Source organism: Rana temporaria, chromosome 10, assembly GCF_905171775.1.
Source record: "Rana temporaria chromosome 10, aRanTem1.1, whole genome shotgun sequence".
NCBI lineage: Eukaryota > Metazoa > Chordata > Amphibia > Anura > Ranidae > Rana > Rana temporaria.
Window position 1 is genome coordinate 59,419,031 of NC_053498.1, and position 72,089 is coordinate 59,491,119.

Below are 72,089 nucleotides of genomic sequence, written 5' to 3' on the forward strand. Positions count from 1 at the left end.
TACATGCAAACGGTGGCCAATCGCGGAGGTATGGTTGCTCCGGCATTCTGCCCCCCCCCCCCCCCAAGGTGTGGCACCCGGGGCGGACTGCGTTGGCACACCACTGAATTTATATGCTACGAAAAAAGTGCGGGACCAGAAATGCCAGAACCCGTCGAATAAAATGTACTTTCGAGGCTTAACACAGGAGACACCAAATTAAAAAAATTTAAATTTTATTGTACAAAATACATATCCTGTAAATGCATAAAAACAAAGGCATACAAGCCTAAAATAAATCCACAAATAATTGTTACAAAGATGCTCTGCTAACTACCGGAAGATCATATTTTTAGATAGCAAACTACATGATATCACTTGTAAAGCTATATGCTTAAAGGGTCACTAAAGGAAAAAATGTTTTTTGCTGAAATGACTGTTTACAGGGTATAGAAACATAAAAGTTAACTGATTCCTTTTAAAAATGATTACAAATAGATAAAAATCAATCATATAATGTGCCTGCAGTTTAGTTTCACTTTTAAACTGGTTTCATGTTCCTGTGAACTAGAGAGACACACAAAACAAAAACAAACAAATCCAGGGCAGTGTTTTGTTTTTAAAATGAATCTGATTGGTTCTGTTAAGTTTTAGACACACAGTAATGACAGCTTAGACCATCGTGAAAAGCTCCCAGTATGATGGTTATAAGGAAACGGACAACCAGGAAGTGTGGAGATCAGAGCAGTTTTATAGCAACATCAAAGCAAAAACAAGCAATGAGGACATGAAACCAGTACTGCAGTAAGGTAAAGGAAGCTATTTAGCTAAAAAAAAAAATTCCTTTAGTGATCCTTTAAGTCAATCTACCAGGTCAATGTTTCGCCAATAACACGGCCACTTCAGGACCCTTTTTTTTTTACGTCGTTTGCGTTCGGCTTTTAATAGTTACCCCTGCTATGTGAGGGGTTGCTAATGTTAAGTATGGGAAAAAAACAAGGTGCGCTAAATTAAAAAGGTATATAAATAATCCTGAGGATCATGAGATAAATAATCCATGAATATTAAAATACATGCAAAAATAGAAAAAATATGACAATGAACATAGTCTATGGAGAATGAAGAAAACAACGTAGATCCTGTTCACCAGTGCAGTGAAAGAAAAAAATAATGATTTGAACACAGTCCACAGGTGTCGGTCGTATTCAATAGTGACAATCCAAAAGGAAAGAGATCCTCCACCATAGAAATAGTGTCTGCTTACCAGAAAACCGGCGGTCTCTTAATTAAAAGAAGACCCCAGAAGGCGTTTGGATTAACCCTGTGGTAGTTGGGATGTGGGTGGGCTGAGTATGACGTCTGACCCCGTCTTAAACCAATGTATGGGATAATGGATGCAGTGTAAAATAGGCATGTCAAATTGGCGCTCCGGCCGGAAGCAATCCAAAAAACACCCGTCCAATAGGTAGGAATAGTGCACTCAACGGGGGGTGATCCGATGCGACACACGTTCCGCCCGACCGGTTTCGCGAAAACTCGCTTCCTCATGGGGAAGTATGGCCGTCGTTCCCGCGCAGAGTTTTGAATTTTTTACGTCGTTTGCGTAAGTCGTTCGCGAATACGGATGGACGTAATTTATGTTCACGTCGAAAGCAATAATGTTTTGCTGCGGATTTTCGAGCATGCGCACTGGGATGTTTTCAAGAACGGCGGCCGGACAGATACGCGGAGGTATCTGAATCCGGCCCATGGGGTGTATATCATTTTATTTAGTTTACTGAGGGCATCTAGTGACAGAAAATAAGTAAAGTGGGTGACAGCTCCACACTGAAGGTGAGTAATTCAGCAAAAGCTCCTTTTTTAGTTAATATTTTAATTGGCTTTTAATTTTTGTATTTTTAAGAATAATGTAATATGAATTGATTAAAACACAACATTTATTAAAAACTTGGCTTCAATTATCATCCTTTTAAGATGTTATTATCTTAAAGGTTTACTGTGTTTTTCTTTGTTTAAATAAATTGTTTAACAGAGAAAAAGGTTGGGTGCGTTATCTGTTGTTAGGTACAACTTCCTTTATTAATTTGTATTACTTTTTTAGAAGGTCAGAGCATATTAAAAATCAATTTAAATCAATTAAAAAATTATCATTTAAGTTATACATGTAGAAACGTTCATGGTTTCTTTGAATTTTTTAAATATAAAGGGTAGGCTGTAGAAATGTAGCATTACTTATGTTTGGTCTGCAATTAATATTTCTTACTGTAGGTGGCAAACATGTATAAGGCTAATGGACCTATGATGCTTCTTGTATTTATACAAAAAAATAGTATTGAAACATTATAATGGCAATACTTAATAATGTGTGTCAAGCTAATGACATATTAATACCAGCAACCATTTATACTAAAAACGTTGATGTAATACAATTAAAGAAAAGTAATTTCAAATATTTTGTAAGCTGTGTGATATTACAATTATTCATGTGTATTATTGTTTTGCATTGTAGCAAGTTTTTCATCAAGTTCTTTAAAGGGTCACTAAAGGAATTTTTTTTTTTTAGCTAAATAGCTTCCTTTACCTTACTGCAGTACTGGTTTCATGTCCTCATTGCTCGTTTTTGCTTTGATGTTGCTGTAAAACCGCTGTGATCTCCACACTTCCTGGTTGTCTGGCTCCTTATAACCATCATACTGGGAGCTTTTCACAATGGTCTAAGCCAGGGGTCCTCAAACTACGGCCCGCGGGCCACATGCGGCCCGCGGGGGACTTTAAACCGGCCCGCCCGTCCCTGACAGGCAATGCCGGCCGGTTACACAGCAATCCCGCTGTGTCACGGAGATCTCCGTGAAACACAGCGTTAACAGTTCCGGCGCGCTGTGTTAAATGTCCCGCCCTCCTCCTCCTAGAAGACTAGCTCGTGTGATAGAGCCAGCGTGCTGTCTGTCACACAAGCTAGTCTAGGAGGAGGAGGAGGGCGGGACATTTAACACAGCGTGCCGGAACAGTGGGGGAGCATCGTGACAGCCAGACTGACACAGCACAAAACAGTAAGGAGGCTGTGAGGTGCTTACAATGGGGGGGGGGGGGGGCTGGCTTATTTTTAATGATGATGATGATGATGGGGGGGGGGAGGTGACTTGCGATTGTGAGGGGAGCTAAAGTTTATTTTTAATGATGATGATGATGATTGGGGGGGAGGGGGGGTGACTTGCGATTGTGAGGGGAGCTAAAGTTTATTGTTAATGATGATGATGATGATGGGGGGGGGAGGGAGGGGGGGTGACTTGCGATTGTGAGGGGAGCTAAAGTTTATTTTTAATGATGATGATGATGGGGGGGGAGGGGGGGTGACTTGCGATTGTGAGGGGAGCTAAAGTTTATTTTTAATGATGATGGGGGGGGGGGTGGCTATATTGTGAGGGGAGCTAAAGATTATTTTAATAATGATGATGATGGTGGGGGGTGGCTGGCTTGCGATTGTGAGGGGAGCTAAAGATTATTTTAATAATGATGATGGGGGTGGGGGGGCTGGCTTGCGATTGTGAGGGGAGCTAAAGATTTTTTAATGATGATGGTGGGGGCTGGCTTGCGATGGTGAGGGGAGCTGATGGGTTTTTAATGATGATGATGATGATGGTGGGGGCCTGGCTTACGATGGTGAGGGGAGCGGATGATTTTTTTTAATGATGATGAAGGGGGGGCGGGGCCTGGCTTACGATAATGATGGTGGGGGGGTTTAAACCAGGGGTCCTCAAACTACGGCCCGCGTGATTTTTTAATGATGATGATGATGGTGGGGCTGATGATTTTGTAATGATGATGATGGAGCTGATGATTTTGTAATGATGATGATGGCGGAGCTGATGATTTTGTAATGATGATGATGGAGCTGATGATTTTGTAATGATGATGATGGCGGAGCTGATGATTTTGTAATGATGATGATGATGGTGGAGCTGATGATTTTGTAATGATGATGGCGGAGCTGATGAATTTGTAATGATGATGATGGTGGAGCTGATGATTTTGTAATGATGATGATGATGGAGCTGATGATTTTGTAATGATGATGATGGCGGAGCTGATGATTTTGTAATGATGATGATGGTGGAGCTGATGATTTTGTAATGATGATGGCGGAGCTGATGATTTTGTAATGATGATGATGGCGGAGCTGATGATTTTGTAATGATGATGGTGGAGCTGATGATTTTGTAATGATGATGATGGTGGAGCTGATGATTTTGTAATGATGATGATGGTGGAGCTGATGATTTTGTAATGATGATGATGATGGCGGAGCTGATGATTTTGTAATGATGATGATGATTTTGTAATGATGATGATGATGGAGCTGATGATTTTGTAATGATGATGGAGCTGATGATTTTGTAATGATGATGATGATTTTGTAATGATGATGATGATGGAGCTGATGATTTTGTAATGATGATGATGATGGAGCTGATGATTTTGTAATGATGATGGAGCTGATGATTTTGTAATGATGATGATGATTTTGTAATGATGATGATGATGATGATGATGGAGCTGATGATTTTGTAATGATGATGATGATGATGGAGCTGATGATTTTGTAATGATGATGATGATGGAGCTGATGATTTTGTAATGATGATGATGGTGGAGCTGATGATTTTGTAATGATGATGATTTTTTAATGATGATGATGATGGTGATGATGATGTAATGATGATTGGGGGGCTTGCATTGTTCTTGATCGGCTTGCAATTAATGATTGTGGGGGGGGGGGGGTTGCAATGAGGGGCTTACAATGATGATGGCGAGGGGGGCTTGCAATGAGGGGATGATGATGGTGAGGTGGGGGGGCTTGCAATGATCATGATCGGTTTGCAATTAATGATTGTGAGGGGGGGCTTATAATGATGAAGGGGGAGGGTTGCAATGATCATGAGTGGCTTGTAATGGTGAGGGGGGAGGGCTTGAAATGATGGCTTGAAATGACGGTGAGGGGGAGCTTTCAATGATGGTGAGGCGGGCACTGATTGGGCGAGCATTGATGGGCGAGCATTGATGGTCAAAGAAAGTTAGTGCTGGTATATTTGTTTTGTAGCGGTGTGTGTGTGTGTGTGTGTATATATATATATAGGTATTTTACTAATAGCAATTTGGAATCCCTAGGAAAGAATGATGTCGAGAAAAAGAAAAATTGACTCGGAGTGTAGGATATTCAAAGAACAGTGGACTTCTGATTACTTTTTCATGCAGTACAAGGAAAGAGCTGTGTGTCTGATATGCCAGAATGCAGTGTCTGTGTTCAAAGAATACAATTTGCATCGACACTATCAAACTCAACATAAAGATGAATATGATTGTTTGGTCGGAGACGTGAGAAAAGATAAAATATTAAAACTGAAAAATACATTGACAACTCAGCAAAATACTTTTGTGAAGCAGAAGCAGCTAAATATTTCATCCATGCGAGCAAGTTTTCAAGTTGCCAAGCTAATAGCGTGCACTGGCAGACCATTCGTGGAGGGAGAATTTGTTAAAGAATGCCTTCTTTCTGTTGCCAAAGAGATGTGTCCAGAGAAGGCCGATTTATTTAGTACAGTGAGTCTTTCAGGACCTACAATTACACGAAGGATTGAAGAAATGGGAGACAATTTGCATCTGCATTGGCAAAACTCTGCAAAAAATCTTTCCTATTTTTTATTGGCACTCGACGAAAGCAATGATGTTTGTGATTCTGCACAACTTCTAATTTTTATTCGTGGGATGAATGACTATTTCGAAGTCACAGAAGAGCTTGCTGCACTGCAAAGCATCAAAGGAACAACTACAGGAGAGGATATCTTTGAAAAGGTTTACCAAACTGTGAATGGTTTGGAGCTGGACTGGGCTAAACTAGCCAGTGTGACAACTGACGGTGCTCCTAGCATGGTGGGGTCTAAGAAAGGAGTAATTGCTCGCATTAATCAAGAGATGGACAAACGCAACCATTCTCATCCAATAGCCATACACTGCCTCATCCACCAACAAGCGCTGTGTAGTAAATCACTGAAGTGGGACTCTGTTATGAAAATTGTGGTATCTTGTGTTAACTTCATTAGAGCTCATGCACTAAACCACAGACAATTTCAGGAATTTCTGTCTGAGCTAAATGTTGCCTATGGAGATGTTCTGTACCACACAGAAGTCCGTTGGCTGAGTCGAGGGAGAGTTTTGAAACGTTTCTATGACTTACTTCCACAGATTACAGCTTTTCTGCTTTCAAAAAACAAAGAAGTACCAGAGCTCAATGATGCAGAATGGAAATGGCACCTTGCCTTTCTGACAGATGTAACGGAGCTACTCAACAGTTTCAATGTGCAACTTCAAGGAAAGGGGAAGCTCATATGTGATATGCAATCACATGTGAAAGCATTTGAAGTTAAATTAGGCCTCCTCATCAAACAAGTGAAGGAGGAAAACTTCTGCCATCTCCCCACAACTCAAAACCTGTTAGCGGAAAAACCAATGGTTGCATTCCCAAACAAAACATGTGTGGATTCACTGGAAAAGTTGCAAAAGGAGTTCCAATGTAGATTTAAAGATCTTCATCTCCATGAACAGGACATACAGCTTTTCCGTAACCCATTTTCTATTGACATTGAAAATGTGGCTACAATTTACCAAATGGAATTGGCTGAACTGCAGACTTGTGACTCTCTGAAAGACGCATTCAAGTCAAGCAGCCTTCCTAATTTCTATGCATCTCTCCCCTCTGAGACATATCCTAATCTCAGGAACCATGCACTTAAAATGGCAACTATCTTTGGCAGCACTTATGTCTGTGAACAGACTTTTTCCAGAATGAAACATTTGAAATCTCCAACCAGATCTAGACTAACTGACGCACACTTGCATCACTTGTTACGACTAGCAGTGACAAATATGGAACCGGACATTGACCATCTCATTAGCCAAAAGCAGGCCCATAGTTCCCATTGAAATACTGTTAAGTTTGTTGGTTTAAAGTGGAGGTTCCACCTATCTAACAACTTAACCTTAAACACAAGGGCACAGTTAGCCTAAAAACCGTTCGCCAAACAAAAAATTTTAAAACGTTTGTTTACCTTTCTTTATGGTCTGTGAAGCAGGCACTTCCTGGTCTGTCTGAGTGGGGCTGGGCGTGTCTATTTCTTTCCAGCATAGGGCTTCAGAATGCCAGGAGCTAAGATGGAAACGTCCATCGCTGTATTTTATAAAGTTTACTTTATGATGAATTAAGAATGCTGGTGCCTAGATTCCTGGGACGGGTGAGTACATTATTGTACATGTACTAAGCGGGAGAAAGGATTTTTTTTTTAAAAATGAATTTCGGGGGAACCACCCCTTTAACTTTACTTGTTATTCATTTTAAATATTGTATTTGTTCCCATTTTGTTTTTTTCACTTCAAAATAACATATGTGCAGTGTGCATAGGAAATTGTTCATAGTTTTTTTATAGTCCGGCCCTCTAACGGTCTGAGGGACAGTGAACCGGCCCCCTGTTTAAAAAGTTTGAGGACCCCTGGTCTAAGCTGTCATTACTGTGTGTCTAAAACTTAACAGAACCAATCAGATTCATTTTAAAAACAAAACACTGCCCTGGATTTGTTTGTTTTTGTTCTGTGGGTCTCTTTACTTCACATAAACATGAAACCAGTTTAAAAACGAAAGTGAAACTACAGGCACATTATATGATTGAATTTAATCTATTTTTAATCATTTTTAAAAGGAATCAGTTAACTTTTATGTCTCTATACCCTGTAAACAGTCATTTCAGCAAAAAAAAATTTTTCCTTTAGTGATCCTTTAAGCTAATGTTATTGGTAAAGCTGCTCTACTATTGAATGCAGGCTAAAGCTAGCCCTACACTATTAGAATTTGAAAATTCATTTGAACATTTGTGCAAACATTCTCATCAGTACATTTGATGACTTGACGAATATTGATTGAAAGTACTTAAAAAAAACATTTGCTTTTAACATTCGATTTTGGAGTGAATGGACTCTCCCAAACTAAAACCTTATTTGCTATTTAGAAAGTCGTTGGAGAAAATGTTTTCATCCCGTTCCTTTGAAATTTCTTGTCATCATGGTTCAAAACAAACTTTGATTTGACCCCACAGAAAATGGAATGATTTGGACATAAGCGCAAGTGATCCACTACTGTAGGGTGAGTTGGATCCATATTGGAGGGTAAGAGTATTAATTTCTCCCCCCCTGTTCAAAGGTGAAGGCACCCCCCGGTGATGTTTTTCAACAGCACATCATTTTTGTCTATATAGAGATCGGTGGAGGTTTCTGATCATCTCTTCATATTGATCTTGGACACTTACTGATGATCCTATAGTGACATATGTCACGGAATTCACTCTGAACTTTGGGCCAGATCCTCAAAAGGGATACGCCGGCGTGTCTACTGATACGCCGTCGTATCCCTGTTTCTATCTATGGAACTGATCCACAGAATCAGTTTCCAATAGATAGGCAGAAGATCCGACATGTGTAAGGGACTTACACTGTCGGATCTTAGGATGCAGTACCGCAGCCGCCGCTGGGGGCATTTCTCGTCGCTTCGGGTATTCAAATTACCACTTACGGACATCCACGAAGCTTTTACGCTTCGTTTTTTCTCCGTAAGTATTAGTTTGCAAATGCAAAATTAGGGCTGCTTTTACAAAGTGTAAACTGTTTACACCTTGTAAAAGTATATCCTTCTTTCCCGCGACGCTGTTATTTTTTTTTTTTTTTTTTCGCCGTATCTTTCTTTTTTCCCGACGCAACTTTTTTTACCCGGCACGATTCACAAAACTTGGCGTAACGTAATTTCGCGCAATGCACGTCAGGAAAATGACGTCGGGAGCATGCGCACTCGCCCCATTAAATTAGGAACGCCTTGCGCCGGACGGATTTAAGTTACACCGCTGCAAATTTCCAGGTAAGTGCTTTGTGGATCGGGCACTAACTTGGTAAATTTGCGGCGGTGTAACTTAAATGGGAAAAGTTAAGTTACGCCGCCTGGCTGTGGATCTGGCCCTTTGTTTATATCTTATTTAGTGATCATTTGATTCACTGATGCAGCAATGTTTCATGAATTTATATTATGTACACACATATGATATGTTTATAGGCACAGAGGTTTGCATTATTATTATTTGTTCATATATTTTCATTTAATATTCATGCTATAGGGTGAGGTCAACTCATCTCTTCTTACACTTAGCGCTACACTTTTTATTCTTACTCCAGTGTGAAAGCCTGAGGGCTTTCACACTGGAGTGGTGCGCCGGCAGGACGGTAAATTTTTTTCCTGCTAGCTGCATCTTTGAGGCACTGTAGGATCGATAAATACACCACTCCTAATACGCCCCTACCCATTGAAATCAGCGGCGCTTTGTGGGCGGTTTTAACCCTTTTTTTGGCCGCTAGCGGGGGGTTAAAAAGCAGCCCACTAGCGGCCGAATAGCACCACAAAAACGACAATGCCCCCACCGCCCCAGTGTGAAAGGGCTCTAACTCCTCACTCACCTCTTGTATTATTTCACTTATTCTCCTCTGTATTTTCCTCCTCCTTCTCACATCACTGCATGAAGTGGGAGGACTAACGTCATGCAGGAACATTGCTACAGCCTCATTGGCTGAGATTTCAGAAACCGGCATTACTGCACAGCTATTGGCTGTCTTTCAGCAATGTAGCGGCCCTAATGGCCAACCAAGCCCCCCTTCACTTGCCATTAGCTGTTCTTCTTTATTTCTCTTATAGGCAGTAAAGCGGGTGCTCAAATTAATGGCTGCACAGCTGTCACTGAAAGCAGCCCACTGAGCCATTGTAGTCCCAATGGCCAGTACATGCCTGTACACAGGTGAGTATATTTGTCTACAAGGGAGCGAGGTGTCTGATGATCATGATGCCTTGTAACTTCTCAACAAAGTATGGTAGAACAATGAAAATGGTACCACATGGAAGTGTATAAATGTATCTTCACTTTGAGACTAAAGATTATTACCTAACTGTAATTTATTGTTCTTTTACTGCAAGTAACATTTGTCTTGGCCAGATCTACACATCATACAATTACATCTGGTGGCTTGTGAAAACGGAAAATTGTATCATACTTACCAGTAATTTTCCTTTCCTGGTGCCTATCCATGGCAGCATACTAGTGATAGAGCTCCGCCTCGACTCCTCCCTCAGGACTAGTGAATAGAATAAATTAAAGGCATAGCCCCTCCCCCAACATTCTCCGTACTATAGAATACTGAGGGTGGGATCGTATGCTGCCATGGATAGGCACCAGGAAAGGAAAATTACTGGTAAGTATGATACAATTTTCCGTTTTCCTGGTGCCTCCATGGCAGCATACTAGTGATAAATAACTAGCTTGACGCGGGTGGGATAATGCTTAACAATAAGAGTTTTTAATTAGAAGAGGACATAGCAGCCTGAACTGCCCTTCTTCCGAACTCCACCATTGTGAGAGCTCCTGGGTCAATGTGGTAGTGCCTGAGAAACGTGTTACGAGACGACCAGGTGGCTGCCCTGCACACCGTCTCCAGCGATACGTTAGCCCGTGTTGCCCAGGAAGTAGCGACTGCTCTAGTGGAATGAGCATTCACTCGAGATGGAGGCTCCATATTCTTCGCCCTGTAGGACCTCTGTATCAGCTTCACAACCCATGATGCCAGAGTCCTGATGGAGGCTTCCTTGCCCCTGTGTTTACCAAAAGGTACGATGAACAGTCTCTCCGAGGTTCTGAAGGAGCCGGTGGCTTCTAGATAGGCCTTGAGTGTTCTGGACACATCTAATTCGTGGCAGGTTTCTGTATCAGTATCTGCAAATATTGGTAGAGCCCAAGGTTCCAACAGGTGGCTTGTAGAGGCGACCTTCGGCATGAACCCTCTGAGTGGGCGAAGTTCCACCCTGTCAGGGAAGAAAGAGATGTGGTCTTCCCCAATTCCTAAGGAGTGGAGTTCTGAGATCCTCCTACCGGAGGTGATGGCTAGCAGAAACGTTGTTTTCAGCGTTAGGTTCCATAGGGTTATTTGTTCTACTGGAGCAAAAGGTTGGATTGACAGAGCCTCGAGAACGAGAGACAGATCCCATTTAGGGAAGGATCGTCTAGCAGGCGGACGGATCTTCAGGACGCCCTTAAAGAAGATGACTAGTAAAGGATCTTCTGCCCACCTTTTACTGGTTGCGGCTGAGATTGCTGCTACCTGAACCTTGAGGGAGCTTAGACTAAGGCCTAGGTCAAGTCCTGTCTGAAGGAAACCTAATACATGGTTTGTAGAGGGAACGATAGGATCAAAGCCGTTATCGGCTGCGTAGGACAAGAACTTATCCCAGATCTTCGAATATATAGTATTCGTTGTAGGTTTCCTGGCTTTTAAGAGGGTTGAGATGACCCCTGACGAGCAGCCTAGGGACTCGAACCTTTGCCTCTCAACTTCCAGACTCGAAGGTCCAACCTCTGAGGGTTTGGGTGAAGCAGTTTGCCCTGCAGCAGAAGTTGCGGGAATGCTGGGATCTTGACTGGTGGACTCACACTGAGACGCATGGCAAGTGGAAACCAAGGTCTCTTCGGCCAGTACGGGAGTATCGTCAGTACCTGCACTGATTCCCTGAGTAACCTCAGGAGGAATTTGAGTATCAGTGACCGCGGAGGGAAGGCATATGCCGTGGAGAACCTCCATGGGCATGTCAGGGCATCCACTGCTTCGGCTTGCGGATGTGGAAACCGGGAGACAAACCTGTCCAGTTTGGCGTTCTCCGAAGAGGCGAACAGGTCCACCTGTGGGGGATCCCAAGAGTTGGCAATCTGACGGAACACCCGTGGGTGGAGCGTCCACTCGTTGTTGTCGCAGAATCTCCTGGACAATGCGTCTGCTTCCGTATTCAGCTTGCCTGGGAGGTATACTGCTCGAAGGTCCAGGAGGTTCTTCTCTGCCCAAAGCATGATCGGCTCTACTTCCTTGAGGAGCGACCTGCTGCGCGTGCCCCCCTGTTTCTGTAGATACGCAACCGCTGCCCTGTTGTCCAGGCGAAGCAGAACCCTCTGACCCTTGACTTGAGATGTCAGGGAAGTTAGTGCCATAAAGGCTGCCCTCAACTCTAGGATGTTGGACACTACGCCTTGGGTGGAGAATGACCATTTCCCCTGTACTTTGGATTCCCCGCAATGGGCTCCCCAGCCCTGTCCGCTCGCATCGGACGTAATTGTGGTCCAATGAAGGGACCCCAAGTGACGGGGTCTGGAGAGGTTCTCTGGTTCTGTCCACCATTGAAGACTCCTTCGCATCAGACCTGTGATCAGGATCGTCTGGGACAGTCGACGTTTCCTCCACTGTGCCAAGAAACCAGTCTGAAAGAATCTCAGGTGCCAATGGGTCCATGGGACCATGGGGATGCAGGCAGACATAGTGCCAATGAGGCTCAGGCATTGTGAGGCCGTTAAAACCGGACTCTGGATGGTTTTGATCATTTTCTGAATGATAATCTCCCTCTTTGGCGGTGGCAACGACACTGTACCCCTCAGGGTGTTGAATGCTGCGCCCAAGTAGACCATCTGTTGAGTTGGTGTGAGTTGGCTCTTGTCTAGATTGACTAACCACCCTAACTCCCTTAGAGTTTGGAGCAGAATGGTTCGATGGCACATCAGTTGCTCTGGGCTGCTTGCAAGGAGTAGTATGTCGTCTAGATAATGATACACCCTTAAGCCCTTCTCCCTCAGGGGGGCTAGGGCAGACAATAGGATCTTGGAGAATACCCTGGGAGAGGTGCACAGCCCAAAGGGTAGAGCTTGGAACTGAAGGTGAGTATGACCCACTGCAAATCTCAGGTATTTCTGCACTGTCGGCTGGATTGGAACATGCAGGTATGCGTCCTGGAGATCGACAGAGATCATCCAATCCAACGGCTGGACTGCTTGGATTATTGTCTGCAAGGATTCCATCTTGAAGCTCTCGGTGTGAATATACCGGTTGAGCCTTTTCAGGTCTATCACAGGTCTCCATCCACCCGTCTTCTTGGGGACGAGGAATAAGGTGGAGTAAAAACCCGTGAATTGCTCTGCCAAGGGTACAGGAATGGCCGCTTCCTGATGCTGGAGTGACACTAAAAAGTCTTTTAGAGCTTGAGCTTTCAGGGGAGAAGATGGAATTTCCGATTTCTTGAACGAGCTCCGAGGTGGAGTTTGAAAAAACTTCCAAGAGTGCCCCCATTGAATAGTGGACAGAACCCAGGGGTCCTGGCAATGGGTGGCCCAGGCTGAGGTGAAATGTTTTAGCCTGGCTCCCACCGGGAGTGTCAGGGATGGCTCGGCGTCAAAAGGACTGCTTTTGCTCCTGAGGAGCCGGAGGGGCTTTCATCTTCCTGTTCAAGAAGGATTGCTGAGTGCCTCTCCAAGGTCTTCTGTTGTCTCTGAATTGACCCGAATTTCTGAAGTCTCTTGAATCTGAGCGGCGGAACCTAGAGGGACCGCCTCTGAATCTTCATGTTCTCCTGTCTTGTGGGAGCATACCAGACTTCCCTCCTGACAGCCTAGAGATTGCGTTATCCATCTTATCTCCAAAAAGCGCCTTCCCATCAAAGGGAATCTTGCACCAGCTCTGTTTGGATGAAAGGTCAGCTGACCAAGGCTTCAGCCATAAGGCCCTTTTTGCCATCACAGAGTGTAACATAGATCTCGCTGAGCATCTAATGGTATCAATGGCAGCGACTCCGACAAAATCTGCTGATAGCCTGAGTTCCTCTAAAGCTTTTATTATGTCTTCTGTTGGGACGTTCTGACGCAGAGCAGTCTCAATGTTATCTGTCCATGACCTAATGGCATTAGAGACAGACGTGAGGGCGATGGCTGGTTTACAGGCCGCTCCTGCCGCTAAGTAGCTCCTCTTTAGTTCTAGGTCAATACGCCTGTCTAGGGGATCCTTGAAGGAGGTGGAATCCTCCATTGGTAAGGTCACGTTTTTGGCAAGGCGTACTACTGATGCATCCACCACAGGCATGGAGTTTAGTGCCTGTGTTCCAGACTCTGGTAAGGGATACAACTTGTTGAGCCGGGTCAAAGAGAACTTTTTATCAGGCTTTGCCCATTCGTTAAAAATGACCTGGCTAATCTCCCCCATTAATGGGAAAAGAATCTGCTTCCTCTTGAGAAAGGGAAAATAGCTTGTCGCCTCTTGAGGGGGATCATCCGCCTCTTTCCAGGAGATTGCTGACTTAACTGCCTGGATAAACGGGTTTACCAGGGAAAAGCTGAACCCTGAGGGCTCTGACTCCTCTGCTGAGTACTCCGAGTCATCTCCGGGTGAGGAGTCTCTGCCTGACCGATCAGTCGGTAGTACAGGTTGCCCGACTGTTGAGGGCCCCGGGAGACTGGATTCCACATTCTGAGCCTGTGGTACCTGCGAGGTCGGCTGAACAGGGACAGAAGCCAAGAGCTTGGAGAAGGATTCCCTCATAGCTTTGTCCAGCAGTTCTACTGCATGCCGATTTTCCTGCTCGCGGTTGGACGCATAGTCCGTAAAGCAGTCCTTACAAACTACCTTGTCGGGTAGTGGCGTAGCCCTGCATGTCCAACACTTCTTCTTTCTTTGGCTTCTAGAAGATGGAGAGTGATCACTCCTGGATCTTGACCTCTGTGATCTATGGCGTGGAGATCGGGATCTTCGCCTAGATGAGTGGGACCGGTGTCGCGAGGAATCTGATCTGCGGACTGGGCTGTCATTATCACGAGATCTTGATGACTTTCTGGTCCTCTTGGAGTGGGCAGGGCTACGGTGTAAGGAACTCACGTCAGAAAACAGTGAGGGCACTTTTTTTTTTTTTTTTTTTAATACTCACGTATCGTTGGTCCATACCTAATGGTGTGAGGATCTTTGTTACGCGGCGAATGACTCATTGTAGAGCTTGGGCGGAAGGATCGGCTGCAAAAAAATATAGAGAGGCCGAAAAAAAATAATAATAATAATAATAATAGCAATAAGTGAGAAATTTGAACAAGAAAGGCACCTGTCTACAACCTTCAGACAGGTGCTGCTATGCTGGCACTTTCCCCCCATCTTCTCCCCTCTTACCAACACTTTTTTGGGGCTGAACCTAGCAGGGCTTAGCATCTGTCACTGCAGCAACAGCCAAGCCCTGTTCTAGGTCCTTATTTGAAGTTTTCCTGAAGGAAACCTTCCCCCAGGATCCGCCCCCAGCCAAGAGACTGGAAGTAAGGGCAAAAAAGCCCTGTTTCCAGCATCCAAGATGGCCGCCGCGTCCCGAGACGTCACTGCGCATGCGCCGCGCACGCGCCGCGCATGCGCAGAAGCGCCGGCGCCCGTGATACAGGAAGTACTGCATCAGGGCGTCGGGATCCTTAGTAAATGTAGGTGCCAATGCACCAATAGTGTGGGCGCCGACCAGCACGGCCCCCCTGCCATAACGAGGGGTCAGCTGCACCTAGTGACACCTGCGGCTCCGCCCCTGACACAGGCCAGACCCCCCAGACTGTCAGAGTGACAGGGCACCTGCTGGAAAAAAAGTTTTTTTTTTTTTTTTGCACAGCATTACAATGGATATTTATTTATTTATTTATTTTTTTAAAAGGAAAACATATATATAGCACAGCAGAAGTAAAACAAAAAGGGAAAGAAATGTCTGGCCTGGGGTAGTGGAGCCGATCCTTCCGCAGCTTCCATGTCATTCATCGGTGCTCCTGGCAGTTTGCGTTCCTATGAGGAAACTCTGCGTTGCGACCCCAACAGATCCACAGAGGGGTCTCCCAGCTTATTAGCGCTATTAGCGGCCCAAGAACAGGGACTGCGCGCGGGAAAGGCTAAACCCGGCGGACGCTGCCGACTGCAGAGGTATGGACATACTTCTACTCTTCACCAGTACAAGAAGGTATGGAGGAAAAAAAGGAGAATGTTGGGGGAGGGGCTATGCCTTTAATTTATTCTATTCACTAGTCCTGAGGGAGGAGTCGAGGCGGAGCTCTATCACTAGTATGCTGCCATGGAGGCACCAGGAAAGTGTCATTGCCTAACATTTCCAAGGAACAGTTGCGTGATATTTTACCTCAGAAGCCAAGATGCCTCTAAACTGTGTAAACAATGCAGAGAGCTTCTGTAGTATGATGCAGTGGTAAAATAGGGGATCAGGACAAGAGTTGGACTCTCATTATTGTTTCTACACTTGTACAACTTATATGTGTCACTGGCTAAACAAGAAGAAAAAGCCCATGCCTTTCGCAGTCCAACTGGTGGAGGGAGCATAAAAATGTTATGTTATTGGTATCAATAAAAATATACATGTATAATGATTGGTGTGGCACCATTCTCATTGCTATATTACATTTCATATCCCCCTCATAATTTTGAATTATTTTGATGCAATTTTGACCTTATGCTGTATCTTGGAAACTGGAGCCAATTAATACTCAGAACTTATATTTCTTTTATTTGTGACCCAATTTTGGTAAAATTTAGCTAGTTTAATTTCCAAGCCATCTTCCTTGTAGACCAGTGTAATGCAAGAGAAGTCAGCCAGGCCAAGTCATACACAGGAACATAAGCAGGAACACACAAGAGGTATTGACGATGCAAGGGCAAGGAGAGAATGAGCTAAGCTGCTTAACCACTTACAAATCTGCATTATACGACAGAGCTTTGAAGTGGAATATCGTTGTTATGGCAGTGGTCTTAGTGGCATATTCTTCGTGAGATCACTTTTATCTGTGGTGGGAGAGGGCCCCCCTCCCGCACGCTCTGGTGCCCCCTCCGCCGCTTACCGGAGCCTCCAGCAGCGGAGGAGGCGATCGGATTCTGTCTCCTCTGTGGTATGAAGCTGAGTGAGGGAAAAATGGACCCCACCCGGCTCCATAGCAATTCAGGGTGTAAGTGACAATAAAATGTCACTTCAGCCCATAGCTGAAGTGACTTTTTCAAACAACATTTTTTTTATCATTGCATTTTAATGTAAATATGAGATCTGCAGTCTTTTTGACTCCAGATCTCATATTTAAGAGGTCCTGTCATGCTTTTTTTTCTATTACAATGGATGTTTACAATTTGGCATTGGATATGACATGTCAAATTGCATGCCAAATCGCTGCAATGTGAACCAGGGCTTAAGCAAGGTTTTTCTTTCTGTGTTGGAGGCTCTGTTTAATTAAATCACCTTTGTAGTGGTGCTCTCACGTATTCCAGCATCGGGTATGCAAATTAAGTTTTACAGCGATCCACGAAGATCCGCGCGTTCGTCGCAATCCCGTACGTCGTCGCTAGTCGTTTTTACCCGTCGCAAAGTTACACCTGCTTTAACATGGCTTATCTTTAGATAATTTTTTTACACCTGCTTTAACATGGCTTATCTTAAGATCAGCCATGTTAAAGGATGGCCGTCGTTCCCGCGTCGAATTTCGATTTTTATTTTTTTGCGTAAGACGTCCGGGAATACAAAACGCCATAACGCACGTCGCATTTAAAAAAAAACATCAGGGCGCCGTAATTTCACGCAATGCACGTTGGGAAATTTCCTAACGGAGCATGCGCAGACCGTTCGGCGCGGGAACGCGCCTAATTTAAATGGTGCCCTCCCCATTTGAATTAGGCGGGCTTGCGCCGAGCGCATTTACGTTACACCGCCGCAAGTTTACAGGTAAGAGCTTTGTGAATCAGGCACTTACGCTGTAAACCTGCAGCGGTGTAACGTAAATGGGATACGTTACGCTGCCGTGGAGCAACGTAAATGTATCTGAATCTGGCCCTGTGTCTCCTCGCAGGGATGTAGTTCCAAGATGGGGGGTGAGCACGCTGACTAACCCCCAGCCAGAAAGGCTCGGGTGATGGGAGCAAGCTTACTGAGGAGAAACAGGAAGTGAGAAATTCAGACAAAGAAAAAAAACTTTTAGAAGGGAAATCAAAGGAAAAGGTAAGTGAACCAACAATGCACTAGCTTAAAGGAACCTATTTAGAAAATAAAAAACCTTTACAACCCCTTTAATGTTTAGTTGATGATCAATGTTATATATAATTTCAGAGCATTAACATATTTTATTAAACAAAAAAAAATATTTACAAAGATCTTGAAGCTTAATTGTGAGACAACAGATATTTAAGCCACCTACATGCAAACTATAATTATATGTGTTGTGTATCTGTTTAAGTTTGGCTTGTAAAATGTTCTGCTGCTTTGAAATGAAGCATAGCAGCATCAGCAGCGTGTATTCAGAACGAGGGAAGCATTTTTAGAGCTTAGGTAACGCTACGATTCACAAAAAACAATTTCTCATTTGCGAAGTATTAGAGCTTTACATAAAAAGTGCAATTCTGAAATGCTTTGACCATATCAACACCAAGAAGCAAACCAGCCAAAGCAAATAAAAGCACTTTGAATAAAAGCTAATGGTACATTACCAAAACAGCTTCTTAGTAGAGAGATGTTGTGACAAGACTGTTGTACAATATGTACAAGATAGCTTTCATTACCATTACTCAAGATGAGTGAACACTTAAACTTGATGTTTAAAATTAAAATACTACATTAAAAATAATGTCACAAGTCCAACTTCGCATCTCCACATTGGATAAAGCCTTACTTCAACCAAACCATACCCATTTGATTTGTACCGTTTACCACATTCTCCTAAATAGTATAGTTACATAGATAATTGGGTTGAAAAAAAGTCCACCCAGTTCAACCAACAGAGAAAAAAACATTTAAAAAATATAATAAAAAGGAACACAATTACCATTTAAAAGTTACAAAGAACAGAATATGGAAAAAGCAAATCAAGGCTGCAAAAATTGAAAACGAATGAGATGTTGCAAATAAGAGTAGGGCAAACCTCAAAACATTCTTCAAATATATAAACAGTAAAAAGGTTCGGTCTGAGAATGGAGGCCATTTACCAGATAATTCTGAGTTTGTGACTGGGGACAAAAAGAAGGCAAATGTCTTAAATACCTTCTTAAGTTCTGTGTATACAAAGTAAAATGAGGGAGCTCAAGTCCTTAATGGGGATAGTATTGACATATCCCCAAAATGATCCACAATGGCTTAAAATTGACATGGTCTAGAAACATTTAGACAGAATAAAGGTGCATAAAGAACCTTTGCTGTAGCAAATTGGATCATGCTCTGCTGGGGTTTTGTGCCTTCCTCTGGATCAACTGTGGGTATAGAATTGGGTATATGTAGACAGAGAAGAATATACCCCCTGGATGGGACTTTACAAGCCAAACATGGTATAGGTATAAAAATATGTTTATTGGGACAAGATAACCATGTTGGCACTTGATACAAGCGCACACTGTGCACCTAGGTGCATAAAAACAGAAAAAGTGCAAATTACAACAAAATACCACCAAGGACAATAAGTGTGCCAAAGTTGGCAAAAAAATATATATAACAAAACAACAAACAAAACATAAAAGCACTCTCCGAAGTGGGCGATGTGGGGGTTTTCCAGACGCGTTTCTGGTTAACAAACCGGCATCAGGGGCCACAGGAGCAGAGTAGTGCAAGTTGCAATTCACATAATGGACTGGGTGACAAACAAAACAAAGACAGCGCCAAAAATATCCAAGTGTAAAATTACACCTGAAAGCATGTATAACTGGAAGATGTAAACATATCATGTATGAAAAATCAATGTTGATTGGCAGCTAAAAGGATGTGCACACCAGGAGTGGTGTAAAAGAAGAAAACAAATCTGAAAAATCCTTCAAAGTAGCGCTAAAACAAAGGAGATTATAGGAGTCCCACAATCATGTGAAATGAAAGGTTTATTTAAAACTTGTATGAGTCTCAAAAGCAACAGTCTCCAGATTGTCAATTCTGTGATGCAACACAGTACAGTGTGAGCTGACCGCTTGTTAATAATCCTTCAAACCAATGAGCACAGAGCTAAAAGTCACCGAAGCGTTCCTGCACAACGCAGACCTCTCCCATAGGAGAAGAGTCTCACAAGTGGTAAGCTTGCAACAACAGCTGTGGGTACTGTACCACTCTCTTACCATAACCCGGAGGGATATATGGGACGTGCAGATAGACAGATGATCCGTCAGCTGTGGAAGGGAGGAAGGACGCTGTCAGACCCCGTGCTCTGTAAGCAGTCGCAGCGCGCGCTCCTCTCAAACGAAACAGGACGTCTCACTGACGCTGAGTAGGGGGCGGTGCTGACCTCGCAGAATGCTGGTGCGGGATGGGATGGAGGATCAGAAGTATGGCTGTAACAAGCCAACAGGGCGGAGAGCTGGATGGATACACAGGCGTTCTGGATCGTGGAATCAGAAGGATTCTGTGTAGTAGTCCATACGGAGATGTTAACTGGCTACACTGGCTGCAATCTGGAGATAGTTGCTGCCACCACACTAGGACGACATGTATCGGGACTGAGCCCTTCATCAGGTCAATAGGAAGTGGCTGGGAGGGATTTATTTATAGGAGACCAATACCTGTGGGACAGGACTTAGCCGTGCAGTATGCGCCTCAATCAGATGTGACCTAGCAGCAACAGCCTCTTTAATAAAATACAACACCAAATACATAAAACACCTTAAAACACATTAATAACATACAACGCTGGAAAAAATGGGATAAATTAGCAAAAAATAAATGTTACGGAACCATGAACCAGACGTACAACAAGAGATAAGTGAAAATAAGAAGGCTTTATTGAAAATCAAGCTGTAAAGCAAAAGTCCAAACGGATGGTGAAACCAGAGGTCAGGAACCAGAAGAGTAGTCAGACGAAGCCAGGATCAGGAACCAGCAGGGAAGTCAGACGAAGCCAGGATCAGGAACCAGCAGGGAAGTCAGACGAAGCCAGGATCAGGAACCAGCAGGGAAGTCAGACGAAGCCAGGATCAGAAGCAGCAGCAGCAGTCTTAGAAGCATGTGAACACAGGAGGACCAAGCAAGGAACTGAAGCCACAGACCTCCTATATAATGAGCCAGGCATCCAGCTCCTCCCAGTGGGAAGGAGGAGCCGCAGGGTGGGAGGCTACAAGAGACCTAGAAACCAAGATGGCCTCCAGCACATGTCAAACGAAGGAGACAGGAGAGAGGTAAGACCATGACAATAAATAAATGAATAAAATGAGATACGTGAGAGAAAGAGGGAGGGGGAGGGGGAAAGAAAGGCTGGAGTACCGATAGTGGCCAGCATGGAGAGCCTTACATCAGGTCTCTCACATTATATCGATTATTTTTTGCAACCCATGGTCACGGCACTCCCTTCCTACATTAAAGACTCAGGGCACATTATTGAGTCCCTCGAACATTACAAGTGGGACAATAGTTATCTATGGGCGTCCTTAGACGTTGTATCCCTATACACGTCCATCCCCCATACTGTGGGATTGGAAGCCCTCAAACATTTCCTGTCTAAAGATGAAGACATGAATTCCCATCAAGCTCAATTCCTGTTGAATATCACTGATTTCTGCCTTCAACACAATTATTTTGTGTTCCGTGACAGGTTTTATATACAAACCAACGGCACTGCTATGGGAGCCAATTTTGCACCCTCGTATGCCAACCTTGTCATGGGGTACTGGGAAGAGAAATTTATATGGGCACATAATCCATATGCACGGTACATCGTTTATTTTGGCCACTTCATCGATGATATTGTGCTCATTTGGAGTGGCACTGTGGAACAATTCCATGCCTTTGTTTCACATCGCAACTCTAATATGCTAGATCTTAAATTTACATATGTGTGTGATCCTTCAGAGTTAGTGTTTTAAGATTTGGTCCTCTATCACGAAGAGGAGAAAATCTGTACTAAGAATTTTTGCAAACCGACCAGCGGTAATGCATATTTACATTATATTATAGAAGCTGCCATCATCCATCATGGACCAACAACATACCTAATGGACAAATCCAGAGATTAAGAAGAAACTGTACTAACGACATTGACTATGAGGACCAGAGTTCAGCCCTTACTAAAAAATATATAACTATGTAACTATATAACCTGGACCAGATGGCTTACACTCAAGGGTCCTCAAAGAGTTGAGTTTTGTTATATCTAACCCATTGTTTCTATTTTTCAGAAACTCTTTAATGACTGGCATAGTACCACTGGATTGGTATAAGGTCAATGTGGTGCCTATATTTAAAAAGGGATCAAAGTCTTTACCAAGTAACTACAGACTGGTTAGTTTAACTTCTATAACTGGGAAAATACTTAAGAGTTTAATAAAAGTGCATAGAATAGTTTTTGCTAGAAAATATTATTTTAAGAAAAAGTCAGCATGGATTCATGAAAAAGCAAAGTTGTCAAGGAGTTGCTAAGGATATAATTCATACAAAATAGTAAATGTCCACACGTACTTAAAAGAAAAAAAATTCTTTATCTACCATACAAACGAGCATACTAGCGTCAGCTACAGTATGCTTTTTTTTTGCGGTGTACTTACGGTTTAATCCGTAACTTTCGTTTCAGACTCCGGCCGGGAAATGGGCGTTCCTATGAAGAGGGGTACATAATTGACGTCCAGCTATGGCGCGTCATGCCTTCCGAAAAAAGCCGAAATAGGACGCTGACATATACGGCGCCTACGCAGTCAGCTCCTAGTCTGTGCGCCGTGAAGAGCCGAGCCCTACTCCGGCTATTTTCGGAACGTGTGACGCGTCAATCATGTTCCACTCTTCATAGTAACGGCCATTCCCCGCGGGTGTCTGAAACTAAACCTACGGATTAAATCGTAAGTACAGCACAAAAAAAAAAATAAAGGCATACTTTAGCTGACGCTAGTATGCTGGATTGCATGGTAGAAAGTTGATTTTTAGGGTGAACCTCCGCTTTAAAATAAGCACAATAATTACTAAAGCAGCGCTGCTGTCACTTCCTATTGTGACCAGCTTTCATGTGAAAAAATTTTAAAAACGTCGTGAAAAAATAGAGCATGTTCGAATTTTTTTGGGCCGTTTTTCAGAACCAGAAAAATGCTGTGAAGCCCACACGATCGTTTTTAATGACATTAAAAAAACTTATTTTTTTTACCCGAAAAATGATCGTGTGTACGCGGCATTACACAGTGACTGTGGGGCAACTGATAGACCCAGTGGGGGCCCATCCATAGGGGGCGCCCGGGCGCTGCCCCCCCCCCCCTCCTGTAGCCACCCAAAAAAATTTTTAATGGCCCCTTTAAGAAAAAAATATGTCCTTTAATAGACTGCACTATTTTCTGAGCGCCGGCCACGTGCATTATGGGAAGCACCACATCAATGAAATCATGAGATTGAAGACGCTGCGCTTTATTTGCTACCTTTTGTCCCGCCTTGTGAGGCTTCTGATGCGCTGAGTAGCTTCCGCCAGGCTCTCGTAGTATCTATTACTACGGCCAGGCAGTTTGATTGACATCTGAGTTAGATGTCACTTACTGTTTTCTCTCTCTCATTGCGCCTGAGAGAGAGAAAACCGGAAGTATGAGGAGGGACTCCTCCATGGCCGCTTGTTGTTAAGTAGAATCTGTAATTTTGAACTGGTACTTTTTTAAAGTGTAGCTCCAGCCATAAAATCTATTTTTAAGCTTTTATGAAAACATAGAGAAGGGTTATCACCCCTGTAACATTTGTTTTGCTGTCTGTGTGCATCTGTTCAGAAGATTGCAATTCACTTTCTGTCCCAATGACAAATGATTTTGTGAAACAAGAATTGTTGATAAAGCATCAGGAGACAGACGCCTTTTACAGAAGAGAATTTCCCTTCCTAGGGGTAGATTTTCTCTCACTTCCTGTTGTCTCCTTTCGTTTGCAAGTAGGAGTCGTTTGTAAGTTGGATGTTTGAAAGGGCCTGCCGTATACTCTGCAGAAATTTGGGCCCTAGGTGTTGGTGTTGCCACAACACTGTAAGCCCTCACAGTTAGTCTTGGTGGGCGCTGGAACACCCTGCTGTGTGAACTATTATATCAAGAAATGTAATTACATGCCATTGTTGAACAGTGGTAGAAAAATTGGGCCTTTGGTGCGGGCGCTGGTGCCACAACATTGTAAGTCCTCACAGTTACTCTTGGTGGGTGCAGAAATGGGCTCGGCTGTGAAATATTAGATCAAAAATTGTAATTACAGGCCCCTGTTGAAAAGGGGCAGAAAATTGGGCCTTTGTTGGTGGTGGTGGTGGTGCTGGTGCCACAACTCTGTAAGCCCTCACAGTTACTCTTGGTGGGCACAGGAATGGGCCCTGCTGTGAAATATTAGATCAAGAATTGTAATTACATGCCCGGTTGAACAGGGGCTGAAAAATTGGGCCTTTGTTGGTGGTGGTGCTGGTGCCACAACACTGCAACCCCTCATAGATACTCTAGTTGGAGCGCAGGAATTAGCCCGCTGCAAAGTATTGCATCAAAAATTGTAATTACACGCCCCTGTTAAACAGGGGCAGAAAAATTGGGCCTTAGCCACTGGTGGCGGTGCCTAGAACCAAAAATGTTCTTACAAGCTATCAGCATGATCATTGAGGAGGAAAAGGATAGTCACTCAGCATAACAGGATAGTCACTCAGCATCAGCATAGGCAGTCTTAAAGGGTTCTGACATTTCAAAAAAAAAAAAATTCAGTTACATCAGCATCAGGTGCCTGGTAGCTGGTGGTGATCCAAGGCTGATTCATTTTTATGAAGGTCAGTCGATCAACCGAGACGGTGGAGAGACGCACCATGTGATCGGTTACAAAGCCTCCAGCAGCACTGAATGTGCGTTCTGAAAGAAGGCTGGATGCAGGACAAGCCAGTAGCTCAATTGCATACTGTGCAAGCTCTGGCCAGTGATCCTTCCTCAAGACCCAGTAAGCCAGAGGATTTTTGGTGGGAAAGGTGTCCAAGTCTGATCTTGCCCCTAGGTACTCCCGGACCATGTAAACCAGACGCTGGTGATGGTTGCTGGAACCGGTCATACCTTGGGGCTGCAGACTAAAAAATTGTCTGAACGCATCGGTCAGAAGGCCACCTTCTCCACCGCTCCTTCTGTGACTGACTGAAGCCTCAGCAACACATTGTCCAGGACCAGGATTTTGTAACCTCCCAGTATCTGGGAACGCGTTGTACAGACCTTTCTGCAAGGCCTCCTGAAGATGTTTCATCTTCTGCTCCCTCTGTGCCGGCAAGATAAGGTCCGCAACCTTATTCTTGTAATGTGGATCAAGAAGGGTTGCCAGCCAGTAATGATCCCTCACCTTGATAGCACGAATACAAGGATCCTTCCGCAGTCTTTGCAGGATCAGGGAGGCCATACAACGTAGGTTTGCTGAGGCATTCAGTGCGGAGTCCTCTGGGTCACTGAGGACGACATGATCCGCCACCTTGTCCCAGCCACGTACAAGTCCATGGGTTTCTTGGGCCTGTAATTGATCCCTTGAAGACTGCTGCTGATGCTGAGTGCTAGGCTCCACCTCCATGCTGAAACAATCCACCTCCTTGTCCACTTCTTGTGTGATAGGCGGGCAAGCAGGAACACTGTCTGGATAAAGGGGGCCTTGAGAGGTAAGGAAGTCCTCCTCTTCCTCCCTCTGTTCTGCCTCAAGGGCCCTGTCCATTATTCCATGCAGCGTGTGGGGACAGTCTCACTGATGCATGCACTGTCACTGCTCACCATTCTCGTGGCCTCCTAAAATGGTGACAGGACAGTGCATGCATCCCTGATCATGGCCCACTGGCGTGGGGAAAAAAAACAAGCTCCCCTGACCCTGTCCTGCTGCCATATTGGCACAGATACTCATTGATGGCCCTCTGCTGCGTGTGCAGCCGCTGCAGCATGGCCAACGTAGAGTTCCACCTGGTGGGCATGTCACAGATTAGGCGGTTCCTGGGCAGGTTTTATTCCTTTTGTGGGTCTGCCAGCCGAGAACTGGCATTATATGACCGCTGGAAATGCACACAGACTTTCCTGGCCTGTTCAGCACATCCTGTAAGCCCGGGTACCAGTCCAAGAACCACTGCACCACCAAGTTAAGGACATGAGCAAAACAGGGCACATGGGTCAGTTGTCCCTGTCGCAGGGCGGAGAGGAGGTTGGTGCCATTGTTGCAAACCACCATTCCTGGCTTAAGCTGGCGTGGCGTCAACCACCTCTGAGCCTGCCCCTGCAGAGCTGACAGAACCTCTGGCCCAGTGAGGCACCTCTCCCCCAAGCACACCAGCTCAAGCACCACATGGCATCTCTTTTCCTACGTACCTGTGTAGCCCCTTGAATGCCTACGGAGCACCGCTGGTTCTGAGGACACATCAGCACAGGAAAAGGCCACAGAGGAAGAAGAAGAGGAGGGGGTGGAGGAGAGAGGTGTGTCACAACCAGTAGTAGCATTTTGGAGGCGTGGTGGCGGAACAACCTCCAACACTACTGTACCTTGTCCTGACGCCCTGTCCAGCGAGGCATGCACATTGCCTTCCACATGATGGTAGAGAGCGGAATTGCCTTCCGTGTGTTACGGAACCATGAACCAGACGTACAACAAGAGATAAGTGAAAATAAGAAGGCTTTATTGAAAATCAAGCTGTAAAGCAAAAGTCCAACGGATGGTGAAACCAGAGGTCAGGAACCAGAAGGGTAGTCAGACGAAGCCAGGATCAGGAACCAGCAGGGAAGTCAGACGAAGCCAGGATCAGGAACCAGCAGGGAAGTCAGACGAGGCCAGGATCAGAACCAGAAGCAGCAGCAGTCTTAGAAGCATGTGCACACAGGAGGACCAAGCAAGGAACTGAAGTCACAGACCTCCTATATATGTGAGCCAGGTATCCAGCTCCTCCCAGTGGGAAGGAGGAGCCACAGGGTGGGAGGCTACAAGAGACCTAGAAACCAAGATGGCCGCCAGCACATGTCAAACGAAGGAGACAGGAGAGAGGTAAGACCATGACAGTACCTCCCCCTCAAGGGCCCCTCCTCCGCGGTGCAAAAAACGGTTTCTGAGGGAAGCGTGCGTGGAAGGCTCGGAGCAAGGCAGGAGCATGGACATCTGCGGAGGGAACCCAGGAACGCTCCTCAGGACCATAACCACGCCAGTGGACCAAAAACTGCACCCGACCGCGGACCAGGCGTGAGTCCAGGATATTGCTCACCTCATACTCCTCGTGATTGCCCACTTGGACCGGACGAGGCCGAGGAACCGAGGAAGTGAAGCGATTGCACACCAGTGGCTTCAACAGGGAGACATGAAACACGTTGGAGATCCGCATGCCAGGTGGAAGCGCAAGGGCATAGGCTACCGGGTTTACCCTGCGAAGCACTCGGAAGGGACCAACAAAGCGAGGAGCCAGCTTGGGAGTGGGCACTCGAAGGTTGAGGTTGCGGGTGGACAACCATACGCGGTCTCCGACCTGGTAGGAAGGAGCAGGCGCTCGTCTGCGATCAGCCTGGAGTTTCTGGCGCTGCGCAGAGACCTCAAGGGACCTCTGGATCTGTACCCAAGAAGCACGTAGAGCAGAAAGGTGATCCTCCACAGCCGGAATATCCTGGGGAGAGAATGCCTCCGGTAACACGGCAGGTTGGAACCCATAATTGGCCATGAAGGGAGACGTCCCAGAGGAAGAGTTCACAGCCGTGTTCCTGGCAAACTCAGCCCAAGGCAGGAGGTCAACCCAATTGTCCTGGTGATCGGAGACATAGCAACGAAGGAATTGCTCCAAGGCCTGATTGGATCGTTCTGCGGCCCCATTGGACTGAGGGTGGTAGGCCGAGGAGAAGGAGAGATGAATCCCCAACTGGGAGCAAAAGGCGCGCCAGAACCTGGACACAAACTGACTCCCCCGATCCGACACTATCTCTTTGGGCAAACCGTGCAACCGGAAGACCTCCCGGGCAAAAATCGTGGCCAACTCTTGTGCAGAGGGTAACTTCTTGAGAGGAACACAGTGGCACATTTTGGAAAACCGATCCACAATCATGAGAATGACCGTATGGCCTCGGGATGCAGGGAGGTCCACAATGAAATCCATCCCCAGGTGTGACCATGGGCGCTCCCCGGTGGCTATGGGTTGCAGCAGGCCCAACGGAAGGTGCCGACGGGACTTACTTTGGGCACAAACGGAGCATGCCGCTACATATGCGGCGATGTCGGAACGTAGGGAAGGCCACCAGAACAGACGTGAAACAGCCCAGGACAGCTGATTCTTACCAGGATGCCCCGCGGTCTTGGAGTTATGGTAGGTTCGCAACAACCGAGTGCGCAACTCCTCAGGCACAAAACATCTGCCGTTGGGTGTCCCAGAGGGAGCACCAGACTGAGCCGCCAAAATCTGCTCACCAAGGGGAGAGGTCAGGCTGGTGCGAATGGCGGCCAGGATCTGATTCGGAGGTATGACCGAAGTCGGTATAGATTCCTCCCTGGACAGCTCGGAGTACTGCCGTGATAAGGCATCCGCCCTGATGTTCTTGGAACCAGGTAGGTAGGAGACCACGTAATTAAAACGTGACAAGAACAGAGCCCATCTGGCCTGACGTGGTGTCAATCTCTTGGCCTCAGAAAGGTAGGTCAGATTCTTGTGGTCCGTCAGGATGAGAACCGGAACCACCGAGCCCTCGAGCAAGTGCCTCCACTCTTTGAGAGCCTGCACTATGGCCAATAACTCCCTGTCACCAATCTGATAGTTGCACTCCGCGGGTGACAGTTTCCGGGAGTAAAACCCACAAGGAAGCAGCGGACCCTCTGGTGTCCTACGCTGAGACAGAAGGGCGCCTACTCCCGTCTCGGATGCGTCCACCTCGAGGACAAAGGGCAACCCAGGGTTGGGATGAGACAGAATCGGAGCTGACACAAAGGCGGATTTTAGGGCCTCAAAAGCCCGGATGGCCTCGAGCGGCCAGACCTGGGAATTACTGCCCTTCCTGGTCAGATCCGTGAGAGGCTTGGCCAGCATGGAGAAGTCCCTGATGAACTTCCGATAATAATTGGCGAAGCCCAAAAAACGCTGCAAGGAACGAAGACCACTGGGCTGAGGCCACTGTAAGACAGCCGAAACCTTCTCAGGATCCATGGAGAACCCCTCAGCGGAAATGATGTAACCTAGGAAGGTTACCTGGGATCGGTGAAATTCGCATTTCTCAAGCTTACCGAACAGCTTGTTCTCTCGTAACCGTTGCAACACTCGTTTGACATCCAGAATGTGGGCCTCCCTGGATTCAGAATATACCAAGATGTCATCCAAATAGACCACCACACACTGCTGCAACAGGTCACGGAAAACATCGTTGATGAATTCCTGAAAGACTGCGGGCGCATTGCACAACCCAAAGGGCATAACCAAGGATTCATAATGACCGGTCCTGGTGTTAAAGGCGGTCTTCCACTCATCGCCTGCCTTGATCCTTACCAGGTTATATGCCGCCCTCAGGTCGAGTTTGGTAAAGACCGTGGCCCCTTTAAGGCGATCGAACAGCTCGGAAATCAAGGGTATCGGGTAAGCGTTCTTGATCGTGATGCGATTGAGACCCCTGTAATCGATGCAAGGCCTCAACTCACCGCCCTTCTTTTTCACAAAGAAAAATCCAGCCCCTGCCGGGGACGAGGATTTGCGAATGTGACCACGGGACAGCGCCTCCATCACGTACTCCTCCATGGCCTCATTCTCCGCAACCGACAGTGGATAGACCTTGCCGCGAGGAGGAACGGCACCAGGTTGTAACACAATGGCACAATCATATGGGCGGTGCGGAGGTAGGGCAACTGCGCGTACCTTATCGAATACATCCCGGTACTCCTCGTATTCAGGAGGCAACAGAGAGTCCGAGGAAGTACACAGCAACTTGACAGGCCCATGGATGCACTTAGCCCCACACTGTGGTGACCATGAGAGGATCTCGGCTGATCTCCAGTCAAAAGTCGGATTATGCTTCTGGAGCCAGGGGTACCCCAAGACCACCGAGTAGTGTGGAGACGAAATAACTTGGAAGCAGACCGACTCTCTGTGAGCGGCACCAATGGCTACCCCCACTGGAAGGGTCTCATGAGTCACGTGTGACGGTTGGAGAGGTCTGCCGTCTATCGCCTCTAGAGCCAGCGGGGAACCTCGAGCCTGTAGAGGAATGGAATTGGCGGCAGCGAACTCACTATCAATGAAAAAACCACCAGCACCAGAGTCCACCAACGCCTGGGTCGTCACCGAGCCCCCGACCCAGGAGAGGACAACAGTGATCAGTGGTTTATCAATACGGGAAACCGGGGACGAGGAGACTCCACCCAAGATCTGCCCCCGACAGGATCTCAGGTGCGAGCGTTTCCCGGACGGTTCGGACATGCCAACCGAAAATGCCCATCGAGACCACAGTACATGCATCGGCCCTCGCGTCTCCGGAGTACCCTCTCCCCCTCGGACAAGCGAGCAAACCCCAGCTGCGAGGGTTCACCCCCAGACAAGTCAACACCAGGAGGCGTGGGAGGAGAGGGAGGCACGGGTGGGACAGCAAACGTAGGCGCCAAACTGTTAGGAGGCCTCCGCAGGCTCACCTTAAAGGAAGGTCTCTCCCTGAGTCTGGTGTCAATCAAAATCAGGAAAGAAATAAGAGCCTCGAGCTCCACTGGTAGGTCCTTAGCTGCAACCTCATCCTTCAAGGCATCCGAGAGACCATGAGAGAAAGCAGCGACCAGGGCCTCATTATTCCAACCTACCTCTGCTGCCAGGGTACGAAACTCAATGGCGTATTCGGCTACGGATCGTGAACCCTGTCTGACGGACATAAGGAGCTTCGCAGCAGAGGCGGCGCGAGCCGGAACATCGAATACCTTCCGAAGAGAAGCAACAAAACCGGAAAACTCGGCAACCACCGGATTGTTGTTCTCCCATAAAGGACTGGCCCAGGCCAAGGCCTTGTCCGAGAGCAGCGAGATCAAGAACCCCACCTTTGATCTCTCAGTGGGAAAGGCATGTGGCAGCAACTCGAAATAAATGCCCACTTGGTTAAGGAAACCTCGGCACTGAGTTGGCTCTCCCCCAAATCGCTGTGGAAGGGGGGCAGAACCGGACATACCCCGAAACACCGCAGGCGCAACAACAGGTGTCGAGGTAGACTCTGGCGCAACAGTCGGATCGGCCGTAGGAGCGGGCCCAGGAGCGACGACCGACCCATCGGCAACGGGAGCGAAATGAGCCGTGCGTTCAAGCAGGGTTTGCAACGCCACAGCGAACTGACCCAACAGGGACTCCAGCTGATCAAGTCTGGCAACCAGCGTGGGTAGCGAGGATGGCTCTGTACCATCAAAATTCATGGCTTGGTCCTAATGTTACGGAACCATGAACCAGACGTACAACAAGAGATAAGTGAAAATAAGAAGGCTTTATTGAAAATCAAGCTGTAAAGCAAAAGTCCAACGGATGGTGAAACCAGAGGTCAGGAACCAGAAGGGTAGTCAGACGAAGCCAGGATCAGGAACCAGCAGGGAAGTCAGACGAAGCCAGGATCAGGAACCAGCAGGGAAGTCAGACGAGGCCAGGATCAGAACCAGAAGCAGCAGCAGTCTTAGAAGCATGTGCACACAGGAGGACCAAGCAAGGAACTGAAGTCACAGACCTCCTATATATGTGAGCCAGGTATCCAGCTCCTCCCAGTGGGAAGGAGGAGCCACAGGGTGGGAGGCTACAAGAGACCTAGAAACCAAGATGGCCGCCAGCACATGTCAAACGAAGGAGACAGGAGAGAGGTAAGACCATGACACCGTGAGAAAAAGTGGCGTTTGGGAACTTGCCACTGAGGTACCGCACATTCCACAAACTCACGGAAGGGGGCAGAATCTACCAACTGAAAAGGCAGCAGTTGAAATGCTAGCAATTTAGCTAAGCTAGCATTCAACCGCTGGGCATGTCAATGGCTGGGAGAGAACTTCTTTCGGGGCTGCAGCAGCTGGGGCAGGGAAATTTGCCTGGTACAATCTGCCATCGGTGTACCGATAGTAGATTGCCCGCAAGTATTTGGCTGTGACACACCTAATTCTACACCTTCAGTCCTATCAGTGCAGGCTTCAGAGAGGACTGAGGGTTTAGTGTGGTTGAAGATCCCAGCTGATGAGGAGCAAGGAGATGTCTGCTTTGTTCTTTGGTGTGGGTCTTTGAGGTACGCTTGCCAACGAACTGCATGGCAGGTTGACATATGTCTGTTCAAGCATGTGGTGCCCAAGCGGGTGATGTTTTGGCCACGCGAGATACGCTTGAGACATATGTTGCAAATAGCAGCGGTGCGATCTGATGCACTCGTCTCAAAAAAGGCCCACACCAAAATACTTTTGGAATAACGCTGAGAGACAGCAGCACCCTGCAGATGCGTTGTGATGCAGTAGGTGTGCTGCCCTTAAGCTGGCCCCTGGAGGGCATCCTGCCTTGTTGGAGATGTGCCTGTGCCTCCTCCTCCTCCTCTCTCCTATCAGGCACCCACGTAGAGTCAGTGACCTCATCATCCCCTCCCTCCTCATCACTGTAGAAAACCTGGCAGTATGTTGCAGCTGGGGGAACATGACTGCCACGTTACTTCCTTCCTCTAGCTGTGTACCATCATCGGAGCCTTCAAAACACTGCGCATCCTCCTGCAGCATGTACCCAACACTGTGGTCAAACAGTTCGGGGGACTCCTCAGGAGGACATGGTGGGCCTAGGAGTGACTGATGCCATTGAGCAGAGGAAAGAGGCCGCGTTGGCAGCTGCTTTGCCCGACAAAGTACCCTGAGCCTGGGTGAGAGAGGATGAGGAGGATGAGGACGGCTTGGTCATCCACTCTACCAAGTGGATGACCGGCATGTTGCGGCTCAACAAGGCCAGCTGCCGAAAAAAAGGACGAGCGTGTCCCACGGGCCGCGTGCTGATGAGGATGCACCGTGTCCACGACCAGCACTGGTGCCTCTAGACGCAGAGCCCGCTTGCCCTCTTTTATCGGCTCGTGACTCTCTGCCTCTCCTTGTTGTCCTTCCAGACATACTAATGGCCTGCAGAGGACACAGACAGTACACCACATGAAAGTACTTGCAGCAATATACCCTGCCTGTAGTATTAATATGAGCAGATCCCTGTTTCTAGGAGTAAATATGAGAAACACCAGCTTTACGTTAGGTGCACAATCTGCAGAGGACATAGACAGTACACACACCACGTAGCTTTAGGTGCACACTGCAGAGGACACAGACAGTACACACACCACGTAGCTTTAGGTGCACACTGCAGAGGACACAGACAGTACACCACGTGAAAGTACTTGCAGCAATATACCCTGCCTTTAGTATTAATATGAGAAGATCTCTGCTTCTAGGAGTAAATATGAGAAACACCAGCTTTACATTAGGTGCACAATGTGCAGAGGACACGGACAGTACACACACCATGTAGCTTTAGGTGCACACTGCAGAGGACACAGACAGTACACCACGTGAGAATACTGAAGCTAGCACAATCACCTGCCTGCCTGTCAGTAAATTAGGAAGAGCGTATCAAGCTAAACTATACAGTGTATAAATATATATACAACACCTGGGATGCATATATATCCTCTACACACTAACTTTAACTGACTAGCCTGCCTGCCTGCTCTATCTACCTACAAAAAATGACACTCTCTCTCTCTCTCTCTCTCTGTGTCTTCTCTTAACCACAGCAACACACTACACAAGGCCGACCTGCAGGCGGCCATTTTTAGTGTGGGGCGTGTACTTAACCCCCTAAGCCATAATTGGCCAAAGCCACCCTGGCTTTGGCCAATTATGGCTCTCTGTTTTTTGCAAGCTGTGATGCCGCAGTGAATTATGGGCCGTGACACGCTACTCAAATTTGGTGCAAACGGCCCGTAACATTCGTATTTCGACGAACTGTCGAACATACGATGTTCGAGTCGAACGTGAGTTCGACACGAACACGAAGCTCATCCCGAATGGCAACCTGGGGGCCTTCTGTACACAGTTGGTATACATAACTTCTCCAGAAATATAATTTCCTGCTTATGTAATTGGCTTACTGATTTCCCATAATGTCTTTACTAAGATACAAGTCATGTTTTAGGCAATCTCTACTATTTCATTTTTGAAGGGATGTTCCTAAAGGGTTAACTTCTTTGAATATTCCTCATTAGAAGACTTGAATTGCATCAGCTGATTAATAACGAAAACGTACCCCGTTTAGATTCACTTTGTACATAAACATAATCAGACTAAGAGCTTTTTCTTCACAGCAAAAAGAGGTAGGAGTCTAGCAAGTTTGTTAAAATCTCTGCAATGTACATGGATCACCCAGTGGGTGATCAATGAAAGTGGAGTTACTCTTTACAGAAGTCCTAAACACTGTGTATGCCACAGATAAATGAAAATCTCATTTATCCACTTAAGGACCGCCGCCTGTACATATAAGTCAGCAGAGCGGCCCCGCTGGGCATTGGCACCTACAGGTACATCCCCTTTAAGATGCGAGCCGTGGGTCGCGTGCACGCCGGCAGCGGTGTGCTCGCGACCCGATCCGGAGCTCCATGAACTGTGCCCACAGGACCTGTGGACTCGATCGCCATCGGTGTCCCACGATCGGGTCACAGAGCTAAAACAAACATCTCCCTGTTCTTCTCAGTGACACTTTCAGTGATCGTCTGTTCCCTGTCATCGGGAACAGCGATCAATGACGTGTCACGCCAAACCACACCCCCTAACAATTATAAACACTTCTAGGTCACACTTAACCCCTTCAGCTCCCCCTACAGGTTAACCCCTTCACTGCCAATATAATTTTTACAGTAATTCACTGTAAAAATGACAATGGCCCCAAAATGGTGTCAAAAGCATTCGATGTGTCCGCCATAATGTCGCAGTCACGATAAAAAAAAAAAAAACGCTGATCACCACCATAACTAGTAAAGAAAAAATATTATTAAAAATGCCATAAAACAGTCCCCTATTTTGTAGAAGCTATAACTTTTGTGCAAACCAATCAATAAACGCCTATTACGTTTTTTTTCACCAAAAATATGTAAAAAAATACGTATCGGACTAAACTGTGGAAAAAAAATGTATATATATTTTTTGGGGATATTTATTATAGCAAAAAGTAAAAAAAAAATGCATTTTTTTTCAAAATTGTCACTTTATTTTTGTTTATAGCGCAAAAAATAAAAAACGCAGAGGTGATCAAATACCACCAAAATAAAGCTCTAATTGTGGGAAAAAAAGGACGTCAATTTTTTTTGGGAGCCACGTCGTACGACCGCGCAATTGTCAGTTAAAGTGACGCAGTGCCGAATCAAGAAAAGTGGCCTTATCCTTTAGCAACAAAATGGTCCGGGGCTTAAGTGGTTAAAGAGCCACAAAATCATTTTGTTTTAGACAAATGACATCTAGAATGCATTGATCGGGACTCTGAGATCATCAAACTTCTAGCATTGTTATGAAAACAGAGAGGCATCAAGGACTCCACGCAGTAACATGAGCCGAGGTTCAGGTAGCTTGCTTGAAAACACATGTAGACAATGGGGATGGCCTAATATATATAACAGCATATAAAATCACCAATATATTCACACTGAAAGATTATTTGGAAGGATCAACAGCGATATATGAGGTAAGAAATGTTATCATACCTATTACTAAAAGCTAACGTGGGAGCAGCAGAATACATGATATTGAAGTGTTTGAAACCTTTTTACGCTGTGCATTCAATTCGCTATTAATTTATTATGTGGTTACTTGGCAAACATTTCTTCCCTACAACTGAGATTTTAGATAATAGCAGTTCAATTTAGAAAAAGCTGTTCTGCAGATGTAGCACTTGTAAAACTCTGACATTCACAGACATGACTAGGCATGATGGGAATTGTAGTTCCTGAACAACTGGAGGACCATAGTTTGGAGACCCCTTAGTTAACCACTTCCCTACCCGCCCATAGTCATATGACGTCCAGAGATGGGATCTCCCATCCTGGGTAGACGTCATATGACGTCCTGGGCTTCTCGGCCGTCTAGGGGGCGCACGCAGATCCACGTCCTGTCATAGGTGAGGAGATGTTGTGTTCCCAGTACAGAGGAACATACATCGGTCTCCTCCCCTTGTGAGTCCCCTCCCCCTACAGTTGGAATCACTCACTAGGGAACATATTTAACCCCTTCAGCGCTCCCTAGTGTTAACCCCTTCCCTACCAGTCACATTTATACAGTAATCAGTGCAGTTTTATAGCACTAATTGCTGTATAAATGTGAATGGTCCCAAAAATGTGTCAAAAGTGCCCGATATGTCCGTTGCAATGTCACGGTCACAATAAATATCGCAGATCGCCGCCATTACTAGTAAAAAAAAAATGCAATAAATCTATCCCCTATTTTGTAGACGCTATAACTTTTGCGCAAACCAATCAATATATGCTTATTGCGATTTTTTTACCAAATATATGTAGAAGAATACGTATCGGCCTAAACTGAGGAAAAAAAATGTTTTTTATAGTTTTTTTGGGGATATTTATAATAACAAAAAGTAAAAAATATTGCATTTTTTTCAAAATAGTCGCTTTATTTTTGTTTATAGAGCAAAAAATAAAAACTGCAGAGGTGATCAAATACCACCAAAAGAAAGCTCTATTTGTGAAAAAAAAAAGGACGTCAATTTTGTTTGGGAGCCACGTCGCACGACCGCGCAATTGTCAGTTAAAGTGACACAGTGCCGAAACGCAAAAAGTGTTCTTGTAAGGAAAGGGGGTAAATTCTTCCGGGGCTGAAGTGGTTAATCAACTCTACTGTAAAGGTTTCGCTATTCTATAAAGAGCTCTGTATTATAGTAAAATTAGCAACATTCTGTAATAATATTTAGAAGATCTTTCTTGTGAAGAAATTTTCAGTACCGGTAATCAGATAAAGTAAGTTTATTCCACATAGTCTGTCAATGCCTGTAATACTGCAATACAGTACACTGCAACATTATCTGCAGTCTTCAGGCTCCCAGCTCTGAAACTTTATAATATACATATTCATGCTACTGACAATGATTTTTACATTTACTCATGTCTGCAGATTTTACAGTGAAGATGTTGGTGAAAATGATCGCTGTCACGCTTGTCTTTACCATCACAGGTTAGTAGCAAGAGATACAAGAAGTACTAGAGAAAAAACATTATCCCCTTAATATTTTTTAAATTAAATTAGTGTTTGCTTTTGATGTCTTACATAGGGAATATTATACTAATACTTTAAAAAAATATAAGTTCAACCAAAACATTTGTCTTCGTTTTGGCTAACGTGGGGCTTAGAACTAGTTAGAGACGTAACTTCACTTCCTGCCCTGCTGACAATGTTTTATCAGCCAGGAAGTGAGGGAAACTCTCCAACAGTAACGCACATTAGTCTGGACAGCTAAAAACATCATCAGTTGTTACTGATCTAAGGGAAAAGAGGAGAGTCCCCATTAGCAGTGGCGTTCCTAGGGGGGTGCGGGGGGTGCGGGCCGCACCGGGTGACACCCACTAGAGGGGTGACACCATCCCGATTTAAAAAAAAAAAAAAAAAGGGGGGTGCAGGGGGCTGTGTAATGTAAAAGGGTCCAGAGGTGAAGGGGGCTGTGAGATGTAAAGGGGTCCAGTGATACAGGGTGCTGTGTAATTTTAAAGGGGTCCAGTGATACAGGGTACTGTGTAATTTTAAAGGGATCCAGTGATGCAGGGGGCTGTGTAATGTAAAGGGGTCCAGTGATGCAGGGGGCTGTGTAATGTAAAGGGGTCCAGTGATGCAGGGGGCTGTGTAATGTAAAGGGGTCCAGAGGTGCAGTTGTGGAGAGGGGGTACACAGTAGTAACAAAAAGATATTGAAGGATGCAGAGGTATGCAGGGGGCACAGTGGGGTGTTTTTACATTTTAACGTGGGGGGGGGTGCCAGATATTGGATCCGCCCCGGGTGCCAAATGCTCTAGGTACGCCCCTGCCCATTAGTCCCAGAATACTGTCTGCCCATTCACATGGAGGCACTGTCAGGTGGTAAGTCAGTCAACCATATCTCATTCCTCAACTCCTCAAGGAACCCATAGCAACCTCTAGCACAGCCTTTCTCAGGGTTCCTCCAGAAGTTGGTAGGTGATCCTCAAGCAATGAGCATCTTCTGCCTCTCAGATAAGTAATCACTGTCAACAATGATCTTTTTAGCGCTCTGTAAGGGGGGAATCTTCCCAATGACAACTGTAAGGCTCCGTACACACGACCGAACATGTCCGCTGAAACTGGTCCGCGGACCAGTTTCCACGGACATGTCCAACCGTGTGTATGGCCTAGCGGACAGGTTTCCTGGCCTAGCGGACAGGTTTCCAGCGGACAAAAGTTTCTTAGCATGCTTATAAACTTGTCCGCTGGAAACCTGTCTGTCGGACATGTCCGCTGGTTAGTACGACTCATCGGACATGTCCGCTGGTTATGACGTATAACCAGCGGCACGAAATCCCGCGCATGCGTCGAATTGATTCGACGCATGCGTGGAAGCATTGAACTTCCGTGTTAGAGAACGTCGGTGTCTTCTACGTCACCGCGTTCTCTGTCCGCGGGGATTTTGGTCTGATGGTGTGTACACACATCAGACCAAAAGCTCCCAGCAGACATGTCCGATGAAAACGGTCCGCGGACCGTTTTCATCGGACATGTTCGGTCGTGTGTACAAGGCCTTAGGAACGTCTTCTAAGTGACCATCACACTAATGTATTGTGATCTTTTGATATACATAGTTAGGTTGAAAAAAGACAAAAGAAGAGAAGTCCATCCGGTTCAACCAATTTAAAAAAAAAAATCATTCAATCCCATATACACAATCCTTTACCCACAGTTGATCCAAAGGAAGATGAAAAACCCCAGCAAAGCATGGACCAATTTGCTACAGCAGGGTAAAAAATTCCTTCCTGATCCCCCAAGCAATCAGATATTTCCTGGATCAACTTTACCTATAAATGTCAGTATCCAGTTATATTATGTACATAGTGTTATTAACAAGAGTTCCTTGAGCCTGGAAAGTAATTTAAAGGTTTAGCCACGTAAAAAAGGTTGCAAAAGGGTGCTCTAGACTAGAGGATCCCTAGGGTTCCACATAAATATCATTATAAAAGAGATGGATAGAAGAATTTTTGATTTTTATTACTCGCTTTCAAAGTTGCCACAACAACAGGAAGTAAGGAAAAATCTCTAACGGGGCCAAACAAAATAATAAAAATCTGGCAGGAGCTCCAGCAGTTTCCTAACCTAACAAAAACATAGGGCCAGATCCACGTAGCGGATCGTAATTTTAGTCCGGCGTAGCGTATCGTATTAACGCTACGCCGCTTCAACTTTGAGAGGCAAGTGCTGTATTCACAAAGCACTTGCCTCTAAAGTTACAGCGGCGTAGCGTAAATCTGCCGGCGTAAGGGCGCGGAATTCAAATGTTAAAGATGTGGGCGTGTTTTATGTTAATTTTACTTGACCCGACGTAATTGACGTTTTTTCTGAATGGCGCATGCGCCGTCCATGGGGGTATCCCAGTGCGCATGCTCGAAATTAACCCGCAACAAGCCAATGCTTACAACGTGAACGTCATTCTAAGCAAAGCCCTATTCGCGAACGACTTACGCAAACGACGTAAAATGTTCAAATTTCAACGCGGGAACGACGGCCATACTTAACATTGAGTAAGCCTCATATAGCAGGGGTAATTATACGCCGAAAAAAGCCTTACGGAAAAGACGTAAAAAAATGCACCGTCCGGATGTACGTTCGTGGATCGCCGTATCTAGCTAATTTGCATACTCAACGCGGAAATCGACGGAAACGCCACCTAGTGGCCAGCGTAAATATGCACCTTAGATCCGACGGCGTACTAAGACGTACGCCAGTCGGATCTAGTCCAGCTTCAGGCGTATCTTGTTTTGTGGATACAAAACAAAGATACGCCGGAGCAAACTAGCAGTTACGCGGCGTATCAATAGATACGCCAGCGTAACTGCTTCGTGGATCTGGCCCAATATTTTTATTAATTTTTTAACTGAAATAACGTTTAATGTAAAATAAAAACCTTATTGCATGCTTCTCTCCTGAAGGTGTAGTACTGTGCATGAATGGCAGTTAGAAAGAATGAATAAAGATAGGTTCAGAAAATGTATTAGCAGAGGAAGTAAGGGGACATCTACAACAACAAACAGCAATAAAAAGCTAACAGAGGTTCTATGTAATTTTATTGCATTCTGTGCAATCAACCAATTTTCATTCACTTCCTGTCTCAGTGACAATTTCACAGTAACGTAAGGCAATTAATCAGATTTAAGTATACTGTAAGGAGGCTATTTAGAAAATGTTTTCTTATTTTGTAATAATAAATATTCTTCATCTTAGGCTCAAATGCCGAAGCTACCAGTAAAAATTTGGCAAGTGCATTCCTGGACTACGCTGCGCAAGTGGTCACGGCTACCAAGAACAGCGCCTCAGTGTATGACTTCACCAAACAAGTGAGGTAAGCTGGTACTAAGTTTTCAATGGGTTGGAGAAAAGCTAAAAGAGAATTTGTCACAAAGCAAAGTACAGTACCTGAAGCTTTTACTAGAAATAATTGTTCCTGAACTTGCAACCATTTACTAGTTCTGTGATAGTGAATAAAAACCTATTTAGCACAATTTCCCACAGATGGAGCTATCCTGACTGTCAGTGCATTTTTTCAAATAAACATTTGAGTTCCGCATGGAGCGAGAAGAGCCCTTTAAAAAAAAAAAAAGTTTAAATATTCTTTGCAATCAACCATTTATCTGTAGCTAAACAGTTTGCCAGTGGAAATAAAAACTTCTTTAGTGGATAAGTTCTTTGAAATGTTGAATGAGGCCTAGCAGAATCACCAAGTAGTAGCTTTGTATCAATGACACAATAAATATAGTTCTTCTAATATATAAAAAAAAAAAAAAAAACACTGCCCCCAGATTCTTATTGCCTAATATCTCTTCATACATTTAACAATAAATTGTTGGCGATGGTACTTACGAACAGATTAGCAAACAGTAATTTAGAAGCTGATACACAAGAATCAGTTAGGTTTCATCTCAACTAGATCTACAGCAAAAAAATCTTTGCAGACTGTTTCTAAATATTAAAATCAATGCTGATAACTCAGGGCATAGGGCTATATTGTCATTGGACACTGCCAATGTGTAAAATAGCATGAAGTGGGTATACTTTTTTTATTTAACAATCAGGATTGCTTTATTAATGGAGAATATGGCACATCATACAGAAAAGGAACAAAAAACCTTTGACATGGCATAATGTAAAGAAACATGGTACATACTTACAGTATCCAAAAAATATCCAATATCGACACCCAGATATATGCAAGAGTTACGATAACATCCATAGAACTGATCACAACAACCGAGATGGGAGAGAAACCTTATCTCAGAAGGAAATGGAGAAGGATTCTCCATAAGAAATTTATCTCCCCCTTCGGTGCAACACTGATGAATGATCACTTTACTGGAAAGCTCTTCATTGATGTTTTGGGGGCACCAAATAACTCTGACAGGTTAGAGCAAGGGAAGAGAACAAGGAACCTATTGTTATAAGGTGATCTTTACAGTATTACTCTTCAGAATAGAATACCTTAAAGTGGCACTTGCATCAGATATACATTTTAATGTTAAGTAAATGCTGTGACAAAAGTGAGGTCTGACGAACTTTAATCAGACTGAAGAGAATGGTCATTTGTATGGAGCCCATATGTATGTCATCGTTATCTCTCCAAAATGTGCAAGTCAGCAACAAAACTATTGAATTTAAATCTTGTAGCTGTAGAGCTTGGCAGAGAGCTGACACGTTTCAAATAATCTCCATCACCTACAATGACCATAAAGGTTGAATGAAGGATGGATGGCCGCACTCCAAAAACCGTACAGGTTGTCTTTTATTAAATGAACAGCAAAAGCATTACCAGATCACAGCAACAGAAACAGGGGACAGCCGACGTTTCGCACAAAATCAGTGCTTATTCATGGCCACCGCCAGCACCCTTGGAATCCTGTACCAGTGCATGACCATATAGTAGACCCACCTGGAGCAGTGACTTTCTTTCTTCTACCTACAATGACCAGTTTAAGCAGATCATGTTAAATAAACAGTACTTAGTCAGGATCTACAAAACCTAAAAAAACTTCTAATTAAGCCCCATCCATTGCTATTCCATACATTCCTAGCAGAGGTTCTAATGTATTCTGATCATAACTGGGTGTTTTAAACCTCTATTAAGTCAGAGCCTGCAAATAGCCATCATAAAAGTGGCTTTACCAAAGCCAGGAATAGTTTTAACACTAAAAAAATGTCAGTGTCTGAAATGTAAACTATTCATACAGTAAGAATTTCTATCCATGCAACAATTGCATTCTTTGAAAGTTGAATGGGTTTAGAAAGAGGAAATATAGCAAATTCACCTCTACTAGTACAGGGATGAATTATGAAGTAAACTAGTTCATCACATGCAATACCAAATATGTAGTATATTTACTACAGTGTCCCTGCAATAAGCAATACATAGACAGAACCACTAGGGCAGGGATGGACTGGCCATTGGAACTACCGGGCTGGGAAAACATGTGTATCATATAAGAAAAAGCCTGCATAGCCATAATCTGTCTGCACATTTCAGAAAGTATCATAATAAGGATCCAACGGAAACAAAATTCATGGCCATTGACAAGCTAAAGCCACATTAGAGGAGGGTGTAATTGGACTAGCAAGATCTAAAAATGGAGACTCGCTCCTAGGTCTCAATGTAGACATTGATATTATTGTTTTATTGATAACAGGGGTATGAAGTATGAAAATTAGATGATATATTTTTAAAATGTTATTAATATGTAAGTTTTTTATTTTTTATTGCATTGTTCTGAATAGCCTGTTGAATGCATTTTTATAATTGATAATGGAATTTTTCATGTATACATATGTATTTTTTTTCAATATATTTATTCATATTTTATGTATGACAGCCGTCATTGTGTACTACAAGAAATTCGATTTTTGTTGCTGATGATCGGCATCCATTTAAAATTGACTGACTTACCTTAATGGAGTTTTTTTTTTTTTTAGGAATTGAATTTTTTCCTTTAATTAAAAACAACTTATTAATTATAAAAAAAATCACTACATTGACATTTTTTCTTTCTTTTTATAGCAGCACCTATAACTTAGTGTAAGCTCTAGGTAACTGGCTCCTGTTTTCATGGCAAGTTATATAAATTTGTACTTTTAACATGGCTGCCGTTGATGAGGACTACAATGGAACCCAATAAAGCTAATGGGTGATATATATTTTGATCTTCGGAAACATAGCTGTATAATAGTGCCCATTATAAGGGATGACTGCCATGCACATTGGCCTTTGGAAATATACCAGCTGTGGTTGTTGACGACATAAAAATAGCACCCACCGTAATCTGGTCAGTGTGATGTAAATTGTCTTTTGGGAATATAATGCCCTCTGTAAATCTGGCCGGCGTTCCTCTAGTGCAGGGGTAGGCAACCTCAGCCCTCCAGCTGTGGTGAAACTACAAATCCCATCATGCCTCTGTCTCTAGGAGTCATGTCTGTTATTGTTAGGGTCTTGCAATGTATCATGGGACTTGTAGTTTCAAAACAGCTGGAGGGCTGAGGTTGCCTACACCTGCTCTAGTGGTTTACATGATTCATTAATAGGCCATTTAGGTAGGACCTTCTTGACGTCGAGGTTCTAGCATCCCCTGAAGATATGCTGCCACACGAAATGCGTATGGACAGAGCTGTGTGCTGACATTATTATTCATTGTGTATGAAGACTGAGGTACAATACCTGTCGCCGAGAATGTGTTTCCAGCACGACGGCATTGCGCTGATTCTCGGCGACATGGTGCCGACATCTCGCACTCGCTGGAATAGAAAAAGCACATGGTGCTCTGTCGCAGGGGGGGCGCCCTGTCCCCATGTTGAAAAGGACAGGGTCTCTTCCCGAAAACCCTGGCCGTTTGTTGTCGGGGTCTGCGGGCGGGGGGCTTATCGGAATCTGGGAGCCCACTTTAATAAGGGGGCCCCCAGATACCAGCCCCCCACCCTAGGTGAATGAATATGCGTTTTTTTATTTAAAATTTGGCGTGGAGTTCCCCCTCATGATTCATACCAAACGCCGCAGCTAGAATTGGCGGGAATCTAAGTCGGATCCCCTTTGCTTCTATGACTGCTTTTTCCCACCGCGGCAAGCCGGCTCGGCGCTGGCTCCCGCGACGGGGCTCGTAGGTGGTCAATCTCGCAGAGAAAGGGAGCGAGATTGACATAATATCGCGGTCACCTACAGTATTGTAAATAAATTACTATACTATATACAATCCCCTGGTGCGATGAGCATGGGTTGACTGTCTCCAATAGCGAGAGGTGGTACTACCAGGTGACTTCTAGGCATTAATGAAGCTGGATGACAATACGTGAGGGGCTGGAATTCTTTTGATACAAATGTGCTGTTTGCTGCTCACTTTTGGCAGCTTTGGAGTCGGTGAGTGTGGCATTAGTGTCAGTCACAAGTGGTGTAGTGGATCCTTTAAAGGGTAAAAGTTTTTAGCACACGTGAACACCATTGTTGATATTGGACTTTATTCACATGTATTTTATTCTGTTTGCTTTCACTATTCATATATTGGATTGCTTTGTGATACAGTGTTTCCAATTAGTGGGTACGAATGGTACTTTTGTTTGTTGTGATATATTATTCTTACTTGAGGGTATAGCTTACATTTCAGGCACTGTACTTTTTTTTTTACACTTTTGGGTTTTGTGTACTGACCTACTGTTACCTTCCTTAAATAATTTAACGCTGACTTTTCATGACATCCATTGCAGGAATAGTTTTATGTTTTATTTTAACGACCAAAACCAAAATCTATTCAGATTCCAGAAGTCCTGATATGATAAAGTTTACAATCATAACAAATGTCCACCTAAAGAATAAAAGCAATCATGTAGGTACTAATCATGCCTATGCCAGAAAATGGATGGAACACATTAAATATAAGGAGAGTATGCAAAAGATCAATATCATGTATAAGATCTATCAAATTATGATTTCATTTTATTTAATAATACATTGGTTGCGGGATTGTCAACATGGGCATCTGGTAATATTAATATAGTTATTAACCACTGGCTTACTGGGCACATATACCCCCCTCCTGCCCAGGCGAAATGTCAGCTTCCGGCACTGCGTCGTTTTAACTGACAATTGCGCAGTCGTGCGATGTGGCTCCCAAACAAAATTGACGTCCCTTTTTCCCCACAAATAGAGCTTTCTTTTGGTGGTATTTGATCACCTCTGCTGTTTTTACTTTTTGCGCTATAAACAAAAAAAGAGCGACAATTTAGAAAAAAAATTCAATATTTTTTACTTGTTGCTATAATAAATATCCCACTTTTTTTAAAAAATATATTTTTTTCTCAGTTTAGGCCAATACGTATTCTTCTACATATTTTTGGTAAAAAAAAAAAAAATCGCAATAAGCGACTGGTTTGCGCAAAAGTTATAGCACCTACAAAATAGGGGACAAAATTATTATTTTTTTAAATTTATTTTTTACTAGTAATGGCAGCGATCTGCGATTTTTGACACTTTTGACACATTTTTTCCACCATTTACATTTATACAGCGATTAGTGCTATAAATATGCAAGAATTACTGTATAAATGTGACTGGCAGGGAAGGGGTTAACACTAGGGGGCGAGGAAGGTGTTAAATGTGTAGCCTAGTGAATGTTCTAACTGTAGGGGGGTGACTGGGGAAGGTGACCAATCTGTGTCCATATGTGGACACAGCATCGGTCTCCTCTCTCCTTGACAGGATGTTGTCCTTGTCTGTGTAACCGCCGATCGCCGGAGGCCGTATATAGATGGCCTCCTGGCAATTGGGATCCACACTGCGGCCGTACAAAGTCGTACGGCCGGCAGGAAGTGGTTAAAAATGGCATTTAGAGAATGTCTGCTGAAATATGGACTTTGAAACTCCCACATCACACCCTCAGTTCTCTTGACTGGATGGGATTTGGCGGTAGCCCTATTTACTACTGAAATTATAATGGATTGCTAAGATGGCTGATACTCTCTGTTCACCTGCTAACCTGTTTCTCTTAACTCAAAGGTAGGAACTCTCATTTAACAAACTTTCTTTTTAAACTTACTAGTGATCTATTGGAGAAGAATATGAAAAGTCTCGACAAAGAAAACCTACTGAAAGCATTTTCCACTTTTGCCGACAGCATCAACAAACCATTGACCTATGACAAAGCCAAGCAACCAATGCTAGATGAGCTGGAGCAGCTGAGGACCACCTTGTCAGCATCCACATTAGAAGTGAACCGGTTGTTCAGCATGATCTCAGAAGAGCTTTTGATCAAGCTCTCCCTTTATTTTGACAATTTACAAGCCAAAGTGGAAAAAAATACCCTAGCAGTTAGCCAGAAGCTGGAAAGTATAACGGTTGACTTGAACACACCGTTGATAACAAGTATTGATAGTATGCAGATGTCATTGGCCCTGAACTTACAAAATCTTGAGGGTGCAATTGTAGAAAATCTTGAAGAGGTAAGGGTTAATGTAAATGTATATCATGAAAGGGTGAGTGAGAAGTTAAGACAGCAGTCTCTGCTTTTGATTAAACATTTGTCTCCCTATGCAGCCGATATGCAGGAAAGCTTGACCAAACAATTTAAGGTAATGTGTTTTCAAATAAAAAAACTTGTTGACCAGATGCAAACCAATATTTTTGTTACAGCATCACAACTAAAGGAGCAAGTAGGCTTTTTTAAAAGTTCATTACTGGCAAAAACATATTTAGATGTTAGTAACGTCAAAAAGACAACAAATATCTGCCTGTCCGATATGAGCCAGAAGATTACGCTGTTTAAAGACACGGTTGTCCTGTATGGAGAAACCCTCAAGAAGACACTCATCGAGGGATTAGAAAACATAAAAAAGGAGACAGAACTGTATGATGTACAAGATTCAACAAAGGTCCTAAACAAAAATATCCAGGAAAAAATCCTCAGCTTCATAAACAGTACCCTACTGAGTGGTATCATGAGCGATAACTAAATAAATGGTGTAATCTCCAAACAAAGAAACAGTGGGGCAGATCCACATACATCTGCACCAGGCGCAGCGTAGCTAAGATACGCTTTGCCGCGGTAACTTATCTTTTTTAATTTGAATCCACAACAAATCTGCGCCATAAGTTACGGCGGCGTAGTGTATCTCTCGCAGCGTAAGGGCACGGAATTCAAATGGATCTAATGGGGGCGTGTTTTATGTTAATACGTCGTGACCCAACGTAAACAACGTTTTTTTGGAACTGCGCATGCGCCGTCCCTGGGGGTATCCCAGTGCGCATGCTCGAAATTAAACCGAAACCCGCCAATGCTTACGACGGTGACATCATTCTACACAAATTCCTATTCGCGAACGACTTACGCAAACGACTTAAAAAATTCAAAATTGTACACGGGAAGGACGGCCATACTTAACATTGAGTATGCCTCAGTATAGTAGCTTTAAGGCCTCGTACACACGGACGGACTGTCCGCTGAAATCGGTCCGCCGGACCGTTTTCAGCGGACATGTCCGCCCGGAGATTTCTGTCTGATGGTTGTACACACCATCAGACAGAAATCCGCGCGTACACGATACGCGGAGACGTGGCCGCGCCGTCGCCGCGACGATTCCGCAGCGACGTGCGCGGCCCTGGAAGGTCAATGCTTCCGCGCATGCGTCAAATCACTTCGACGCATGCGAGGGATGGCGGCCGAGCGGACATGTACGGTGAGTCTGTACAGACGACCGATCATGTCCGACGGACAGGCTTCCAGCGGTCATGTTTCTTAGCATGCTAAGAAACATTTGTCCGCTGGAAAACGGTCGGCTGGACAAATGTCCGCTAGAAACCTGTCCGGTCGGCCTTACACACGCCCGAACATGTCTGCTGAAACTGGTCCGCGGACCAGTTTCAGCAGACATGTTCGGTCTTGTGTACAGGCCTAACTATACGGAAAAAGCCAAACGCAAACGACAGAAAAAAATGCGCCGGCCGGACGTACGCTCGTGGTTAGCCATAAATAGCTAATTTGCATACTCAACGCGGATTTCGACGGGAACGCCACCTAGCAGCCGCAGAAAAATTGCAGCTTAGATCCGACGGCGTACGAAGACGTACGCCTGTCGGATCTAGCCGAGATGCCGTTGTATCTTGCTTTGAGGATTCAAAACAAAGATACGACGCAGGAATTTTGAAATTCCGCCGGCGTATCAATAGATACGCCGGCGTAATTTCTTTGTGGATCTGCCCCATATGTGTATTAATAGCATATATAACCAATGAAATTACTTTTTTTCCCTCTAAAGTCTGTATAGTGCAAGAGTAAAATAAACACTTCAGTTTAAGCTGATGTTATCATCTTTACTGTAAAAGGGAAACAATGTAACAGCATATAAACGTATATAGAATAAAGCTTATATATATATATAAAAAGATAAGCGTGCATGGTGTTTATACATTTAATGATAAAGGAATAAACCAAATACTTGAAAAAAATCATAGCATCAGAAGCATTGTTTTATTACAAGGTTTGTTATAAGCTGGTGGCTGTATTTGTTTTCTTTTTTTCTTTATTTTTTCCTGTTAATCTTGCCATTAATATTTAAACAATAAATGGATTGAGCTAACCTATTAATTAAATCCACAACTGGCGAGTAATCTATCTTGTTAACCCTAATAAAGCATATATTGTGCAGTATATCTGTGTGTGTGCATATATTACAAAAAGTATATATTTTGCGTGTACATGGGAATATACAAACGTGTGTAGAAATGCTCAAAAAATGCGTATGTTGGACAAACGATCAAAAAATATAATATAATAAGTGACTTGTGCAAATATTCCCCCCAAAAAGGGGCAAAAGTGCAAGTGCTTGCTGGTATGTGTTACCAGTTATGTTACACCTATATGAGCTACTCCCCCTATATCAGGGAAACTTTAAACATTATGGGCCAGATCCACGTAGCGTGGCGCATTGTTCCGTCCGGCGTAGCGTATCTCTGACACACGACGCCGCCGTAACTTACAGCGTATTTTCCTTATCCTGAAATAATTTGTGCTGTAAGTTACGGCGGCGTAGTGTAACTTTGTCGGCGTAAGGGCGCGCAATTCAAATGGATGAGATGGGGGCGTGTTTTATTGTAATACGTCTTGACCCAACGTAAATGCTCCAAATTAACCCACAACAAGCCAATGCTTTCGACGTGGACGTAATTCTACGCAAAGCCCTATTCGCGAACGACTTACGCAAACGATGTAAAATTTTCAAAATTAGACGCGGGAACGACGTCCATACTTAACATTGAGTACGCCTCATATAGCAGGGGTAAGTTTACGCCGAAAAAAGCCTTACGGAAACGATGTAAAAAAATGCGCCGGCCGGACGTACGTTTGTGGATTCGCCTATCTAGCTAATTTGCATACTCAACGCGGAAATCTACGGAAACGCCACCTAGCGGCCAGCGTAAATATGCACCTTAGATCCGACGGCGTACTAAGACGTACGCCAGTCGGATCTAGCCCAGCTTCAGGTGTTTCTTGTTTTGTGGATACAAAACAAAGATACACCGGAGCAAACTAGAAGTTACGCGGCGTATCAATAGATACGCCAGCGTAACTTCTTTGTGGATCTGGCCCTATGTATCTCGAACCCAAACATCAAATATCACAAAACTTTTAAAAATAGATAATGTGAAATATAAAAAAAAACAAAAACAAGTGAAAAACCACAAGAGGAAAAAAAGTAAGGAAAAGGGGGGAACCCCTATGTATGCCCCCTATCCTTCCTCTATTATCCTTCCTCTATTATGAATAGTCCCAGTGAGTAATCAACTTTTCAAAAAGCTTGGTGTTCCTCCTATGAGGATATCAGATGCAGCTGTGTTCACCACTTCCGTGATTGTCCCACCACCTTCTGCAATGGTCACTCACCAGATCCTGCTTTGGTTCATTATCTGGATAACCAATCCAACTCGCACCAACAAACTGCCGCCTTTTCCAGATGGGTGAATTATTATAGCCGCTTTTCCTCTATAAATGCTCATAGGAAAGAAGTGGCCATCATAGAGTAGTAGATAAAAACGTATTAATTGAATTAAAAAATACAAAGACTATTGCACTCACATATTCATGTGCCTCTATGCCGGCACCCAGCTTCTCCAGCCGTGTATGCGATTTAGAGAGTGCGTTTCTATATCAGCGTGCCACGCAAGCCTCTCCTGCGATCGGCGGTATGTCGCGTGAGTTCCAGCGGCCTTTACGCATTTCGCAAATGTATTTGCATCATCAGTAAGCTGCTGTACTTCTGTTATTTCTATCATTTATACCCCTTTGAAATTGATTGTAGCCAAGGGTTTCCGCTCTGCCCGGAAGTAGCTTGACCGGAAGTGGCTTCGCCGCCATTTTTGTAATTGGAACCATTGCCCCATTTTTCATTTATGCCTGTCTCCCGGACTTAGCTCAAAAAAAGTTTTGCCAGTCCCGTAGCTCACCACTTCACACCTCCCCGCCGCAATACAACCACCTCCCTGCCCCATCAATCCCCTCGCCCAGCCCCGCACATTCCCAGGTACCACCACCGTCTTTTCCGGTGTCTTGTCACATTCGGCTCCCCATCACAGATTGCTCCGGAAGTGACGTTCCGTCACCACCATCTTGCTACACTTCACACTCCTGCACAGTAAAAATAGAGTGTGAAGGGGGCAAGCGGACATCTTGTTACACACACCGGAGTTTTAGATTTCACAGTTATTTTCAACACAAAACAAAGCTTATATGCTTAAATACAGTGGGCCAGATTCACAGAACAAATACGCCGGAGTATCTACTGATACTCCGGCGTATTTTCAAATTTGCCGCCTCGTATCTTAATTTGTGATTCACAAACAAGATACGACGGCTTTTGGCTAAGATCCGACAGGCTTACGGCTTTGTACGCCTTCGGATCTTAGGCTGCAATACTTCGGCCGCCGCTGGGTGGAGTTTGCGTCGTTTTCCAGCGTCGGGTATGCAAATTAGGTTTTACGGCGATCCACGAAGCTACTCGCGTGCGTAACGTCGTTTTTTCCCGTCGCAAAGTTAAGCAATCTTTTTCATTGTTTAACTTTACACCAGCCATGTTAAAGTATGGCCGTCGTTCCCGCGTCAATTTTTCCTTTTTTTTTTTTTTTTGGCGTAAGTACGTTACACACGGCGCCATTCACAAACACGTTGGGGCGCCGTAATTTCGCGCTAAGCATGTCGGGAAATTTCCTAACGGACCATGCGCAGAACGTTCGGCGCGAGAGTGCGCCTAATTTAAATGGTACACGCCCCATTTGAATTAGGCGGGCTTGCGCCGGACGTCTTTACGTTACTCCGCCGCAAGTTTATACTCAAGTGCTTTGTGGATCAAGCACTTACGAAAAAAACTTAACGTAAAGACGATACGTTACGCCGCCGCATTTGTACCTGAATCTGGCCCAGTATTTGTAAATCCGACTCACTGTTTACATGTTAAATGTGAAAATCAGAGGTGTTCTGTCACATAAGAAACCATGTAAGGTCAGCAGGTTTGCTGCTGCTTTTAAAAATTAACATGTAAACAGTTCGTAGGATTTCGAAACACTGTATTTAAGGAAATAAGCTTTTACATATAAAATAAGTGATTATTAAAAAACGTGTTGGAAACTTTTATATGAAACATATATAAGAAAGACAGAAAGTTACCGCTCCAGGTGGATTGTGTTAGGATGATCAGTATGGTCTCAGGAGATCAAGGGTGCTGGCAATGCACAAGGCAACAAATGGAAAAAGAAAATATTGACAGCGGCACTCCAAAACCTAATAAAAGGTTCATATCAACATACTAAAAGAGGGGCGATTAAAGAAAGAGATAATGAATATATATTAATATATAGAAATGTCAATTAACAAAAAAAAATGTATATACAAAGGAATGTGTGCATATAGATTCAATGTCTAGTATCCATAGCATCGAATGTGCAATGTTCCCATTGTAAGATGCAAATGCCTGTATGGGTTGATTCACAACTGGAAGTTGCATGAAAATTGCATAAACCAAAAATTGGATTAAAGGTGCATAAAAGTTGCATAAAAGAGCCCTTCAATGCTACAATTGCTACTAGGAGGGGGGTGACTGAAGTCTTTTGTTATCCCCCTGTTTTTGTACATATGTGCACAGGCAGTCGCATCTCATGATCGCTATAGGAAAATAGTACTATGATCACACCAGCATATAGATTCAATGCCTAGTATCCATAGCATTGAATGTGAAATGTTCCCATTGTAAGATGCGAATGCCTGCATGGGATGATTCACAACCAAAAGTTGCATGGAAATTGCATAAACCAAAAATTGCATAAAAGTTACATAAAAGAACCCTTCAATGCTACAATTGCTACTAGGGGGGGTGGGGGGGGGTGGCCAAAGTCTTCTGTTATCCCCCTGTTTTTGTACATATGCGTACAGGCAGTCGCATCTCATAATCCATATAGGAAAATAGTACTATGCTCACACCATCACAATTACCTGAACATATATCATAAAACATGTACATACATGAATATATAAACATAAAACCTTGTACATACTTGTATATACATGGATATATAAACATAAATGGCCAGATCCACGAAGCAGTTAAGCTGGCGTATCCATTGATACGCCGCGTAACTGCTAGTTTGCTCCGGCGTATCTTTGTTTTGTATCCACAAAACAAGATACGCCTGAAGGTGGGCTAGATCCGACTGGTGTACGTCTTAGTACGCCGTCGGATCTAAGGTGCATATTTACGCTGGCCGCTAAGTGGCGTTTCCGTCGATTTCCGCGTCGAGTATGCAAAATACCTAGATACGGCGATCCACGAACGTACGTCCGGCCGGCGCATTTTTTTACGTTGTTTCCTTAAAGCTTTTTTCGACTTATAGTTACCCCTGCTATATGAGGCGTATCCTATGTTAAGTATGGCCGTCGTTCCCGCGTCGAATTTTGAAAATTTTACGTCGTTTGCGTAAGTCGTTCGCGAATAGGGCTTTGCGTAGAATGACGTTCACGTCGTAAGCATTGGCTTGTTGCAGGTTAATTTCGAGCATGCGCACTGGGATACGTCAATTACGTTGGGTCAAGTAAAATTAACATAAAACACACCCACATCTTTAACATTTGAATTCCACGCCCTTACGCCGGCAGATTTACGCTACGCCGCCGTAACTTTAGAGGCAAGTGCTTTGCGAATACAGCACTTGCCTCTCAAAGTTGCGGCGGCGTAGCGTTAATACGATAAGCTACGCCGGACTAAAATTACGATCCGCTACGTGGATCTGGCCCAAAATCTTTATTCTACACCGATGGAAACTGGTGCATGAAAATAAATCATCTATCGTATGTGTGTAATCTGATGGCTGTTGTGCAGGATTGGGTGTAATAACCCGATCCTGGTATATTCGAGTCCCGAATGATCAAACAGCCCAATGAGGAGTCCTTTCCATATCATAGGATTAGTTTTTTTATATAAAAACTAAAATCATATAAGAAAAAAAAGGAAGAAAAGGAAAGAAAACATGAACACACATAACTAATTGATGTACCTTAAAAAATCTTTTGGAGTGCAGCTGTCCATATTTTCTTTTTCCATAGGAAACATATATAAGTGACATATAATAAAAATTGATAGCTATTTGGGCATCAACTGTTGCTAGGCTAATCATTGGTAGGAAAATATTAGATAGATGGATTAAAAAATATAAAGATAAAAATAGAAAAATAAATGTAAATAAAAATAAAAAATATAATAAAATAAAAATAAAAATAAAATAATATTTATTTTTTATTTATTTTATTTATTTTTTTATTTACATTTATCTTTCTATTTTTATCTTTATATTTTCTAATCCATCTATCTATTATTTTCCTACCAATGATTAGCCTGGCAACAGTTGTGAAGGTGTGAAGGGTTGAGCTACGGGACTGGCAAAACTTTTTTTGAACTAAGTCCGGGAGACAGGCATAAATGAAAAATGGGGCAATTGTTCCAGTTACAAAAATGGCGGCGAAGCCACTTCCGGTCGAGCTACTTCCGGTGGGGGCAGAGCGGAAACTCTTGGCTACAATCAATTTCAAAGGGGTATAAATTATAGTAATAACAGAAGTACAGCAGCTTCCTGATGACGCAAATACCTTTGCGAAATTCGTAGAGGCTGCTGGAACCCACGCCACATACCGCCGATCGCAGGAGAGGCTTGCGTGGCACGCTGATATAGAAACGCACTTTCTCTAAATCGCATACACGGCTGGAGAAGCTGGGTGCCGGCATAGAGGCACATGAAAATGTGAGTGCAATAGTCTTTGTATTTTTTAATTCAATAAATACGTTTTTATCTACTACACTATGATGGCCACTTCTTTCCTATGAGCATTTATAGAGGAAAAGCGGCTATAATAATTCACCCATCTGGAAAAGGCGGCAGTTTGTTGGTGCAAGTTGGATTGGTTATCCAGATAATGAACCAAAGGCGCAAATAAAGCAGGATCTGGTGAGTGGCCATTGCAGAAGGTGGTGGGACAATCACGGAAGTGGTGAACACAGCTGCATCTGATATCCTCATAGGAGGAACACCAAGCTTTTTGAAAAAGTTGATCACTCACTGGGACTATTTATAATAATAGACGAAGGATGGGGGGCATACATAGGGGTTCCCCCCTTTTTTCCCACTTTTGTTTCCTTTTTTTCCTCTTGTGGTTTTTCACTTGTTTTTGTTTTTTTATATTTCACATCATCTATTTCTAAAAGTTTTGTGATATTTGATGTTTGGTTTCGAGATACATAATGTTTAAAGTTTCACTGATATAGGGGGAGTAGCTCATATAGGTGTAACATAACTGGTAACACATACCAGCAAGCACTTGCACTTTTGCCCCTTTTTGGGGGGAATATTTGCACAAGTCACTTATTATATTATATTTTTTGATCGTTTGTCCAACATACGCATTTTTTGAGCATTTATACACACGTTTGTATATTCCCATGTACACGCAAAATATATACTTTTTGTAATATATGCACACACACAGATATACTGCACAAGATTCGCTTTATTAGGGTTAAAAAGATAGATTACTCGCCAGTTGTGGATTTAATTAATAGGTTAGCTCAATCCATTTATTGTTTAAATATTCTTGGCATGTCACCCCGCGGACCGTTTTCATCGGACATGTCTGCTGGGGGATTTTGGTCTGATGTGTGTACACACCATCAGACCAAATTCCCCGCGGACAGAATACGCGGTGACGAGGCGGCGACGTGGCGGCGACGATGACGCGGCGACGTCCGCGACCCAGGAAGTTCAATGCTTCCACGCATGCGTCGAATCACTTCGACGCATGCGAGGGATTTCGGCCCAGCGGACATGTCCGATGAGTCGTACTAACCATCGGACATGTCCGACGTACAGGCTTCCAGCAGACATGTTTCTTAGCATGCTAAGAAACATGTCCGCTGGAAACCTGTCCGCTAGCCCAAGAATCCGGTCCGTTAGGCCGTACACACGGACGGACAAGTCCGCGGAAACTGTTCTGCGGACCAGTTTCAGCAGACATGTTCGGTCGTGTGTACGAGGCCTAAGTGTAATGCATTTTTTATTGCAGCAAACCAAATAACAAGGGATCAATTTAGTAAAACATCCCCTGTTTTGTTTTTATTAGTATTTTTTTCGCCGGTAACATCCATTTTTTCTAATCTTGCCATTAACACACTTCCCGTTCTAGGGTGACAATCATACTGAGCAGCAAGGGCAAGGGAGTGTGTTAAGACTAACATATCACTGTGCAGTAATTTGTCGTTTTAGGCTCCATGCACACTGGGCTTAAAAAAAGTCTGTTTTCTTTGGAGTAAAAAACGTTCATATAGAGCATTTTTGAGCTCCAATCAGAAATGCAAATGAGAAGGGTTTTTTTTTTTCTGCCTCTTAACGTTGATCTACAAATATGCCTGTAAACGTCATAATGTGTATGAACACATAGGATAACATTGAGCTGCTTCTACAGACAGAATACAAAACTCCTGTAGAAGCAACTTTTTTTATGCCAGTGTGCATGGAGCCTTAGGCTAGGTTCGCAAATATGCAAAGCGGGAACCAGCACGATTCCAGTGCGAATTCCGACATCGCATGTCTCTCGCAGGTAGTTTACACTGCTCTGTGAAATGATGCAGGAATTGGATCGCATAGGTGTGAGGCCCATGCAATCCGATTCCAGTGCAGACCAAAAATGGGCCCTGCACTATTTCGGCCCGAATGCGATGCAAATTCTGCCATACAATCTGTATGGCTGAATTTGCATCGCACAGACATTGCACGTGATCTGAACTGCAAGGCGGTGTGAATCACATGCGATGTCTGACATTGCAATATTGTGAATCCAGCCTAAAGGAGATGGCAGGGAACAATGCTAACTGATAAGAGTCCAGGGGTAGAGAGTACAGGAAGTTATTAGCTCACAACATTTCTGTCTGAATAAAGAGGCGCTTTTTTTTTGCACTCAAATAGATATAATAAAACCATTGGTATATTTAAAGTGTCACTAAACCTACATCATAAAAAAAACTATCAATAAATGCCGTATTACGTGCTGTACATACTCAGTCACTATGAAGTTTGTCAAAACCTGGTTGATCATGCTGCTCTCTATTTCCACCATCTGTTCATGTCCCCAATTCAGTTAGGGATCTTGCAGCTGTGGTTGCAACTCTGCACATGCTCAGTTTTCAGTTAGCATACCTCCCAACTTTTTGAGATGGGAATGAGGGACACCTATTAGCAAAAGTATGTAGGCATAGGACACACACCCTGTCACTCCCCCTTAAAGGAGCATTATACAAAAAAAAATGTTAAACCAACAAGTGCTTTTTTTTATCACTACTATTAAAGGAATAGTAGTGATACAAAAAAAGCACTTGTGGGTTTAACAATTTTTTTTATAATTTTTTTAATATTGGCTTTGAAATTTACAAATGTAGCAATTCCCTCGAAATCAGGGACAGTTGGGAGGTATGAGTGAGTTTCTATGCTGAGCATTTCCTCCCTATCAAATCTGAGCAGCCCATATGACTATAGAGTCACAAATTTGGGCATATACACAGTGGTAAATGATAGCCCACTCCCTCCCTCCATGCCCATTAACCAGCTAAACACAATGGGGGCAGGATATGAAGAATAATGAAGGCTTCAGCTCCCTCTTATTCTAAGACACAGGCTGGATGAGTGGGACACAGCATGGCAGAAATATGCTCACACCATGTTATGTCCACAAAATATTAAATAATTCATTTAAAATATACAGTATATTTGTATGCCAATTTAAAACAGTTTATTGACATTATTTATTTATTTTTACTTTCTATGCCAAAGGCAAAATGCAGTTTTCTTTATTTTGAACATGTGACCAGCAGAAGAGGACTGGATCCTACTGCTTATGTTTCCCTGCAGACAGGCTGGGAAAGATCTGGGTCATGTGACAGCTGAATATGGATTAGGAAAAAGGTACTTAGATGTTTGTTTGTTTGTTTGGGATCAAAAGGGAGCTAAATTCACAAAAATACCCTGTGATAGCATATACTGCAAACTTACCTACTATTATCTGGTCCAGTAATGTGATCCTGTAGCTCCATCTTACCTGTGTAACAGACAGCTTGGTAACAGCTGTGAATTCCAGAAGCTGTGATGTCAGCCATAGGCTCCCATGGTCCAAAGGTTGTAGGTGCTCCTTTCTCTCCCCTGTAGCAGCAGCTCACTGACCCAGGGGAAATGTGTACGGGGTGAGAACCAATGGTAAATAATGTGGAACTGTCCATAACAGAGTTATTTTTCGGGAAGATCAGAGGAAATTGCCCTTTTGCAGTAGTAACATGGGGTGTTTATGTAAGAAAATATAATAATTTAAGATGACAAACAATTTTTTTAATTGTTTATTTTATTAAAGCAATAAAAAAAGACACACAAAAGGTTGACAATATTTACTGTTGTGATCTGAGTTTCAATGCACACACGCTGAGCCTGTAATTTGAATGAAAGGTGTTTGCACCATCCAGTGATTATATGGGGAATTGCAAATTGTTCTCAAGTTTCAGGTACTTATCCCAGCCTCACTTACACAGGAAAATATATGAAAGCAACAATGATTAGCTGAAGTGATATTGGGGTGATTAGCTCAATGGTAAAAAGTCTTTAGTGAGTCCACACAGAGCCGGACTGGGAATAAAAACCAGCCCTGGAAATAATTTCATACCAGCCCCATAGCATTATTATACCAGCCCAACAGCATAACGTCATGATTTCTTGTTCATAAAAGGGAAAACCATACATTTTAAAGCACATTTGAAGAGCGTATATAGATAAGACAGATATAAAAGTACATAGGGCTAGGGATATATATATATATATATCATCAAATTCCAGTTAAAAGTGGTAAAAGTGGGGGCACCTGGAACTCTAGGAATGTGGGGGGGGGGGACCTTCGGCAGAAAGAATACACTAAGGGGGAAACCTTTATATTAGTGCCCCCTTACATTACTGTATTCACTCCCCCCTTACATCAGTGACCCGACCCCCTCAGACTGGCCTGGCGGTGCTGTCACTGACCTCCTCTCAGGTGCACCTTGCAGGGCTCAGTCAGTCGGCTGCAGCTTGGTGGCTCTGGTTTTCCTATAGTCTCCTCTCCACAGTCCAATCACATCTGACTTCTCCCATGACCCCCATCCCAGCAGCGCTTTCACTCTTGACTCCTCTCCAGACTCCACCCATGATATAAGACAAGAGATGGTCAGAGGTTGCGAACATGATACAAGAGATGGTTAGAGGCTGTGGGCATAGTACAGGAGATGGTCAGAGGTTGCAGACATGATACAGGAGATGTCAGAGGCTGCTGGCATGGTACAGGAGATGTCAGAGGCTGCGGGCATGGTACAGGAGATGTCAGAGGCTGCGGGCATGGTACAGGAGATGTCAGAGGCTGCGGGCATGGTACAGGAGATGTCAGAGGCTGCGGGCATGGTACAGGAGATGTCAGAGGCTGCGGGCATGGTACAGGAGATGATCAGAGACTGAGAACATGATACTAAAGATGATAAGAGACTGTAGATCAATGCAGCCTCACCAGTGCCCATCAAATACAGCCTCACTCACTGTGCCCATCAATGCAGCCTCACTGTGCCCATCAATGCAGCCTCACTGTGCCCATCCATGCAGCCTCCATGCCCATCAATGCATCCTCACTGTGCTCATTATTGCAGCCTCACTGTGCCTATCATTGCAGCCTCACTGTACCCATCAATGCAGCGACACTGTGCCCATCATTGCCACCTCACTGTGCCCATCATTGCAGCCTCACCATGCCCATCATTGCAGCCTCACCATGCCCATCATTGCAGCCTCACCAGCCTCACCGTGCCCATCATTGCAGCCTTACTGTGCCCATCTATGCAGCCTCACCGTGCCCATCATTGCAGCCTCACTGTACCCATCGTTGCAGCCTTACCGTTTCCATCAATGCAGCCTCACCATGCCCATCATTGATCATTGCAGCTTCACCACCCATTATTGCAGCCTCACCGTGCCCATCATTGCAACCTTACCGTGCCCAATATTGCAGCCTCACAGCCTCATTGTGTCCGATCATCCATGCAGCCTCATTATTCAGTGTCTGCGTCTATCACACAAGCTGGTCTAGGAGGAGGGCGGGACCTTTGTCACAGCGCGACCAAGCATTTCGGAAAGAGCGCTGTGCGTGACATGTAAACAGGAGAAGGAGGAGGGAGGGGAGCGCTGCAACCACAGCTCAGCTTAAAGTGGCCCCAGGGCAGACAGCTTACCAGGGAAATGTCCCGGTATCCCTGTAGGTCAGTCTACACCAGTCTGAACTGTGGTTTTTAGGGTTTGCCAGCCCACTTTTATTTAAGACGTAAACTAAAAATTTACAGAATGGTTGCCCATACAGTGGATTTTTATCAACACAACAGACACCAAAACTACTGAGCCATCTGGCTCTTTTTTCAGTAGCACCCCTGCTCTTCTTACTGGTCCCTCAGACCATATCACCCAGCTCTCCTGACTCTCTGGGTTCACTCAGTGTACTGTTAGGTACTGGGGCAGCCAAGACAGGGGCATTTACAAGTGTTTGCTTGAGGGATAGAAACGCGGCTTCACAAGCTGGAGACCACAGGACCTGCCTAGGTAAATTCTTTTTCATCAGATCAGTCAGGGGCTTGGCGATAGCACTATAATCAGGGACAAAATGTCGGTAGTACCCTGCAGTCCCCAAGAAGGCTAATACCTGGGTATTAGTACGAGGTGTGGGCCAGTTAGCTACTGCCTCTACCTTGGCTAGCTCTGGTCTCTGGTTCCCACACCCTACTCGTTTTCCCAGGTACTGCAGCTCAGCCATACCTAGATGGCACTTGTCTGGCTTCAAGGTCAGGCCTGCGACCCTTATGTGAACCAGGTGCTCCTCCCAAGACCCACTGTAGATCGCAATGTCATCCAGGTTTGCACATACAAAATCCTGAAAGCCATCGAGGAGCCTAGTCACCGTACTTTGGAAGGTAGCCGAGGCATTTTTCATCCTGAATGGCATGACCTTAGACTGGTACAGGCCAAATGGGGTAATAAATACTGACTTGGGTATATCTTTTTCGAGCAGGGGAATCTGCCAATAGCCCTTACACAGGTCTATTGTAGTTAAATAACCCCCCTGGCTATACGATCTAGCAGTTCGTCTACCCTGGGCATCGGGTAGACGTCAGTGGTGGTCTTCTCATTGAGTCGCCTGTAGTCTACGCAGAGCCGGTGAGGCCAAAGGGCTGTCAGAGGGCTCAATCACTCCTAACTGAGTCATCTCCTGTATCTCCTTCTGTATTCCTTCTCAGACTGCTTCAGGGATACTGTAGGGGGGCTGTCGAAGGGGTGCTTGTTCAGGGATTTCTACCTTATGCACAGCCAGGGTCGTGTTTTTGGGAGAAAGTTGCCTGTTTCTCCCACAGAAGCCGCTTAGCCTGTTCCTTCTTTGTAGGGCTTAACCGGTCCCCTAGCTGTACAAGGCTAGTGAGGTCAGTCTGGGGGTCTCTCTCTAGTAAGTCAGGGAGGGGTAAACTTTCTGAGTCGTCCGCAGCGAGGGCACATACTGCAGCAACATCCGCCTGTCGTTCCTGATACTCCTATAGCATGTTCACATGAAAGATTCGCTGGATTCTTTGATCTTCACAGCTGGCAATAACATATGTAGTATCACATACCTGGGCTACTACTTTATACGGGCCCTGCCGAGATGCCTGCATCTTGTCGGTCTTCACAGGCTTGAGCACTAAGACCTTCTGCCCAACCTGAAAGATACGCTGTCGGGCCCCCCGATCGTACCATCTCTTCTGTCTCCCCTGGGCAGCTTGGAGATTCTCCCTTACCATCAGAGACAGTTTCTCCATGTGGATCCTGAGTTCCAGAACATAGAGCACTATGGGGGTCCCCTCCTGCTCTGTCTCTCCCTCCCAGTGACCTCTAATGAGTAGCCTGTCTGCTTTTAACCACCGCAACACACTACACAAGGCCGACCTGCAGGCGGCCTTTTTATAGTGTGGAGCGTGTACTAAACCCCCTGAGCCATAATTGGCCAAAGCCACCCTGGCTTTGGCCAATTATGGCTCTCCGTTTTTTGCAAGCTGTGATTGGCCAAGCATGCAGGTCATAGTGCATGCTTGGCCAATCATTAGCCAGGAATGCACTGCGATGCCTCAGTGAATTATGGGCTGTGAAACGTAACTCGAATTTGGAGCGAACGGCCCAAAACATTCGTAATTCGACGAACGATCGAACATACGATGTTCAAGTCGAACATGAGTTCGACTTGAATATGAAGCTCATCCCTAGTAACCATTAAAAGTTAATGATAAGGGAGCAATTTACGAGGAGTCATGGGGTTGCTTGGAACACTTGAGTGACCACCCCACATTGGAGGGATGTAACAACTCTTAAAATTCAGATGAGCAGGAAAAAATAGACCAGGGGTACCATATATTACAGAACATTTCTTCTCTATGACACAGTGATGCTATGAGGCTCTCTGTGTGTTTAATATCATTGACTTTGGCCAGTAAGAAGGAGATTGGAGGGGTAATGAGCAGCTTCCACAAGGCTGAGATACCTTCCACAGGTCTGAGATACCTTCCACAAAGCCCATTTAAAAGGTGAACTGTGCATTAAGATATGTATTGGGTCAACAGTACCCTTTTAATGTGTAGTACATAACTCATATGTTGATAGCCTAAGTCCACCACCATGAGCTCATATACCTATTGGCCGACTTGTTCCTAGAATGGGTGATGTTTTTAAAGATTCAAAAAATATATAAGAAAGGAGCCCTCTTCCTGGTAGCATTGCCAACAAATGTTGGATGCCTGTGAGAAAATCTGATGAAAAACTGTCGGAACCCTGTACCAACAAGACAGGATTTTGAAACCCTGTTCCTGAAATGTGTTTGCAATTGAAGAGGTGTGTGCAAACAGTATAGCCCATTCAATTTGGGCAGTATAAAAGTAAGTTGCAAATCATCTTCCTATTTGCATATTTAAGGTTCTAAGGTTCTACTTCCCCCATATCTTGCTAAATTACACACTGCCTCTATCAGCTGATACTGATTTGGTTACTTTGCAATCTAGATATGTTTACTTTAGCATGTGTAGCACCTGTGTACTTTCGTACCGGTGCTATGTTTAAATTTAGTGGGAGAATGAGAGAGTTATGTTGCTCTCATTCTTTGATTGGTTAAATTTGGCTGTTGCCAAATCTGGATTGTCCTGTGGGTCAGTCTGTGCCTCAGAGATACAGTCTCATCTCTGGGCGGCAGGTGGCACCAGATTGGTCCAGGCGGAGCCGCTTCTTCCCAGCAGCCAATTGGAGGAGTTTTCCCTCACGGGGCATGCTGGGGAGGGGTATTTCTGTGGCGGAGGCCGTTGTTCGGGGGTCTTCGCGGGTTCCTGGTTCCAGGTGAGGCACCCACCTTTAGGGTGTGCGCACATCACGGGCCCCACCACTATGGCCTACCAGGCCGAGGTCACGTGCTACGCGGAGTTCTTGACTCTGGGCTCTCATAGCCCAGAGCAACTGATGCTGCAAAGGGGCCCCAGTGACTTACTGGGTCCCTACTTCTATTGAGAAGATCCAAAGCTGGGTGCTGTTCGGTGGGGGATCGGTCTGAGGAGAACCCAGAGGCAGGTGATCCAACAGGGCTTGAACGAACCACCAGGGATCTGGGCACCGGACACTGACAGGTCACATTCAAGCTGTCAGTCGGTGACCCCAAAAACATACTGGGAGGATTTGCTCTACCGTCCTAACTTCCAAGCACTAGGCCTGTGGCAGAGGTCTAATCTGGACATCCAGATCTAATTTAGAGCCAAGTCTGTGGCAGCGACTTGTTTCCTTTCCCAGAAGCTTTAAGTGACGCTCTGGCTGCCAGGCCTGTGAGAGAGGTCTGTCCAGGGGCACTTCACCCACTCTGGCTGGAGTGGCGACGCATACAAATACTATTGCTAAAGGGCAGGACTGCCTTTATTATCCATAGCCTGATACTGTGAAGTTACTCTACCTTCACCAACCTACCCTGTCTACCTCAAGTTACATGTTGGTCGTGTTTGACCGGGAAAATAAAGCATTTGAAAACGTCAACCAACGGTCCTGGACATTCTGTTATTGCTCTCAACACTATCATCACCCCTAGACACAGTATAGAGGTAACTTAAACACGCCGATCCCAAATCTAATCAGCGGCTCCTCCGGGGGTAGCGCTACACATGTTTATATTGAAATGTCTTAAGTTGCATGTATACGGTACGTGTATCCGCCAGCTTATGTACCTTGGTTGATTGTAGAATTTTCTTGTTTGTCACTGTTACTTTTATGGAAATCTTAATATCTTCCTGATAAAAAAATGTCCTGCCATAGATAATATGCAAAATGTAAAAGACAGATTGATGATTATGAAAACAGACATATGATTTTCACTGGCTGCAGCCATATTTTAGCCACTACAGTTTTTAAACAGAAATAAAGCCTTGAGAAAATAAAGATATAATGCTAATATTATATTTCCAATTAAATTCAATTCTTCTAAGCTCAAATGTCAGTTAGGAAGGCACATGACATTGCCTGCAAATACTCTTAAAAAACTCTTTGGGTGCCACAGAATCCCAGGGTACCTACAGAAGATACAGACTGCTAGAAGGGCTACAGTGAGGCATTACATTTTAATATTTCAGCTACCTGGGATTCAAGGCCTGAAGAGTAATTGAGAAAACCTTTATAGACACACTCAAATACCACTAGTTTTTCAGACTGGTGGCTAGTTTCTGAAGATTGGGGAACAGATTGGTTTGCTAAAAAAAGAGCATTTATATGTGTAACATTGGGCAATGTTACAGATTGTGAGATTTTTTTTGCCCACAAGATGGCGATGTCAGTTATGCCTTGCTTAGCCTTGACTGGCTTTACACAAGAGATGTAGGAAGATCCTAGCCATAATCATCTCTCAACAGCAACACCTGCTGCACCACATACACCTGAAAGCAGAAGGGGTAAAATATAAAGAAAAGCTGGGAAAGGGACGGGGAAGTTGGATAGCATGCCAACTGGAGCAAGAAGAGAGCAGAGGTCTTGTGTAATGCTGTGCCCGGTGAGCAAGTCTGTGTGCTGAACTTGTTGGATGCCGCTGAGCATTAAAGCCAGGAGACTGAACCAAGAGAGAGTCTGCTGCAGTATAGGTGGCCTGGGAACTACTGCAAGATGCTGTGCAAACTATCAGGCAAAGCTGCTGAGAAGGTCATCATCGCATCTGTTGCCTCCATTGCTGTACCGCAGGAAAAGGGGGCCCACCGTGCAGTTAACTTGTCACCAACAGAGGGCTGTCGAGAAGGGAGTTGGCTCAGAGGGTCACTGATCCAGTGGCGTTCCTAGGGGGGTGCGGGGGGTGCGGGCCGCACCGGGTGACACCCACTAGAGGGGTGACACCATCCCGATTTAAAAAAAAAAAAAAAAAAATTTTTTTTTTTTTTTTTTTTTTTTTTTTTTTAGCTGACATGACCAGAGGTGCAGGTGGCTGTGTCATGTAAAAGGGGTGCAGTGATGCAGGGTGTTGTGTAATGTAAAAGGGTCCAGAGGTGCAGGGGGCTATGAGATGTAAAGGGGGCCAGTGATGCAGGGTGCTGTGTAATGTAAAGAGGTGCAGGGTGCTGTGTAATGTAAAGGGGTGCAGAGGGCTGTGTAGTGTAAAAGGGTCCAGAGGTGCAGGGGGCTATGTGATGTAAAGGGGTGCAGAGGTGCAGGCGGCTGTGTAATGTAAAAGGGGTGCAGTGATGCAGGGTGCTGTGTAATGTAAAGGGGTCCAGTGATGCAGGGTGCTGTGTAATGTAAAAGGGGTGCAGTGATGCAGGGTGCTGTGTAATGTAAAGGGGTCCAGAGGTGCAGGTGGCTGTGTAATGTAAAAGGGTCCAGAGGTGCAGGGTGCTGTGTAATGTAAAGGGGTGCAGAGGGCTGTGTAGTGTAAAAGGGTCCAGAGGTGCAGGGGGCTATGTGATGTAAAGGGGTGCAGAGGTGCAGGCGGCTGTGTAATGTAAAAGGGGTGCAGTGATGCAGGGTGCTGTGTAATGTAAAGGGGTCCAGTGATGCAGGGTGCTGTGTAATGTAAAAGGGGTGCAGTGATGCAGGGTGCTGTGTAATGTAAAGGGGTCCAGAGGTGCAGGTGGCTGTGTAATGTAAAAGGGTCCAGAGGTGCAGGGTGCTGTGTAATGTAAAGGGGTGCAGAGGGCTGTGTAGTGTAAAAGGGTCCAGAGGTGCAGGGGGCTATGTGATGTAAAGGGGTGCAGAGGTGCAGGCGGCTGTGTAATGTAAAAGGGGTGCAGTGATGCAGGGTGCTGTGTAATGTAAAGGGGTCCAGTGATGCAGGGTGCTGTGTAATGTAAAAGGGGTGCAGTGATGCAGGGTGCTGTGTAATGTAAAGGGGTCCAGAGGTGCAGGTGGCTTTGTAATGTAAAAGGGTCCAGAGGTGCAGGGTGCTGTGTAATGTAAAGGGGTGCAGAGGGCTGTGTAGTGTGAAAGGGTCCAGAGGGGCAGGGGGCTATGTGATGTAAAGGGGTGCAGAGGTGCAGGCGGCTGTGTAATGTAAAAGGGGTGCAGTGATGTAGGGTGCTGTGCAATGTAAAATGGTCCAGAGGTGCAGGGTGCTGTGTAATGTAAAGGGGTGCAGAGGGCTGTGTAGTGTAAAAGGGTCCAGAGGTGCAGGGGGCTATGTGATGTAAAGGGGTGCAGAGGTGCAGAGGTGCAGGCGGCTGTGTAATGTAAAGGGGTCCAGTGGTGCAGGGGGCTGTGTAATGTAAAAGGGTCCAGAGGTGAAGGGGGCTGTGAGATGTAAAGGGGTCCAGTGATACAGGGTGCTGTGTAATTTTAAAGGGGTCCAGTGATACAGGGTACTGTGTAATTTTAAAGGGATCCAGTGATGCAGGGGGCTGTGTAATGTAAAGGGGTCCAGTGATGCAGGGGGCTGTGTAATGTAAAGGGGTCCAGTGATGCAGGGGGCTGTGTAATGTAAAGGGGTCCAGAGGTGCAGTTGTGGAGAGGGGGTACACAGTAGTAACAAAAAGATATTGAAGGATGCAGAGGTATGCAGGGGGGCACAGTGGGGTGTTTTTACATTTTAACGTGGGGGGGGGTGCCAGATATTGGATCCGCCCCGGGTGCCAAATGCTCTAGGTACGCCCCTGCACTGATCCATCCATCCTTATTTTATAACCACCTGCTAGCAACTTATAGTCGCAGACCCGCTATTAAGCTAAATAAATGTATTAGCCACTGACAATCATAGACAACGTTATACCTGCTGCTGTGTGTATTGCCAAGTTATCTTAGGCTGAGCCCTACATAGCCCAAGAGTCTGTCCTGTGTTCCAGAGTGCTGACCTTGTTCTTGTTTATTATCTGATTGCTATCATTACAACACATCCAGGTCCCCCTCCCTCAGCTGCAGCATCTGGGCATGCCACCCTCCCCTTCCTCTCATTTGCTTCAAAGGCGTTTCCTTCTTCTATCAAATACAACATCTGTAATATAACGCTGCCATAACCCACCTATCGACTTATCCTCATCATCTTGTGTGCCAACAGCCTAATAAGAGCCCCGATGTAGCCGGCAGAAGATCCATCACAAAGATTTACCTAAAGTACTGTATCCTGCGGGCAAGACTGTGTTTGATCATAAGTTAGAATTTTTAGTACTAAACCTAGCCCCCTGGTTTGAGAGCTCCCAAATGGCATAGCCTGTCCCACTACTGTCTACTTTATTGGTCACTTGAGGTATATCATCTCATATGGAAAGCTGCTGTTTATATTCTTAAGGTCACAGTGTAAGATGGAATTTTACATTTCTTAAGCACCCCTGAAGCATGAGCTACATAGTGATTGTTGTATTCATGCTTATTGACATTCATGTAGCAAGTTAACAAGCCTTCCAAACCTTTAATGAAACTATCTATTGTATAAGCTAGAATCGGTTCTTGAAAAAAGTATTTTTCACTTTTTCACAGCTCTTACAGTAAAGAGCACTTTCTTCAACTTGAGCCTAGGTTCACACTTGTGCAATTCAGACACCGCATGTGATTTGCACACAAATCGTACCACATTCCTGTGAACATCACATGCGATGTGGCTTTGTATGGCTGAAATTGCATTGCTTCCGCACCGAAATGGTGCAGGATCCTTTTTTACCCCCTCACCTGCAATGCATTGCATGGGTGTTGGCAATTGCACTGCGCTTTGTGATCTGTTTTGGGGTGTTATTAAGACACCCACATCAGATTGCATGGACATTGATTACAATGCGATGCAAGAAACACACAGGATTCACTGCGATTCTCGCACTGCATACAGTAAGTATAAACCAGGGCTCAATCTAAGCCTCTTTACTTCTAGTCACAAAAGATGCGTTTAAAGCCGAACCAGGCAGATATAAATGACACAAATCCATGAAGCGCTGTACCTCATTATACAGATAATTATTCATATAATTACAACTAGGGATGAGCCGAACACCCCTTCGTTCGGTTCGCACCAGAACCTTCGAACGGACCGAACGTTTGCGCAAACATTTAAAACCCCATTGACGTCTATGGGACTCGAACGTTCGAATTCAAATGTGCTAAATTTTAAAGCATAATATGCAAGTGATTGTCGTAAAATGTCTTTGAGAACCCGGGTCTTGCCCCAGGGAACATGTATCAATGGAAAAAATTGTTTTAAAAACGGTCGTTTTTTCTGGAGCAGCGATTTTAATGATGCTTAAATAAAAATAAAAAAATAAAAATTCCTTTAAATATCGTACATGCTGGGTGTCTATATTATGCCTGTGAATTGGTACGTGTTTAGAACTGTCCCTACACAAAATGAGATTACTATAAGAAAAAAGTAATTTAAAACTGCTTGCGTCTTTAATGTAATGTCTGGTCCCTGCAATATGGATGAAAATCATTGAGAAAAATAGCACAGACACAGACAGTACACACACCACGTAGTTTAGGTGCACACTGCAGAGGACACGGGCAGTACACACTACGTAGCTTTAGGTGCAATCTGCAGAGAACACGGGCAGTACACAACAAGTAGCTTTAGGTGCAAACTGCAGAGGACAAAGGCAGTACACACACTACGTAGATTTAGGTGAAAACTGCAGAGGACACGGGCAGTACACACCAAGTAGGTTTAGGTGCAAACTACAGAGGACAAAAGCAGTACACACACAGACACAACGTAGCTTTATGGTGCACACTGCAGAGGACACAGGCAATACACCACGTGAGAATACTGCAGCTAGCACAATCACCTGCCTGCCAGTAAATTAGGAAGAGCTGATCTAGCTAAACTATACAGTGTATAAATATATATACAACACCTGGGATGTATATATATCCTCTAAACACTGTAACTTTAACTGACTAGCCTGCCTGCCTGCTCTATCTACCTACTAAAAATGACTCTCTCTCTCTCTCTTTCTCTCTGTCTTTTCTCTTTTAACCACCGCAACACACTACACAAGGCCGACCTGCAGGCGGCCTTTTATAGTGTGGGGCATGTACTAAACCCCCTGAGCCATAATTGGCCAAAGCCATTATTTAAATATTCGCACTATAGCATAGCTCAGTGCCTATGTGCAATACCACAAGTAAATTACATCTAAGCTAAATGAAAATAGAGTACTTTTTATGTGAATATGGTAGCTCCTTGCGAAAGGGTCTATGTTCCACTTTGTACTGACATGGTGTTTGGAATACTGTGGACACGAGGTGAGTGCATGCGCCATAGAATAGTCTCCGCCAGTGTTTCACGTGGGGGGTAAAGGAGACGTAGCTAAACGGCAACCATCAGTAAGCACTTCACGCTGGACACCAGATCAGAGAATAACGTTTCAAGCTAGAGGAGCGGGTGAGAGTAATATCTTAAGCCCTGTACACACGATGGGTTTGTCTGATGAAAACGGACCGATGGACCGTTTTCATCGGACAAACCGATCATGTGTGGGCCCCATCGGTTTTCCATCGGTGAAAAACAAATAGAACATGTTTTTAAATTTTCCTATGGATAAAAAACTGATAGAAAAAAACGATCGCCTGTGTGGAACTCCATCGGAGAAAAATCTATGCATGCTCAGAATCAAGTCGACGCATGCTCGGAAACATTGAACTTCATTTTTCTCAGCACGTCGTAGTGTTTTATGTCACCACGTTGGACACGGTCGGATTTTTGACTGATGGTGTGTAGGCAAGACTGATGAAAGTCAGCTTCATCGTAAATCCGACTAAAAAATCCATCGGATTAGATTCCATCAGATATCCGATCATGTGTACAGGGCATAAGCCGTACACCTCGGGTCCACTATTTACTACTATAGACGTTTTCTCCAAGAGCTATTTGCTATGATTTTACTTGTTGGCTTTGAAGTGATGTGATGTGGGTGTAATGGTTGAAGTTTTTTACATAGCGTTTTATCAAACTGGTTTTACAATATTTCACAATTTGGAGCACTTTTTATTTACACGTGGAGAGATCCTATTTACATGCTTGTGGCTGGATAACGGAGATCAGCTACCCCTATCTGTGTGGTTTAAAGCGACTTTTTCCAACCACGGGAGAGTAAGGCATAAATATCTGGTGAGTGTGTTATCCAAAGGGAGCAGAATCACTGGCACTTAGTGGTGTGGTGGAAGGCATTCCTCTATTCTGCCTAGTGACACTGTTAATGATGACCGTTCCCCGTGATCGGGAACGGTCATCAGTGATGTGTCACGTGTAGTCACACCCCCTAAAAGTAAGAATCACTTCCTAGGGAACACTTAACCCCTGCAGCGCCACCTAGTGGTTAACCCCTTTACTGCCAGTGTCATTTTTACAGTAATCAAAATGGTGTCAAAAGTGTCCGATGTATCCGCCATAATGTCGCAGTCACGATAAAAATCGCTGATCGCCGCCATAACTGGTAAAAAAAATATTATTAATAAAAATGACATAAAACAGTACCCTATTTTGTAGAAGCTATAACATTTGTGCAAACCAATGGTGATCAAATACCACCAAAAGAAAACTCTATTTGTAGGGAAAAAAATGGCGTGGGGTTCCTACAAAATCCATACCTGACCCTTATCCGAGCATGTAACCTGACAGGCTGCAGGAAAAGGCCAAGCAAGAGAGTGGCCCCTCCCCCTCCTGAACTGTACCAGGCCACATGCCTTCAACGTGGGGAGGGTGCTTTGGGGTCCCCAAATGATGGGGACAAGGGCCTTATCCCCACAACCATTGTCCAGTGGTTGTGGTGGTCTGCAGTTCAGGAGGGGGGTGCTCTATATTTCCCCCCCTTTTCCTGTGGACTGCCAGGTGGCATGCTCAGATAAGGGTCTGGTATGGATTTTGGGGGGACCTCCCACACCATTTTTTTTTATTTTGGCACAGGGTTTCCCTTAAAAGCCATACCAGACCTGAAGGGCCTGGTATGGATTTTGGGGGGGGACCCCCACGCCATTTTTTTTTACATAGTGGCATGGAGTTCCCCTTAGCCACTTACCGACCATGCCATACCCGAATGATGGCTACAGTGCGGCTTGATACCTCTGGGAGGGCAAACATTAACGTCTTCCCAGAATCGCACTCCTGCGCACCCCCTGGGGCACGCACATGGGAGTATCTGTGACCACTGGGTCCAGAGGACCCGACGCATTACAGTAAATGGCCACTGACAGAGCCAGTTTACCATGTAATCGGTCCATCAAATGACGGAGCGATCACTTGTAAACAAACCGGCATCATGTCTGGTTCCTCTCTGTACTGATCAGTACAGTGTGAGTGGAGAGAGGAGGGATCGGTTGCAGCAGCTCTGTGGGCTGAATCTGTAGTGCCCACAGCGCTACTCTGTGACAATTGCAGCCACATCCATCCATGCTCAGCCATCCCTCCATGCTCAGCCATCCCTCCATACTCAGCCATCCCTCCATGCTCAGCCATCCCTCCATGCTCAGCCATCCATCCATGCTCAGTCATTCATCCATCCCTCTGTCATACTCAGCCATCCATATTCAGGCATCCTCCATGCTCAGGAATCCATCCATACTCAGCCATCCCTCCATGCTCAGCCATCTCTCCATGCTCAGCCATCCATCCATACTCAGCCATCACTCCATACTCAGCCATCCCTCCATACTCAGCCATCACTCCATACTCAGCCATCCCTCCATACTCAGCCATCCATCCATGCGCAGCCATCCCTCTGTCATACTCAGCCATCCATACTCAGCCATCCCTCAACCATACTCATCCATCCATCCATACTCAGTCATGCTCAGCCATCCCTCCATGCTCAGCCATCTCTCCATGCTCAGACATCCATCCACCCCCAGCCATACTCAGCCATACTCAGCCATACCTAGCCATACTCGGCGATGCCCAGCCATACCCGCCTATACTAAGTATTTAGCCACAGGACTTCTAAACACACCTTAGTGTGCTTTGTACAGTTGT

At 44.7% G+C, this 72,089-nt stretch overlaps 1 protein-coding gene across 4 annotated transcripts; it reads left to right on the top strand.

Moving 5' to 3' along the window:
* The first annotated feature begins 8,009 nt into the window (after nt 1-8,009).
* On the top strand, nt 8,010-47,175 carry LOC120915114 (apolipoprotein A-IV-like). Of its 4 annotated transcripts, none has more exons than XM_040325363.1 (4): nt 8,010-8,167; nt 36,938-36,997; nt 40,261-40,378; nt 46,101-47,175. In XM_040325363.1, exons 2-4 carry the CDS (start codon nt 36,952-36,954, stop codon nt 47,008-47,010), a joined length of 1,074 nt encoding a protein of 357 aa, XP_040181297.1. In that variant the 5' UTR covers nt 8,010-8,167; nt 36,938-36,951; the 3' UTR covers nt 47,011-47,175. The 4 variants fall into 4 exon arrangements, with proteins under 4 accessions (XP_040181297.1, XP_040181296.1, XP_040181295.1 ...); XM_040325362.1 differs by lacking the exon at nt 8,010-8,167 and adding an exon at nt 35,218-35,498; XM_040325361.1 differs by lacking the exon at nt 8,010-8,167 and having other exon boundaries at nt 36,621-36,997.
* The last annotated feature ends 24,914 nt before the right edge of the window (nt 47,176-72,089 follow it).

Excerpts from the sequence above, each read along its gene's own strand:
- LOC120915114 (XM_040325361.1), top strand. The coding sequence starts at position 36,928 with ATGTCTGCAGATTTTACAGTGAAGATGTTGGTGAAAATGATCGCTGTC. Across the intron at positions 36,998-40,260 it reads GCTTGTCTTTACCATCACAG|GCTCAAATGCCGAAGCTACC; the intron begins GTTAGTAGCAAG and ends TCTTCATCTTAG. Across the intron at positions 40,379-46,100 it reads GACTTCACCAAACAAGTGAG|TGATCTATTGGAGAAGAATA; the intron begins GTAAGCTGGTAC and ends TAAACTTACTAG.